This window comes from Benincasa hispida, chromosome 6, assembly GCF_027475165.1.
Source record: "Benincasa hispida cultivar pf3 chromosome 6, pf3_genome.v1.1, whole genome shotgun sequence".
Classification (NCBI taxonomy): domain Eukaryota; kingdom Viridiplantae; phylum Streptophyta; class Magnoliopsida; order Cucurbitales; family Cucurbitaceae; genus Benincasa; species Benincasa hispida.
In genome coordinates, this window is record NC_143483.1 from 5,978,734 (window position 1) to 6,050,822 (window position 72,089).

General features: G+C 33.6%; 2 protein-coding genes across 3 annotated transcripts; both read right to left on the minus strand.

The window, feature by feature from the left end:
• Positions 1–29,575: 29,575 nt before the first annotated feature.
• LOC120080614 (transcription factor MYB3-like) lies at positions 29,576–31,149 on the minus strand. 2 transcript variants are annotated; one of them, XM_039035345.2, is made up of 3 exons: positions 30,784–31,149; positions 30,574–30,703; positions 29,576–30,465 (listed from the first exon to the last, which is right to left on the minus strand). In XM_039035345.2, the coding sequence occupies exons 1-3, from the start codon at positions 30,914–30,916 to the stop codon at positions 29,889–29,891; spliced, it is 840 nt and encodes a 279-aa protein (XP_038891273.2). In that variant the 5' UTR covers positions 30,917–31,149; the 3' UTR covers positions 29,576–29,888. The 2 variants fall into 2 exon arrangements, with proteins under 2 accessions (XP_038891273.2, XP_038891270.2); XM_039035342.2 differs by having other exon boundaries at positions 29,576–30,703; positions 30,784–31,062.
• Positions 31,150–39,441: 8,292 nt separating this feature from the next.
• On the minus strand, positions 39,442–52,441 carry LOC120079926 (O-fucosyltransferase family protein). Its single transcript, XM_039034383.2, has 10 exons — positions 51,592–52,441; positions 50,814–50,883; positions 49,620–49,687; positions 46,414–46,502; positions 44,502–44,699; positions 43,976–44,180; positions 43,681–43,848; positions 40,662–40,829; positions 40,395–40,585; positions 39,442–39,849 (listed from the first exon to the last, which is right to left on the minus strand). The coding sequence occupies exons 1-10, from the start codon at positions 52,006–52,008 to the stop codon at positions 39,702–39,704; spliced, it is 1,722 nt and encodes a 573-aa protein (XP_038890311.1). The 5' UTR covers positions 52,009–52,441; the 3' UTR covers positions 39,442–39,701.
• Positions 52,442–72,089: the final 19,648 nt, after the last annotated feature.

The window sequence follows — 72,089 nt, forward strand, 5'->3', positions numbered from 1 at the left end:
TTCGTGTCTAGAATAGAAGCTATTCTGTTGGAAGCTCGAGGGTTCTTCATGATAATAGGGAGGTTCTTGCATAAACTCACCAGCGCCATTAGAAAGTTCCCAAACCAAATCTTCTAAAGAAATACCTGAATTTGAGGAAGAGGCAGACATCGGTAATAGTGTTTGACTATGCATCTCCCAAGATGGATAATATTCGCGCTCAGGACCACACGAAACTTGAATCTGTTAAGTAGCCAAAACTTGAACAATAGAGGTTAGTTCTGATATTTGACTTTTAAGCTCATTAAATTCACTTACCTCATTTTCTCTACGTTGGGCCGCATACTTCGCACGAAGCGCATAATAGATATTTATTTCATCAGCCATGAGAAAACAAGTAGACACAAGAAAAGAAAAATATTTTCGAGTTGTTAAAGTTAACAGTCAATTTCAACTAAAAGAGACTAATTGGCTTGCCATCCCCAGCAACGATGCCATTTTTGTTCTAACACTTTTGATGTCACATCCAAAAGAACTATGAATCAAAAGAAAATTTTTACTACCGAACTACTCCTACCACTACAAAACATAGCAATAGTGATAAGTACAGGGTTGAACCACGGGGACAAAAATAATTCCCTCTTAAGCTAAATTTGACTACGAAACCGATAAAAACGGGGCTTTGGTTTTGATTAAGTTGAAAACATATAGGAAAATAAATTGCAAGGGATAAATGTAAATAGTAATTGGTTCATCTAGTTCTTAGATCAAGTTAGGCATTCAATATAATTTCGATAATGGTTTTCTGCCAACTGACTATGCATTCGAATAATGCAGGCATAACTACCAAATTGATGCAAATTAACCAGCTTCTACAAAGGCCAAAAACTAATTAAATCAAAATCAATCAAACGTCCTAATTATTAATTAAGGTCGAAAAGACCATACCTAACTAATCTACATGCTTCTAAATTCAATTGGGTTTAATAATGGCCATATAGAACTAAAGACACGTGCATTAGGATTTAGGATTCAATTATGTCGATTAATTTTCAAGAAAGTCATACTCAATTAACCAATTTTAAGTTTGAACCTAGCAATTAGACGTTCTAGGAATAACCATCAAATACCTAGTTTATTATTGCTACTTATGACCTTAGCAATACATTAATATGCAAAAATATACTTAAACAATATATTCATGCAAATTGTGATGAACTAAGAATCAATTAGCATGCACGATAAAGCGTGAAAGTCAACATCAATAATCATGCTTGGGAATTTAAATTGATTAAAAAAACACTTCTGAATTGCAAGAATAGAAAACTCACGAAATTGACATCTAATCCTTGATCCAAGAAACTAGATGAAGATTAACTCATAAATTCATAGAAAAATTTAAGAGTTCAAGCTAATACATGTTTACAATCCAAAATAAAACTAAAATCTAACTTAATGATACTGAAAACATTAAAGGAAAAGAAGATAGTAAAGCTTCTCTTCGGCCTCCATAGCCTTCAAGTTCATACCCCTTCAACCTCCAAGAATTTTCAACATATTTTGATCTAAAATCGAAGAGAAGAATTTAAAGGACTAATCGTAGCAGTGCAACGCTACGTTGCATTTGGGCTGAAGATGGAACTTGTGTACGTGGCTGATTAGCATCAAAGTATTTGGAGTGTTGCAACGCTGCCCTGTAGATCAGCACTCTAGCTCCAAGCATCAGGCGAGCGTTGGACTTAGGCAAATGTTGAGTGTTGCGATGCTGAAGCATGGGCATTTTGGTTATTTTTGCTACTTTGAAGCCCGAATGCTCAAATCGACTCCAATTTGCTTCAAATTAACCCGTTCAACTTCAAATGATCGATTCTACCTCATTGTTGGTCGATACCTACAAAATAACGCAATAAACACATAGAATCCAACATCAAGCCCAAATTAAACTAGAAATAGTAGCTCTTTTTTTAGAGCTATAAGAGAGTCAATATGTTTATGTTTTATTGCATTAAAAAAGAGAGACATTAAGAGATTAAAAAAAGGGAAAAAAACATGTGCAATGCCAAATTGTAGAAGTAAAGATTTTGTTTATCTTTTTGAAATCTAAATTAGTCTATTTATTTCAATTAGCTTAGAAAGTTTACTGATATATGAGTGTAATTGGTTCAATTCAATTTAAGTTCCAAACCGAAATGAATTGAGAGAATAAGGGAGAACGCATTGAACTAATTAGCCCACATGGTACAATTGATTCACCATTTTCTTAGTCCTAGACACAAATGTTGTTAGGAAATAACAAACCTCCAGATATGTTTTCAATAGTATGATACTAGCTATTTTGGGCATAACCATCATGGGTTTGCTTTTGATTTCATCCAAAATATCTCATACTATTGAAGATAATTGTTATCACTTGCATACTATGTGTGGAATTTCTGGTATTTTATTTAGTGTAAATTATAGAGTATGAAATGGGTAGATATACACAAAGTAAAGATATGGAAGATTCTAACTTAGCCTAAATTAAGGAGTATAATCTGCTAAATTACAAAGTAAGATATGTATATATGGTAACACCCTCCCTCAAACTCTAGGTGGTATAGTAGAAAACAACTTGAGTTTATGAAGCAACTGGGTGAAATGTCCAGGTTATAATGCTTTGTGAAGATATTTGCAGGTTACTTTGTAGTGAAGATGATGATGAACGAAGTGACAGTCATTTTCAATGGGTTTTGTGCGTTCATGGAATACATCATTATAAACAATCTGAATAACACTACGATTATCACAATGAAGTGAAGTAGCAAACTATTGAAAAATAGCCATATCAGCAAGAAGCCAACGAAGCCATAGTAACTCAAAAGTAGCATCGGCAAGAGCACGATATTCGCATTCTGTGCTAGAACGAGAAATGACGATCTGTTTCTTACTTTACCAAGAGATAGGAGAAACTCGTGAGTAAAAACAATAACCTGTGGTGGAAGGTTGATCAGTGGGATCACTAGTTCAATCAGCATCAAAGTAGCTAGATAACACTAAAGATGATTAGGAAGAAAGTTGAAGTCCATAGCCAAGAGTGCCTTTGACATATCGGAGAATGTGAATAATATCAGTAAAATGTATAGACCTTGGAGCGACCATGAATTGACTAACAATGTGAACAACATATGCAATATCTGGATGGTCTAGAGTAAGGCAAAAGAGACTGCCAACTAGTCGCCGATAATGAGTGGCATCTTCGATAGGAATACCATCAAATGGAGTTAAACGGACATTTGGATCCAGTGGTGTTGATGATGTGGTCGAGTCAATAATGTCAGATCGAGAGAGGAGATCAAAAGTGTTTTTAGCACTTTTGTAGCTTGAGATAAATAGTAACCATCAAAGTGGGATGAGACCTCAAGGCCAAGAAAGTAACTGAGAGGTCCCAAATCTTTCAGCTCAAAGTGTCTCCCAAGATCGCTTTGCAAGTCAAATATAGCCTGAGGATTATCACCTGTAATAATCATATCATCAACATAGAGAAGGAGAAGAACAATATCATGAGGGTTCTGACGTATAAAAAGAGCTATATCATAGGGACTGGAAGTAAACCTAAGTTGAGTGATTGTAAAACTGAATGTGAAAAACCATGCTCGTAGGGCTTATTTCAAACCATATAAGGCTCGACGGAGAAGACATACTTTCAAAGGTGGAGAAGTCGTACTAGACAGAGGTTTCATGTATATATCTCTTCAGATAGAGTGTCATTGAGAAATGCATTTTTAACATCCATCTACATAAGAGGCCACTGTTTGGTGGCTGCAATAGCTAAAAAACTGCAAGCATATGTCATTCGAGCTACTGGAGCAAATGTCTTTTCATAGTCAATGTCATACTTCTGAGAATAGCCTTCTGCAATAAGACGAGCCTTATAACGTTCAATGGAGCCATCAAAATGTGTTTTGATTTTATAAATCCACTTACAGCCAATAGGTCTTTTTCCCAGGGAAAGATCAACGTAATCCCAAGTATAATTCTTTTTTAACGCCTAGAGTTCCTCATGCATTTCTTGTTGCCAAAGAGGGTTAATGTTGGCTTCATGATAAGATGATGGTTCGACTAAAGACAAAATAGTGGAAAAACAATGAAAGTCTTGAAGATGATGGGGAGGTTGACTTATCTGAGTGGAGCGATGAACATGAATGACTAATGTAGGTTCGAATTAGCAGTAGAGACAGATGGGTTTGGGTGGGCCAAGTTGAGGAAAAAGGACATTAGAGGGATCGGTAAAAGAAAATTGTGAACTAGATAGAGAGGAATGAAAGAAGAAGAGACTAGAAAACATGATGGAAAACACGTAATCATTAAGGGATGGGATCACAACACCGAAAACCTTTATGTTCAGTTCCATAGCCAAGGAAACAACATAAACGGGCACAAGGTTCAAGTTTGGTATGTTCATGAGGGTGTAGAAGAACAAAACAAGCATAACCAAAAACTTTTAAGGTAAAAGTAAGAAGGAAAAGTACCACAAAAACTTAAAAATTGGAGATATTTTTAAGGATAGAGGAAGGAAGGCGATTGATGACATAAACAGAAGTGAGAGTAGCTTTATCCCAAAACTTCTCAGGACAAGAAGCAGAGAGAAGTTGGGCACGGATAGAATCCAAGAGATGACGATGTTTGCATTCCACTCGACCATTTTGTTGAAAGGTGTGAGGGCATGAGCGTAGAACAAGAGTGCCTTATTGGCTGAGAAAAGAGAGGAGAATTGAGTCCTTGTACTCCATTAGATTATATTTATGAAGGAAATTGATGGTTCGAGAGAATTTCGTTTGAACCATATTGGAAAAATCAATGTAAACTTGGGATAAGGCAAAACGACTTTTTAGAAAATATATCTAAGTAAATCGAGAATAATCATCAATGAATAAAACAAAGGATCGATAGCCATTGACAGTGGGAGTGGGAGCAGGACCTCAAATATCATAATGAATTAATCCAAAAGATATATCACAAGAAGATGATGAATGGGGAAAAGATAAAGTAGGCCGTTTCATAAGATTACAATTTAAATAGTCAAAAAGAGAAAATTTTGAAACATTATATAAATTATCAATGGAGACTAACATGCAAAGTTTTTCAAAAGAAACATGATCAAGACGGAGGTGTCATTCATATATAGAAGAGTCAGTGACTCGCGCAGAGATGACTGAGAAATAGGAAGTTGAAGAGAAGTTAGCTCAAACAATCGTCCTATCTTGCGCCCTGTACCAACTATTTGTCCCATCTGCTGATCCTAAACTAAAAATCATTAGGAGAAAAACAAACAGTTAAACCAAGATCACATAGTTGACCAACAAATGCAAGATTAAAATTCAGATTGGGAACATGATAGATATTTGGAAGATTTAAAGTTCGGTTGACAACAGTACCGATATGAGAAATAGACATTGAATTTCAATTAGCAGCATAAATGGAGAGAAAAGATGGAGCAAGAGTGGGAGAAGACGTCACTGAAATATCATAGGTCGTATGATTACAACAAGCAGAATCAAAAAGCCAAGAATTACTTTATTTGGTCACAAACGCAGAGGAATTTAATAAAATTATCTTTTCTAACAAGGCTATGACGTTATTAATTGGAAAACTAAGAGGGGAGGGGCCATTAGAGGAGGAGGCAACAACCATAAATGATGAACTAGTGTTAGATAAGTTCCTTGGTTTAGTGGATCTATCTAGAGGGTGAGGTAGTCGAGTAGAACAATTGTTCAAAATATGACCATGTTGGTACAATATTTGTACTCAATTGTAGGACAATTAATAGTTTATGACCATATAATACACAATTTTTGTAGGAAAGTGAATCATAATATTTCACCATTATAAAAAATGAAGAAACAGTTGAAGCAACCAAGTGAGTAAACCAATGCAGTCAAACCATACCAGGTGAACCAAACTAAACTAAACCTAGCCGATCTAACTGAACCAAAATAGCTGAACTAAATCAAAGTATTTGAAACCCATAAATCATTGATCTGCAACCCACAAATGGAGGATGGATAACGTATAATAGAGAGTGACTGTGTTGGCGGAGATGTAAATGGATCTAAATAAGTTATGATTTACACAGATCTAAGTGGGTAGCTATGTAAGATGCTAGGTCTGCGATTGACAAGGATGCATAGTGGGTTCGAATCCGGTCGACTAATTTAGGAAAACGGACGATGGATCTGGACCAATGGACAGTGGAGAACTAGGCGGACAAGAGTCAACACAAGTCTAATCTAAACGGAAACAGAGGTCCAAATCTGAATGGAGGAGATCTGATGCACTAGTCTGAATGAATCTATTCTAGATCTGTGCACAAATCTGAGATGAACGACAGTAGTGCATAGAGATCTGGACGGTCACCCGATTCTATTTGGAGGTCTAGACAGCGGTCACAGTGAGGATGGTCTGAATAGATAGTGAGCGTCGGATCCATGGTCAATGGGTAGTGTGCAATGCAATCTAGGTATGCATTTAGACTATAGTAGATCTGGATGGTGCTTGACCTAAATGGCTGATTTCAGGTTGACAGTGCACGAATCTGGACACAGGTGGATGGACTTGGTCACGGATGGCCAGATTAAGCGTTTGTGCACGTGGTGGTTTCAAGGCAGTGCAGATCTGGGAGGCGGAGTTGAGCACGAAGACAGCGTGACTTGGATACTCGAACAGAGGGGATCTTCTAGGTAGGATACCGGTGGAAGTGATGCAAATTAAGCAAGACGACGACAGTTAGTTAAAACCGAAGCTCTGATTTCATGTAGTATTTTATTCAATGTAAATTACAGAGTATGAAATGGATAGATTTACACAAAGTAACGATATGGAAGATTCTACATTAGCCTAAATTAAATAATATGCTAATTTAAAAAGTAAGATATGTAGATATAGGAACACTATGAATCTTTCCCTTACCTAACCATAATGTAGAATTTTAATTGCACTTCAACAAATGTGATATGACCTGGTTCAAAGGCGTGGACAAACACAAGTTTAGGAATGAACGGAACCGCCTATACATAAAATATTTCATATTTCAAAGAAAAGTAGGTGGGAGTTCCATAACTTAAATTCACAAACTATGTTATACTAAGGGGATTTAAATAAAATAAAAAAAAGTTAGGTGTTGTTTGGGCTACACCTATTTTCATATAGCCGAGATAGTAGTTTAATAAAAAATCATTATGTGACAATTTTTTTAATAGAAATGATTTTTTTTTTTATGTTCAACTTAAACTGCACCTAAGTATTGCTCGATTTAAAACCAAATGGGTGACTAATACTTCGTAATAAACATTTTGAATATTAATATGAAAGTTGTCCATCGATTCAGGTATATATAGTATGGCCATACAAAAAAATGACAGGTTCCTTATACACAATCCGAAATCGCCAAATCAAATTGGTTTCAACCCCATCTTAATATCAATTTTGGTTTCTTAAAAGATGTTTAAGAGGAAGTGAAAAAATAGAGATGAATTAGATCATAGATCGAAGAAAATGATCAGATAGTGAATATAGAAGAAAAACAGTTATGTGTTCCTATATTCATAGTAAGTCATTTTTTAACTTCCTTTCAAAAGTTAAGAATATTAATATAACTTTTAAAATTTCACGAGTAATAAACAAAGTACAACGAATTTCCATCCATATGCTGATAGTGAGGATACCTTCTGCTTCTTCTTTTTTTTTTTTTTTCTAGAGGTTAAGGGTATATTAATTCAATTTTTAAAATTTTAGGCTTTATTATCGAAATAAGTTACAAATTTCAATGATATTTTCTATAATTTAACCATTTTTTTCACATAACCTTCAAATTTAAAATAATCGTAGCTGATCCTTTGAAAAAAGTATTGATAATAAATAAATAGTAAAGTTGCCCCTTTTTTCGCTGATAGTTCTTTCTCTTTTTTTAGTACAATAAGAAATGATATTGAAAGTATTACTCTAATCACAAACCTCTTGATTGATTTTAACACATATTATATTGTATATCAATTGAGTTGAGTTCTTTGTCCTGACTCTTTCATTTATTTTTTTTCTTTGGTAATATGTGAGGTGAGAGAATCGTACCTTTCACTTTAAAGTTGATATTACAAACACTATATCAATTGAACTATATTCATTTTAGCCTCTAGACGGACTCTTTTAAAATAAAGAGTAAGAGATATATATAGTGTTAAATTTTTTGTTATACTAAAGAAGTATCAGGAATTCCATTACACTTAGGGGTATTCCTAGGTTGGGTTGAAGGACTTTTTAGACCCAACCAATTGTTCGATTTGTTAATTTCTTCAACCCAAATAACCCTTAATAGAAAATGAACCCAACCCAACCCAACCGTGAAATATTTAGGTTGGGTTGGTTCGGGTTAATCGAGTTATTTATTTAAATTTATGTTCTAAAAATAAGCAAGATGTTAATACGAAAAAATTTGATTTAATTATTTTCATATATTGAATTAAGATTTAAACCTAATTTCAATTTATATAAAGAATTTTTCTTTCCAAAGTGCTAAAATCTATTTTTAGGAGTTATTGGAGAATAAATTATCCAAAAAAATAAATTTTAAATAAATATATGTATTATTGTATCATAAGTTATATATATATATATATTAATGTAAACAATAAGTTTGGGTTGGTTGGGGTTGGTTTGGATTATTTTAGTAAACCCATGAACCAATCCAACCCACAAAGTTTTCATTTATTTGAACACAATCTAACCGAAACGTCATGGATTGGGTTGGGTTGATCGATTTTTTGGGTTGATAGAGTAAAAGAAGGAAGAATAAAATAGACTAAATTGACAAAGAGCTTGGCCAATAACTAAAGACCCAAAATAGTGGTATTTAATGAATGAATAGTGACTATTTGGCGTACACTGATAGGCAAATAAATAACAGAAATAAGAGAGAAAACCCAAATATAGATAACAAACAGAGGAAATACAATAAAGCTGAATAGAAATGAATTAGAGACAAGATTAAGTTTATCATCCCCCTGCAAGAGAACGAGATATTGCAGCAACCATGAGCTTGAATTTGAGGCTGAGAAAATGAGGACTAGGCAATGCTTTGGTCAAAATATCAGCAAGTTGATCCTCAAACGGGACAAATTTTACAGAAATATGTTTACGAGCAATCTTTTCTTTAATAAAATGGATCGATTTCAAGATGCTTGGTTCGTTGTGGAGGACATGATTCGCAGCCATGTAAGTAGTGCTCAGGTTTTCACACAACAGCAAAGGAGTTGACAGCTTACCAACTCCAATCTCAGATAAAACATATTGGATCCACAATAATTCTATAGTGGCGTTGGATAGACCCCGATACTCAAATTCAGAACTGGATTTGGAGACAACCTTTTGTTTGGAGGAGCACCATGAAACCAAACTCAAGCCCAAGAATACACAAAATCCACTTGTACTTTGTCGATCATCAAAACAACTGGCCGAATCGGCATCGATATAAAAGGTTAAAGCCAAAACAGGAGATCTGGACAGCAGAAAACCATGATGAGCAGTTTCCTTGAGATAACGTAGTAACCTTTTATCCGCTTGAAGATGTGAAGTTGTGAGAGCGTGCATAAATTGACAGAGCTTGTTAACATAGAAACTAATATCAGGACTAGTGGGTATATTTGAAGAGCACCCACCAAGCTTTTATATTAAGATACATTTTCTAGAAAGTCACCTTCAGTAAGAGACAAGTGACTACCAAACGCCATAGAAGAATGAATGGCCTTACAATCAAACATGTTAGCACGAGCAAGGAGAGGTCACTAATGTATTTAGTTTAAGATAAATGCATAATAGAGGATGAACGAATAACTTCAATACCAAGAAAAAATGATAAATCACCAAGATCTTTAAAGAGCAAACTGATTGTGTAAACATGATATGAAATGTTGTATAAGACCAAAATAGTTGCCTGTGACAATAATATCATCAACATAGATGAGAAAAATGACTAAAGATCTACCATTCTGAAACAAGAACATAGAGTTGTTAGAATTGGCACTAAAGAAACCCCACTGCACAAGACAAGGACTTGGCTTGGAAAACCATGCACAAGGGCTCTATTTAAGGCCATAAAGTGGCTTATGGAGGAGAAGCACGTGGTTAGGATATTGTTGATTAATAAAACCAGTTGGTTGTTTGATGTACACCTTTTCAGAGAGATCCTCGTTTAGGAATGCATTGTGAACATTAATTTGTCTAATAACCCAATTGTTAGACAAAGCAATAGTCAGAACAATATGGATTGTAGTAGGCTTGACAACCAGACTGAAGGTTTCGAAATAATCAACACCATAATCTTGATTGAACCCTTGGACAACTAGTCTGACCTTAAATTAATCAACCTCACCTAATTACTTAAGCCTAAGCCGAAATACCCACTTATTCCCAATGAGTTTTCTATTAGGAGGTAAGGGCATTAAAAACCAAGTTTGATTTTAAAGAAAAGCGTCAAATTCATCAAGCATTATATGATTCCATTTTGGATGCAATAGAGCTTCCTTATAGAATTGAGGTTCAGACTTGACCAAATCAGTAGCCACAGATAACCAAGCCTTTGGTTTGTAAATGCCCATCTTAGATCATTTAATCATAGGATGAGTATTGGTGGTAAAGGAAGGAATGGATGGTTGTGGGGGGTAAGGCATAAGGGTTAGAGGGATTTGATGATGAGAAAGGAGAGACAGAAGAAGGTGATAAAAGTTGGGGCAGAAGAGATGTGGGGGAAGAGGGAGAGGAGGATGTTATGGGTGAAAGGAAAGGTTGATTGGTAGGGACCAGGCTGTGAGTGTCAAGGTTGAGGGATGATTGGGGATTGGGGAAAGATTGGGGATTGAAGGCTGGATTAAGAGTGTCGAGAGTGATAGAGATAAAGGAAGAGGTTGATGGAGAATGGTGATGAACATCCTTGTGAAGGGTGATGGTAGGACTCGAGCGTAAAGGACGGATAAAGAAATGGGGGGTTGAGAATAATAGGAAAAGAGACAACAGGGGGAGGAGGACGAAAGAAAGGTTGAGATGAAGAAGCAGGGGTAGCAAAAGGAAAAGCAATTTCTTTGAAAATAACATGCCTAGAGACATAAATACGACTAGATGAAGTGTGAAGGCAAATATCCTTTGTAAACTGAGGTATATCCTAAAAAAAACGCATTCATGAAATCGAAATTGAAGTTTATTGTCATTAAAGGACGAAGAAAGGGAAAACACGCACAACCAAAAATCTTAAGGAGATTATAGTCTGGAAGTTTGCCATAAAGGGCTTCATATGGAGATTTTTTTTTCAATAGTGGGTGTAAGTGTGCGATTGATAAGATAAACAGTGGTTCGGAATGCAAATGACCAAAATTTATGAGGAACAGAAGATTGAGCAAGCAAGAACAAATCGACTTCAACAACATGCCTATTTTTCCTTTCAACATTGCCATTTTGTTGTGGAGTGTAGGGACAAGATATTTGATGAAGAATTCTATACTTTGTTAGAAGAGGAGAAAGGGTACGAAATTTTCCTCCTCCATCAATTTGAAAAGATTAAATAATAGAAGAGAATTGATTTGAAATCATGGCATGAAAGTGAGTAAAGGAAGATAGAACTTTAGATTTAGTTTTAAGTATGTAGATCCATATGAAACAAGAGAAAGCATCAATAAACAAGAGAAAATACTTGTCTCTATTGACTGAATTCACAGGGGAAGGACCCCATACATCAAAGTAAGCAAGTTCAAAGAGAGAGGAGACATGAGAAACAGAACTAGGGAAAAGTAAACAATGGCTCTTGGTCATTTGATAAGACTTGCAAGATTGAAGGACATCATTATTTTTAAACTTTAATTTACATTTTGACAAGACAGACTTGACACTATGAATTGGTGGATGTCCTAAAAGATAGTGCCATAAAAAGATATCTGTGAAAGTTGAAAGGAATGCAATATGTTGGATGAGAGATTGTGGTGGAGAAGTGGCAGCAGAAGAGAGAGACAATTTGTAAAGACCACCATCAAGTCTACCATGAAGATGGGGATTTTAAGTTCGAAAGTCCTTTACAACAAAGGAATCGTGAAAGAATTCAACATAAGCATGATTATCATAACATAATCTACCAATACTAATCAGCGTAACATAAATTAAGAAGTTGACTTTTCCATAGCAGATAATTCAAACCAGTAAGTTTGACAGTAAGAAACTAAGACATGTGAGGAAAGTTAGCAACCAGTGATTGAGGAGGAGATAGTGCTGGAAGGGGATTCGATAGTTGACCATTGGAAAAATTGGAGGCAAATGGTGGCATTTGGAGTGGATAGGAAAGGTTTATGGGAGAGTTAGTATACATCGGAGGATAAGGAGGTCGTGTTGGATCATAGTTAAAGGGAAAATAGGGAGGTATTTTGAGGGGGTAAGGTTGGATTTTGAACAGACGACGAGGGAATCCATTTGCTTACGGGTAGGGTAAAAGTAGGTGAAGACACAGAGAGTGAAATCGATAGTAAAACAGTAGAGGTGGTACCTGGAAGAGTCGTCACCAACTGTACGGTTTTTTCCTCTCATGTGCTTGAGCTTGACACCATAAAAAAAATGATCTAAATCTTTAATACCATGATAGAGTAAAAGAATGAAGAATAAAATAGACTAAATTGACAAAGAGCTCGACGAATAGCCAGAGACCCAAACACAATGGTATTTAATGATTGAATAGTGACCACCTGACGTACACGGATAGGCAAATAAATAACAGAAAGGAGAGAGAAAACCCAAAGATGGATAACAAAAAGAGGAAATACAATAAAGCTGAATATAGATTAATTAGAGGCAAGATTAAGCTTATCACGGGTCATCAGATTTTCTGAACACCTTTAATTACACTTCAAGATGCAACATTGATTTAATCATTTTTTTCTAAATTTTAGTAAAAAGAAAAAATAATTATAATAATAATAAAACTTGAATGACTCGAAATGAAATGTCACGACGTAAAGTTTATTTTAAAAATATTCGTAAACAAGTTGTCATAATCGTATTATTCTTTTTCTATTCTAATAAAAATATTGGCAAACTTTAATAAAAGAAGGAGAATAATGATGAATTACTTTAAGAGTATAATAACTAAATTGATATTTAAAGTGAATCATGGTATTTGAAATTTTATTTAACATATTATTAACTATTTTTAGAAAGTTATTTTTGGAATCACTTTCCTTAATTTAACATTAAATTTACAAAATTGGAGAACATCTTTCAAATATTTGTAAATGCATATAAAATCTTGTTTTGTGTTGTTATTATAGCAAGAAATATAATTTATGTGAAAATTCTAAAAGTATTAGATGAAAATAGTTTCTCTCAAAATGTACAAATCAAACTCACAGTGTCTTCTTTTTTTAATTCCAAAATTGACACTAATTAAAAGTAGTTCAACATTTTCAAATAATTATGACTTGCATTATTCTTATTGAATATTAAGTATGCATTTTTGTAAATAGTTGTTTCTTTTCTTCCTTTTATTTTTAGTACTTGTAGGTAGCTGTCCTTATTTTGAGGTCTACCAAATTTATATATTAGTTCACATTTATATATCCACAAGCCATTTCTAACCTTCTGTTTTTTTTAATAGGGTAGAATATAATTTTGGTCATTTGTTCAATTCTATTTTGTGTAATTTTAAAATATTCATTTTCAATCACATATTTTTAATAAATTTTAAAGTTAGCCTTTCAAAATTAATTTTATTGAAATTGGTTAAATGATAATTAATTTTAAATAGTATTTAGCTCCTTTATACTTTTGACTTTAATTCATCTTGCTTTATTTTTAAAAGATTCATTTTGGTTAATGTACTTTTAACTATTTTTGTTCATCAACGTTCTAAATTTTGAAAATGTTTTGTACTTTTGAAAAGTGACCATTTTGGTCAATTCATTTTCATTTTTATTTTATTTTTAAGGAACTCAAATAGTCACCTTCTAGAAGTTCAAAGACCAAGTAAACAAAAGTTGAAAATACAATTATCAAAATGAATATTTTGAAAGTTCTGGTACCAAAATAAACCAAAGTTGAAAGTATAAGAACTAAAAAGAATATTTTGAAATTAAAATAACAAAAATGAAACCAATGTCAAAAGTACAAAAACCAAAATAATATTTAAACTTGATAATTAATAATAATTCCATGCAAAAAAAAAATAATATTAATACAAATATTTTTTCAAAATTCATATATAATAGAAATTTTCTTTAAAAGAGAAAAAAGAAAATCAACAATAAGCTAAACAATCGTAATCATATAGGGATTATCTTAGTTGTATTCTAGACATGGATCTTCTTTATTTTTAGCCAATGTAGAACACTAATGTTCATAACAATCACATCATATATTTAATTAACTATCAAGTGTATAAAGAAAAGATGGGTATACACAATGTATAGTATCATGATTCTCTAAAGAGAGTTTCAACTATCAACACTTATAAAATAGAAAAATGAATAAAAAAGAGAGAAAAACGTTTGAAAGAGGTAAGTGTATGAAGAAAAAGGAAATAAAATATATATACGAAAAAAGAGATGTTAAGAAACACTTTTCACGTTGAAAACTTTCATAAAAGTAACAATTTAGTCCTTTAATATTTTAATTGATAATTATTTAGTCTATATACTTTTAAATTGATAATACTTTATTCACTAAACTTTAATAAATAACAATTTAATCCCTATATTATGAAATTAGTAACAATTTAGTTCGTAGTCATTATAGTTTATAAAGAAAATTGATTCCCGATGAATTTTCGACCAAAATTGTTCTACTTATAAAATATTATATTGTTAGACTCATAATATATATTTGAGGAAGAAGAGGAAGAAGAAAATGAATGATTATAGAGGAGAGAGAGAAGGAGAAGAATTTTGGTGGGAGTTGTTTGGGGAGGACAGAATCTGAAATTCCATACCCATTAATGTGAGAATCCCATGCCTGAACTGTAATTGCACATGACTTCTTCTATTTATTTATTTATTTATTTTTAATATTAATTTTGTTACTTTTATTTTTATATGTAGGGAGTTCTAGTGTTTGATGTTATCCCCTCACCCCCTAAGTCTATATCTACCTTTTAAACTAACCAACTGTTTTCTACTTTTCAATTATTTTTCAATCACTGATTGGGTTACCTAACTCCAAACATATCACATGTTCTTTTTCTCTCTCCTCCAATCAAATTTAGGTCCCATGTGGATGCTCTTTTTTCTCTCTCTTATTTTCTTATGACATATTGTCACCAACGTTTCAAATTTCTATCAACATTTTCATATGTTTATCGAGTTGATGTTTTATCCATCATTTTATCGATATATTTTCTTTTTATAAGTAGCCATCCACGTATATTATCGAGAATCTTCTATGCTAAAAATCACTAACTACATCTACTACTAAAATGAACCAAAATTTGTGGTAGGATTTTTGAACGGATTCTTTTAAACCAAACTACTTCGAACTAAACAAACCCTTTCAAAACTAGTCTTTTAAACCAAACTATTTCGAATTCGTCTTTTAATTTAATTCTTTTTAACCAAAACAGTTTCCAACGGATTCTTTTAGCATCGAAAATAGTTGAACAAATTAATCGCCTCATTGGTAAGGTTTGTTCATGACAAGGAATTGAACTAGGGATATAATTCAAAATTTTCTTAGTTATAAAATTATAGTTCAACATGTGGAGGTAGGGATTTGAACCTATGTATGTATATATGTATTAACCAGTTGAATTCTATTTAGATTTTCAATTAAAAGTTTAAAAAGGCATTGTGCTCCAAATGTGTACATACATAATTGTATCTGTATCTATAATTTATGTTAAAGAAAATCTCACAGCCTTCTCATTTTATTTTAATTTGAAAAAGTTGGGATTTCAAATCTAACATTTCCTAAAGTTCAGAGACTTTTTTTTTCAAAAAATAAAAAAAGATAAAAGATAAAAATCCAATTTTATCTATAATTAATATCTACTCCATATTAAATAAAAGAAGAGATTTAAAAAAAAATCAAAATCTATCTCTAATTAATATCTTCATTTTAATTGAGAGATATAAAAAAACCACATTTCATCTGTGACTAATATCTACCTACATTAAGAAAAATATTAAAAAAAACCACTCCATGTTAAATAAAGAGGACTTTAAAAAAAAAAAATCACACTTCATCACTAACTAATATCTACTTTAAATAAATTGTTTTTTTTAAAGAATTACTTTAAATAAATGGATTAATGGATTTATCCATACAAAAAATCACATTTTATCTCTAACTAAGATGTATTTTGACCAAAAAAAAAAAACTATCTACCTTAATTATTTTTTATAAAATCAAATTAAGATTTTAAATCTAAATTTTCTCAATAAATAGTTAGTTAAACTTTTAGTTTTAATAGTATATCTCCTCTTCCTTTTTCTTCTTCTATTTTTTTCTTTTTGAAGTTTGTTAACACGTTTTCTCTAATATTTTATGGATTTTTTTAATTTATCTTTTAATATTACTGCCACCTTTTTTGTGTTTTTCCCATATTCTTTAACATTTTTTTACTTAAGGTATCTCTTCATTTTTTTTACTTTTACTTTTTATTTTTATTTTTATTGAGAACTAGAAGTACTATGTATCCCACCTCCATTTTTTTATTTGTTAAATTAATATTATTTTTTTCAATTTTTTTATTTTTTTCTTATCAATTAACGGGAATAGTGTTTTTTTTTTAACTTTAGTGTGGGATTGAGATTTAGATGGAACATTCTTTTTTCTTAAAAATAATAATACTAAATAATTTTTTTAAAAGAACTTAAATAATAGATATAAATATATTAGAAATGTGTTTTTATTCCTAATAAAACTAATTAGTTTTTTAATAAAAATTCTTATTGTAAATACAAAAATTATTTGTTTATTTGTTCTCTTACCATCAAAGATTTAAACTAAGAGATCAAAAATTTAATTCGAAAACTTAAAAAAAAAAAACTTTAAATTAACGTACTAATTAATTTTTGTTAGTAATATGATTTTTTTAAAAAATAAAGAAAAAATTATTATCAATTATAACACTTATTTTAAACCTATATATTTATATTTTATTTTCAATATTATCAAAGCACGTAGTTCAAACTAGTCAACTAAAAAGGATAACAATCTCTATAAGAAAATCAAGTCTAGTAAAAACTAGTAAAAGTAAGGTGCGTAATCTATCGGTATCAATTACATATCTATAAAAGCAGCCAACGACACGTATCTAAGTACATCTACTAAAAAAGATAACAACCTCCAACCTCCGAGTAAAATTGCATATCAACAAAAGGAGCCAATGACACATACTCTCAAGAATCTTCCATGGAAAAAAAATGGCTAACTACATCTACTACTAAAATGTACCATGAATTGGGGTAGGGTTTCTGAACGGATTCTTTTAAACCAAACTATTTCGAACGAATTCTTTCTACATGACAAATAATTAGACAAATTAATGAACATGTTATGTTAGTCTCATTGGTGAGCTTTGTTCATGACAAGAAATTGAACTAGGAATATAATTGAAATTTTTTTAAGTTATAGAATTTTTGTAGTTCAACATGTGTAAGCAGGAATTTAAACTTAAAAGTATGTATATACTCATTGATCAATTTGAGTTATATTTAGGTTTTCAATTAAAGGTTTAAAAAGATATTGTGCTCCAAATATGTATACATATATAATTTAATTTATATCTATGTTATAGAATAAATGTATAAATCTTATTTTGATTTTTAAACTTTTAAAATTGTTTCATTTTACAACATTCATGAATTTTGAAAAATCTATTTCGAGTCCAAAGTCAAAATTTGAAAACAATAGTTGAATTCTTGTAATTAGAAATGTCCACAGGGGCGAAGCGGGGTTGGAGATGCCATTTTCCATCTCTGCTCCTCATTTCATTCTCCATCTGTGAAATTCTCATGAGAATCGAGGCGAGATTCCCGAGGAAAATTTTTTCCCATTACTTTTTTTTCTTTTGTAGAAAGACAAATAATTTAAATCACTAATACGAGCAATTTTTAATTAAATAATTAATTTTATCACTAAATTGTTTATTAGGGTTAGATTTATCTGACAATTTGAATTTAAAGATAAATTATTCAAATTTTGGCCTAAAAAAATAATTAATTTTTAGTATAAAAAAATAAAAATCAAATTATTCACATATATAATCTAAATTTAAATATCCAATTTAAACATATTCATTATCTTCCCCAATAAATAATCAAATTTAAAATTTAAATGTAATATTTATATAATAATAATAATAACATAACATTAGATAATTATACTAAATAAATATGTAGAAGCTAATTGGAGTAGGGATAGGGAAGAGCGGGCGTCCTAGTTTAGCTCACGAGAAATTTTTTTTCCCACTCCCCGCCTAATAAGAGAATTCCTGCCCATGGAAAAATTGGATCTCTACTTGTAATTATATATTTTGTTGTTATTTATTTAATATATATTAATAATATGACTTCAAATATTTATATTTAGACTAATTATATGAACATCTTAATCATATATATTGTTTTGATGTGGGAGGATATATGCGGTAAAATAGTAGTAAATAATAACTTAAAATTATCCTTTAATTCAAATGTCAGGGATTAAAATAGATATTTTAAAATTTTGTAACGAAAGCAAAATATATAATAAAATAACAAGCTAAAGACTAAAATAAAATTTAAAATTAGATCAATCACCATGATTTAAAGAAAAAGAAAATGCATCTTATGAAAATGAATATATGCATTTTTTACACACATGGGTTGCATCATGTGATTGACACCTTGGGCACATAACCCCATAAGTATATAATATATAATGTCTTAGTTGTCAACAAAGTAACCTAATGGTTTTGTTAGCTTAATTTGATTTTATGGTAGATATAATCCCTCTAATTTAATTCATCTTAGTATATCATCGTTTTTGTTTCTGTCATTGAAGGGTTTTGCAACTAAAGAGGAGATTTTAGAGATTTTTTTTTTTTTTTATCATGCAATATATTGTAGTGCCTTGTGATTGTTCGAGTAAATATATAATATAAGAAATTTTTCATGCAGAAAAAATGTTAAACTATTTATAGAAATAATAAAAAAAAAAACACTGATAGATGTGGATATTGATAGATACTGATAGACTTCAATTATCCTCTATCATTCTCTATAAAAAAAAAAATTAAAATTTTGCTATTTTATGAAAATAGTTTTTCTTATTTTTGAAAATCACCTATAATATATATAAATTCATAATAAATATTTAAAAAAAAAAAACAATTTCTCTACCGTGTCTCACATGGATTTGGAGAGGGGTAATTAAGAACATATTTGCATGTTTGACTTGGAAATTATATATTTAATGTTTAATTTAAGAGGAAGTAATGGAGTGCTTAAACAAGTAAACAAAAATGGATTTCTATGTTCTAATATATAATTAATTAAATTAGAATGAGATGATAGCTTCATTAAAATGATGGTAAGAAAACATTAAATATACCTTACAATTTGAACTAAAATTAGTACCAAGCCGTGAGGGAACTTACAAAGTTACAAACAAGATTTTAAATGCTGATGTTGGGGTTGAGATCTCAATTTTATACAAATGTCTATAGATGGATGCTTCTTGAAACATTTAAAATATTGTGAAAATCACAAAAATATCTAAATTAACAAATAACCATTTCACTTTGTTAAAATAAGTTTAAATTTCATATTATTAATATCATGTCAAAATATTAATAATATTTTGTCGATATTTCAACTCTATTTTGACACCTTTTTTAAGATATAATAAAAAAAAATGGATCCATTTCTTATGTCGATGTTAAATTCATATGAATCTATAGAAATATTTATGAAAATATCGATCAAAAGTATGCCATAGACCTTCAATAGATAGATCTTGACCAAATTTAGGCTTAATTAAATAAGGAAAAAAAAAACATTTTTGGTCCCTAAGTTATGGGTATAGTTTTTATTTGATCCTTAGATTTCAAAATGTTACATTTTTGTCCTTAAGTTTTTGCGACTAAATACTCGTGTTCCTTCTTTAGAGTTATTTTCTATTAATTAAATTAAAAAAAATTATAATTAATTAAGTTTATCTACTTTTCATCACTATTAAAATTATATTTATTTTCACTTCACAATTATTTTAAATTATTTAATGGATATTAATACCAATGACTGAAAGTATGTATTTTTAGTGAAAATTGAGTTTAAAAGTATAGATTTTGAAATCTAGCTAAGGACTAAATTGAAACAAAACTCAAATCTCGATGACAAAATTGCAATATTTTGAAACCTAAGGACTATATTGAAATCAAACTCAAAATTTAAGAACTAAAATTGTAACATTTTAAAACTCAATGACCAAATGGAAACTAGAACCAAAATTGTTTATTTTTTTCCAAACAATCATTCTATTAAGAAAAAAAAATTATTGTTAGAAAAAACATCTCACTACTACCGCAGAAATAAGCTTAAAAATAACCAAGAAATTAAAATAAAGTAATAAAACTGGAAATACGAGAATTAATGTGGAAAAACTCCAAATCGAAGAAAAAAATCATAGATTAGAAAAATTCAACTATTTGAAAAGTTATTACAATCACACAGAACAATTCTTTTTCCCAATTTCGATTACAAGAGCACTCTCTTAAAACTTTTATACCACTCACACCATTTAATCCTACTCTCAAACTAGAAAATATAAGAAGAAAGAATGTAACTTGAGTTAATACATCTAAGCTTAAATGTTTCTAATTATGACAATTTGAAACTAGGACAGAGACCCTTTACAATGCTTGAACCCTATCACTTCCTTAAACTTTAATGTGGGACAGCTACAATTATAATATTTTGCCAAAACTAAATAAATTCCACCTTAGCAAGATATTTGAAAAATCCACAGCTTCTACTATATCTATTGTCTTCACTGACAATCATAATTCTCAATTTAGAGAATTATAATTCACTCCACCATAAAGAGTAGATCACTTTGGGATATCACCTTCGAAGATTTTTCTTTTTCATTGCATGCCAATAAACCTTACTGAAATTTATAGTGCAACTTCCACCTACTTGGCTCACTTAGAAGTTCTTTAGTCATCGTCGTAACTTCTACCCCACACACCTTGCATAACTGTCAAGTCAATGATGGTATGCAAACTTGTGGAACCGTTAACCTCAACTCCTCTATCATGATAAAACGGACATACCATCGAGTTCATCGTCTCCCCGACGAGAAAGATAACGTAAGCATCTGATCCAGAGCGCTTTTAATTCAAGATACCATTTTATAAATGGTTAAATTATAAGTTTAGTCTTTAAACTTTTAAATTTATATCAATTTAGTTACTAAACTTTTAAAATTAATTTATAGCTCTTTCAACTTTTGTGTGTACTCTAATAGGTTTCTCACATATTCAAAAATTTAAAATTTTGATTGATTTATTAGATATAAATTTAAATTGTATTTTCAACGGAAGTTACAAACTTTAAATTTTTTGTCATTTATAATTTTACACTATTATCAAAATGATTTTATGACAAGTTCAAGATGTTAGATATTTAGGATAGAAACTATATTTCACTTCCATCATATATTCCTAATTAATTAACTACTTAAGTCTTTTTTTAGTTCAAGATTGGTAGAATTCAAGAATTGAGTGGACTTTTAAAATAGTAATTAATAAATTCTCCATTAAATTATACAATTTCATACGTCTTTATTAAATAATGTATACCAAACATGTCGAAAATAATATATATGGCCAAATATATATAATGGAAAAAAAAAACTTAATATTATAATATTTATAATATCATCCACGCAAGAGAATATTGACCTCAATCCCATTCTAGCTAAAGCTCAATCGAGGAATTACCAACATATAAATGTGACATTTGATTAAAGGAGAGGAATACATGAATGAACAAAATACCATATGTGATGGGCGAAATCTCTCACTTAGTACAATGCAATTCAAAGATGAATCAATATAATAATGGATAGATATGTGACATTTAAGTAGCATATGGAGACACATGAATAATGAACTCTCACCACATTTTGGATATGAGGAATCGTAAATCTATACAAATATATTTATGAAAAGCTTAAAAAGTTGACTTAACTTCAGCATTAAACAAGCACCACTTTCTAGTACTAGGTTATTTGTAAAAATAAAAAAAAATAAAAAAAAAACCTCAAAATTAAGTGTGTTTAACCTGGATTGATATAATGTAAGTGATTGGCTAGTGTACTGAATAAAATCAATCATCCTCTAAACTCAAAAAAAAAACCCTCAAATTAGAAGGAGATTTGAATCTAGTTCTTGTGTACTAGAGAGAGAAAAAAAGTTAAGAGAGAGAGAGAGATTTGATAATGGTGGGTTAGGATGGTAAGAAGATCCCATCAAACAATTAAAAATAATTTGGTTTATTGGATAATTAGATAATGTTTGGTAGGTTTTGCCTATTCCCACTGTATATTCTCATCATTACAAATTAAAACAAAATAAATTTATTTTAGCTCTTTCAGTAACTCAAAACCCCCTTCTAGAACCCCAAACTCCAACTAAAATATTTCTTTTTTCTTTTTTCTTTTAAGTAATTAACTAATATTTTGTCCATATATTATAGGATAATATATAGCATAATGTCACGTCGTTAGAGTTTGAGCTAACCAAACGTGCAACATTTGGGTTTTTTACTAACAAAGAAGCACCAAATAAGCCTTTATGAAAAGCTTTGGCCTATCAAAGGCACTAAAAGACTCATTGGGAGGTTAGAACGAGTAGGCAAGTGAGAGTAGGAGTTTGTGTGAATGAAAGCTTTATTGCTTATATCCAAGGGATGCTTTACAAATGAACCCCATCAGACTATTTATAGGCAAGCCCACCGACCTAGGAGGTCGGTTATGACACTCCTAGAGACTTTTCAATATTTCTTACATGCTTTTTAGACCATGCTAGTCCCTTCTAGATACTACCAAGTACATATAAGAAGATTCTAAACACTCCTAGTCCATACTAAACCCTTATAGAGCATTCTAGAATATGCACATGTGGACTAATGTTGAGACCTTCTAGCACGGTCTAGGGCCTTTTGAAACCATCTAGGTTGTTCTGGCACTGTCTCAGACCTTTTAGAGGCTTCTAAAGGCTTTTGGGGCTGTCTAGCCCTTTCTAGCATAGTGTGGCGTAGTTTAAAGCTTTCCAGACACGTCTAGGGCATGCATGAGAAGCGCTGGCACTGTCTAGCACCTTCTAAGATTGTCTAGACTTGTCTAGGCCATGGACGAGCAGTCTAGCCTTGTTTCGAGTCTTCCAGAAGCTTCTAGAGTTGTCTAGAGTGTTCACAGGTCGTGTAGCATTACCTCAAAAGGTCTGGGTCTGAGGCGCACATGTTTGTCGCTTATGCACTGGGTTGCTCATATGAGAGTTGCATGCGTGCAGACGCGTGCATGCTCGGACGTGCACGTTTGGACTCATGCACATTGGGCCTTTGGCCGCATGCCCTTGCAATGTGCACACGCGCTTGGCTACGCACACAATCACATACTTTGTCTTGCACATATATGTGCGGCTGGCTATACGCATGGGTGCTCGTCTGGGCGTGTGTCTAGTCATGTGCCTGTCTTGGCATGCTTTCGCGTGCCTGTGTCTGGGCATGCAGGCGTGTTGGGCATCCGTGATGGGCTTGTGCCTGGGATAGGGCTACATGCGTTGACCTTGTATGGCGACTTAGGGGATGCCTTCCATCGGGTCTTGACTCCTCCTTGGCCATGCTAAAGGAGTCATGGGCCATGTATTGGTGCAATTTGAAGGGTCATTTCTGTGGGGCATGACACCCTCCCTCACTTGATTTCACAACATCCTCATTGCGTTTATTCTCCTTTGGTGTCTTTTCCTCTTCATTACTTGCAGGGTTGTCACCACTTGTGGCTCAAGTTTCTCCATGATTTTTAGGGGTATCACACAGAGGTTGTGATATTCAAGCACCAACAGAGTACTTTGGGATGGTGCCAACAACGCATCGGTCTTCCTAAAGAAGGCTAGACCAAGTACCGTCTTGAAACCATCCATAGGTACAATAGTAAAGTCTAGCTTATCGTACCAAGCGTCGATACTTGTCTTTACTCCCCAAGCTATCCCTTTTGTTGGTTTAGCTCCTAAGTTGACAGCTTTAATTGGGGTTCTGCCCTTTGTATACTTTAAGCAAAGCCTTTGAGCTTCTTGCACATCCATAAAGTTGTGTGTAGCTCTTGAGTTTACATCACGGTTGCCTCTTTCCCATTAATTTTGGCGTCCGCATAGAGAAGGCCTTTGTTCTTTTCGACAAGTTGGGCCTAAAAAATGGTCGTTATTTGCTCTAGCGAGCCCATGTATGCATTGGTCTCTCAACCTTCTCCTCTTCGTCCCGTTATTATGCTACGAGTCCACTTAGAGCCTTTTTGCTTGGATAGTCCCTCGTTTAGTGTGGCCTGTTGCAAAGAAAACATGGCTTGGGAGGTGTGATCTTGAGAGACTTACCTTCATTCGCGGTAAAACGCCTCCCTTTTCTACCATTCGAAGTTCTTGAGTTCTTCTCATCCTTTTTGTCGAGATCTTTCTTTAGCTCGGGTTCCTCTTCTTCTTGGTTCCAAGGAGTGGACTTTTTCCCTTTTTGGGTGGAGTAATCCATGAGTAACTTAGCAGCAGCAATGGCATCGTCCAATGTCGTGACATTGCGCCTATCGAGCTCTATCTTCGCCCAATCTTTGAGTCTATCCTTGAAATAGAAAATGGCATCCTTATCCGATAGATCATCGGTCTCAAGAATGAGTGTGGTGAACTCCTTGATGAACTCAGGGATAGTCTCGGTTTGTCTCAACCGTCTGAGTTTTCCTCGAGTTTCCATCTTGGCATTATGCGGGAAAAAGTGCTTACGGAGCTCAACCTTAAATTGCTTCCAATGTTGATGCGATAGAGGTCACGCTCCCACTCAACATGTTTTCTACGCCACCATAGCTGAGTCGCATCTCTTAAGAATGTTGGGGCATTGTTTATGTGGGCGTCATCATTTACTTCTGAGGCCTCAAAATATCGTTCTAGGAAAAACAGGAAGTTTTTTACCATCATGACATTCCTTGTGCCATCGTACATATCCGATTTAGAGACTTTAATGCCCGAGGTAGAGTATGCAGCAGAAGGAGCACTAGTAGAGGCAGGAGTGCTAGTGCTACGACGAGCTCGACATTCAGCTCGAACATCATTGATTTCTTTACAAAGCTCGTGGATCTCCCCCTCCACAAACTTATGTAGATTAGATACTTCAGTGGAGAGTAAACTTACATTCGATCTGAATTCTTATTTGAGGGCCCCAATAATTTCCTTGGTTGCTAAGGTTATCTCGGTGTTCTCTTGGCCCAGGTCGTCAAAATTGTCGCTCAATCGGCCAACCATATTTTCACATCCTCTAGTTCACGTTCAAGGTTGGAAAGGGAAATATCAATAGGATCCCTCACTGCTGGGCCATTAGACTTCGAGCATTTGGATGTGGTGTGTTGCTCACTCCTTCCTCGGGTGATTAACCCTTCCACTTGCTGCTCAGTTGGGGAGTGATGTCATTCCTTGGATGCCATATATTTGGGAAGAGTGAAAGGATATGTGGGAGTACCTAGGTATAGGGATTGTTGCTCTAATACCATCTGTCACGTGATTAGAGTTTGAGTTAACCGAACTTACGGCACTTGGGTTGTCTTGCTATCAAAGAAGCACCATGTAAGCCTTTAAGAAGAACTTTTCCCTATCGAAGGCATTAAAGAGCTCGTTGGGAGGGTAGAATGAGTAGGAAAGTGAGACTAAAAGTTTGAGTGAATGAGAGCTTTATTGCTTATGTCCAAGGAATGTTTTACAAATGAGCCCCATTGGCTATTTATAGGCAACCCCACCGATCTAGGGGCCTTATAACCGACCTCTCGACCTAAGAGGTTGGTTATGACAATTCTAGAGACTTCTCAATGTCTCTTACATGCTTTTTAGGTCATGCTAGACCCTTCTGGACACTACCAAGTACATATAAAAAAGTTTAGATACTTCTAGTCTATTCTAGACGCTTATATAGCATTCTAGAGTATGTACATGTGGGCTGATGTTGAGACCTTCTAGCACGATCTAGGGCCTTCCAAGACCATTTAGGTTGTTTTGGCACTGTCTTGAACCTTCTAGAGGCTTGTAGGGCTATCTAGTCCTTTCTGGAACAATGTGTCGCTGTCTGGAACTTTCCAGACATGTTTGGGGCACGCATGAGGGGTGTTGGCACTGTCTAGTGCCTTCTGGGATCATATGGACTTGTCTAGGATATGGGTGAGCAGTCTAGTCTTGTCCCCAGTCTTTCAGAAGCTTCTAGAGTTGTCTAGAGCATTCATAGGGCATGTAGCATCGTCTCGAAGGGTTTGGGTCTGAGGCGCACGAGCATTTTTCGCTTGTGCACTGGGTCGCTCGCATGGGGTGCATGCTCGGGCGTGCGTATCTAGACTCATGCATAGTTGGATCTTTGGTCACGTGCCCTTGCGATGTACGCGCACGTTTGGCCACATGCTTTGCCTTGCACACATCTATGCGGTTGGCTATGCGCATGCTCATTTGGGGCATCCGTTTGGTCGTATGCCTGTGCCTAGGAAAGCGGGCATGTTGGGCATCCGTGATGGGCTTGTGCCTGGGATAGGGGTGCATGTGTTGCCTTTGTATGGCGACTTGGGGATGCCTTCCATCAGGTTTTGACTCCTCCTTGGTCGTACTAGAGTCATGGCCATGTATTGACACGATTTGAAGGATTATTTTTGTGGGACATGACAATAAAGAAGGGTCATCATATGTTACTATTTGCTTCAGAGAGAAACTATTTTGGTCTTTATCTTGGAAATTCATATTTATATTTTGAACAATAGATATTTTTTTTAAGTTTTAAAATGTGTCCTTCAGTTCCTATTTTAGAATATTATTGAGTAATTTTTTATTATCATTTTAAATGTTAATATTATCTTTTAAATTAAAAAAAATGATATTTTTCTCAAACCTTCCTATACCTTCCTTCTCTCTTATTTTTTAATCATTCAAAATATATTAAAACTTTAAGTTTGAATAAATATTAAATTCAGTATATTTATTTTTAATAAATTTTAAATTTAATTCTTTAAAGTTAAATTTTATGAAATTGTTTAAATAATAATAATAAGTTTCATGTAAGAAAAGTCACTATGTAAATATATTTTCAAAATTTATATAAAAGATTTTCATAGTCTTTTTTTTTAAAAAAAAAAACCATCAATAAACTGTATAAATTACTTTTAAGATTTATTGAAAATACATAAACTAAAATTAGATATTTAAAAATACAATGACCAAAATGAATCAAATCAACTAAGCTAGTTTTGGAATCTTCAAAATAATGATTTGAGATAAATGCATGAGAGACTGAAATCCATGTGGTAAATGAATAGCTAAGCAAGTGGAAACATAGAATTCTTTGTTGTAAGCATTCATGCTTTGAATTTTGATAATGAACTTAATTGATAGTCTACTCTACTCTTTGATGTAATACATACGAAGTCAAGTTTGATGTGAGATTAAAAGCACATAACAAATGAATCAAAATTCAAACCAAATTGGGTAAAATTTCTAAGCCCTATCCACTAGAGAGCAAATGTATATATATATATTATAAGTCATATGAATCTTCATATTTACAACTCTTCCCTTTTATAAACATTATATTAACTAGTGGGTGCGAATTTAGAAATTAAATTGATATGTTAATATATATTAAGTTTATGTTTGAAATTAAAGAATATGTGTTTCTTGATGTATCTATGTTGTGCATTGAATATGATCAAATGTCATTACTCAAACAAAGGTGAATGAATTACAATTATATTACCAAAAGTCATGTGCTAATAAATTCTTAAGCCCCACCAACTTGTGCAAGTGTCTCATATTGCTCATATTCAAACCCTAACTTCTTCCCCCCCTCCTCTCCTTACAAATGAGTATTAAGAAGAATATACCACTTCAAGTTAATTACAAGATACCATAAAGTGAAAATTCAAGCTTCTCTTATACACATTTACTTCATTTTTAAATAAAATCATTGGCCAAACATAGGGGAAAAATCTAATATTTTACCTATATTTGTCATTTAGATATTTTATTGATAATTCATTTGATAAAAACATTATATTTTCAATTAAGAGATTAGAAGTTCAAAATTCTTAACTACTCTCCTATTATCGTTGAACTAAAAGATATTAATGTTTGAGAGATATTCGAGATATTCGAGATATCTTGTTCCTATAATCATGACCGATCCATTATATCAAATTTTTCTATAATTTTTTTTATAAAGAAAAACTTATATAAAGAAACAAATAAACAGTTTTGATGTGCACAGAGTTGAATTGAGTTCGTAATTATTATAGGAAAAGAGAAATTGGGAGAGTTTATGTGAATAACGAGGTGAGAAATATGAGTTAACGCAAATAACAAGATAATAAACTTTTTTAATAATTGGTGAACCAAATGGTGGGTGAGTTTTTTTTTTTTTTTTACCCACTCAATCCAACCCAATTTGGGGGGCTAGACACCTGTAATCTCCCATGTTAAGAAAATGGGAAAAAAAACAAATAAATATGTTTTTTTTTTTATGAAGTTAAAAGGAATATTGTAAAGCTGAATTGTTTTGATATAAAATTAGGTGTAGGTGTAATAGGAAGTTGGATTGAGAAGCATATATACCTAATTAATCTAATATTATGCATTTTAAACTAATGAAAATATATATATATATATATATATATTGTGAAATTAAAATGGTTATTGGGTTGGGAATTGACATTTTCCACACTACCAAATTCCTTCCACCAAATTAATTTGTGTTGCAATGGAAGAGAGCCACCCAAAATGCCTCTTTTTTATCTCAATTATTACTCACTTTTGCTAAATAAAATAATAAATAAATAAATAAAAACTTTTGTCAGTTCATAACAAGGAGCAAAGATTTGGACTTTTAAAAGATTGTATTAATTGAGATAGTTCATCAAGGAACTCTTTTAGTAACAAAATATAGTCTAACAAAAAAAACAAGAACATAATAAAATGTTTTCTTATGAGAAATGATAATTATTGTATAGAAAAAAACAACAAGTAGTTATCAAACAAATTAATTTATGTTTTAAGTACTTTCTTTTAGAATTTGAAAATATATTAATATGGCGAACTTTTAATATTTTTTTAATTGGATTGTTATTGTAAATAATCTTTTAACTTAAAACTTTTTGACAATTTTAAAAAGTAAGATGAACCGATTCAAGTATATTAAGTGAATAAGACATTAATTATTATTTTAAAGATTGATGTTTATTTAAACACTTCGTCGTCAACTTTTATAATTAATTTGACATTAAAAAAAAAAGAATAGATAATTATTTGATTATATTAATAGCTAAAGAATTATCATAAAAGTAATTGGGTACAAAGAAGAGAGGATGTCATAGATGATCATTGCTTATAGATGAATCCTCTTTTAGTAAGCAAGAGGATATGCAAATTGAGGATTTACATATTTTGCTTTAGCTATGATGGAAAATGACCCAAAATTAATAAGATTCTTTTTTTTTTTTTCTTTTGAGTGAATAAAATCTTGTCAATCTACAATATCTATATCTACATTACAATAATTAATAATTTTTACCTAAAACTTTTTGCTATTGAAAGTGGGGAGACTTGGATTTGATAATTATTCTCTTCTATCTCCGACAAGCTGTTTGTAAAAATGTGTCTATGAAGAACCCAAAGCACTTGGCCGGAACCCACACAACCACCCATATGACCTCTGGCAATTCCGGCAACACTCCCCGTTGCTGTTCTCTAATCCCAACTGGTAGCACAAGCACGCCAACGGGCTTCTCTGTCGCAATCTCGACTCCGCCGAGCTCCTCGACGACCCCCTTGCGGCCTCTGCCTGAAATGGCAGCAATCCAATTGAGAGCTCCAAATTCACCTCTGTCTTCACAAAGACCGCCGCCGTCGCGGCCGTGGGATCCGCCGCAGGCAGCGGCGGATCCATCTCCGTGGTGGTGCCGCTTCCTTCTTCGTCGGGTTGGGAGGAGTGGACGTTGATTGCAGGCTTCATGATGGGAAGCTCTGCGATTGGAACAGAGGAGGAAGAAGAAGAGGAATTGTTGGGCGTGGGATGATGATTGCGGTAAGTGGCGGCAACGGCGGGTTCGTTAAGAGGGCGGTGGGTTTGTGGATCGATGCCACGGCTGATGAGTTTTCTCTTGATGTGGGTATTCCAATAGTTTTTGATTTCATTGTCTGTTCTTCCAGGTAATCGACCCGCAATCACAGACCATCTAATTAACAAAATTGAAAAAGAGAAGAAACCCAAATGAGATAGAAGAAAATTTGAAAAACCCAAATGAAGAAATTGAAGGAAAACAATGTTGAAATGAGTGAGAGACTTGTTTCCAAGAAGGGAATGGAGTTTGATGATGAGTTCATCTTCATCGTCAGTGAAATTGCCACGTTTAAGATCGGGGCGAAGGTAATTGATCCAACGAAGCCTACAGCTTTTGCCACAACGAAGCAATCCTAATATTGAAGAAAGAAAGATACAAAAAATAAGGAAAGAATAGGAGAAGAAGAAGAAGAAGAAGAAATAGAAAACGTACCAGCAGCCTTAGGGAGAGTTCGCCAACAGCCTTCACCATGGAGGCGAATGTAATCGATGAGGCGTTGATCTTCATCTTTGGTCCAAGCGCCTTTGTTGGTATGGGCTTTTTCGCAGCAAGGGGATCTTCCCATAACAGCACAAAATCAAGTTGAATGGAATGAAAATTTTGTAGAGACGAAGAAAGTAAAGAAGAAGGGAGTTCCTGGAAATATATAATGGGAGAAAAATGAGGAATGTGATGTGGAAAAAGGCAAAAAAAAGGGTAAAAGGGATATATAGAACAGAAATGAAAGGCAAATGAGGATTTGGGTTATGGGTATGGCTAATGCCCATTGTGTAACCACTAACCACTTGTCTTTCCTTTCTATCTTACCAACTTGGTCAAATCCAACCCCACATCACTCCCTCTCTCTTTCTCCTCTTTCATTAAGTCTCCCACTTTTTTGCTTCCCTTCTTTCTTTCTCTCTCTTCTTTTTCACCTTACTTGCACCAAATTATTCAATAATAAACTCCTCCCAACAAATTCTATTCCATCTACATTTCCAATTACTACTTTCTTTTTCTTTTCAAAAAATATTTTAATCCTTCAAATAGATTCAAAACAACCCTATTTACATATTTCAATCATATTTTTATCATGTCATCAACTCTTCTTACTTCTATTTTGATGTATATATATGAAGCACATACTCATATATGGCTATACGATACGGATATGATCGGATACGGTGATTTGTTCATTTCTAAAAAATCTAAGATATGGATACGTCTAATGATGCGTCATTTTTTTATATATTTTTTTAATGTATATATTTCTAAAAAACTAGGATAGTTGAATATACATTTTCTTTTTCTTTAAAAAATAATCTAGGATATAGATAAATTTAGCATACAAGTTAATAACAATAGCACAAAATAGAATACAAACATTGAAATATAATTTAAAAAAACAACATCTAATATGTTGAAGTACAATAGTTAATAAAATGCAATAAAAAAGCTACTCATATTGCAAATAAGAAGAAGAAGATTAGAGGGAGAAGTATGAAGATAAACAAAAAACTTCTTCATTGAATTGTTGAAGATATCCAAATGGTTTATATTTTGGTGGACTTTGTGGGGACTCAAATGTAAAGATGAAGATTAGATGATTCTAGTCTAGGGTTTGGTTCGTTATTTTTTTTTTTCCTTTTAGTTTTGGACTCGAGTAGTGAGCTTTTTAAATAAGTTACCTAGTTTTAAATTGGGAAAGATTAGATGAGTTGCTTGTATTTTTCTTTAAAAAAATGTGTAGAAATAGATACGTCAAATCGCATGTTAGATACGTATCTGAGAAATATCTGAAAGTACTGTATCCGATACGTGTCTGATATTGATTTTTTACCTCACATGAAGTATCTGTGATTCATAAAATGAGACCAAATCATGTTCAATTCAAAATTGCGTAGATGTAAAGAAAAAGAGGAGGAGACTTTGTAAATGAAAGCAAGTTATAAGTCAAGCATTCACTATTTTGAGGGAGTGAGAGAAACAACATGGTCATCTTTTTCGTTTTCTTTTCACTTAATTCAATTTTATTATATAACGATTTAGTCTTTGTAGTTTATAAGGACATTGAGTTTATAACCAACTTATCGATTTACATGTGTAAATAATAAATGTAGTTTAATCTTACCCATATTTTTCATGGTAGGGACTAAAATTTTAAAACTTTAAACTATAAGTACTAAAATTTCATATTAAAGTTTAAGAAATATACTTATAGACTAAATTATTGTAGGCTTCATAGACTAAGTTTGTTAATTCTACCGAAGTCTAGAGACTAATGTTTTTTAACTTATCAATTAAAGTCACTAAATTTTGAAGTTTATGTCAATTTGGTCTCCAAACTTTCAAAAGTTTTAAATCTCTAAGCTTTCAATTTTCTATTTTGATGTTGAATAGATTCTTGAATTTTAAATTTTAGATCTAAAAGCTCCTTTACATATTCAAATATTTTAAAAGTTAATTAATCTATTAAATATAAATTCACATCTTCTAAAATTAAATTTTTTTAAAAAAAAATCATTATTACATTTTGAATGTTTTCCAACACAATATTAGGTCATTTCTATATTTAAACATTTTGCAATTGAACTTTTTTTTTATATAATTTTTTAGGCATCTTACACCAGTTTGTTGTTCTTAGATTCTTACTTCCAATCTCATGAACTATGATAAGAACCCACTCCATTTCACCAATTTTTTTTTTACTATCTAGGATCTTCAATTCTTTTTAAGTACGGGTTGATTCGAACTAAAAATTTCTGGACTGCAAACAAATTATAGGTAGTTAATTTGACTATACTCTTGAATACCTTCAATTTTATTTATATTATTTTTATGTCTCGATAAATGTCAAGTCGTTGAAATAAGTATGAATGGAAAATTGTAGATTTTTATTATTCGATTAAAGGTGATGATCATAAAGAGAAGGGGAGAGATCTAGAACAAAAATTGATGACATTTGAAAAGGAAAGAGTTCTTATCTTTTGAAATTTTGTATTTAAAGTTTATGTAATCGTTTTTATTTTTTTAATACTTTCTTATATTATAACCTTAAAGGAAGTAATGTCTTACCTAATAAGTTATGCTCTTGGATTGTAAACTCATAAATTAAATATATATATATATATATATATATATTTCACACGTCAAAACCGTTAAGTGATTTTTTGTTTATATATCTTCATTTTTCACTTACTAAAACTTTTGGTAACATTATTCTAAACAAAAAAAATTGAATCAAAATTAATCATATTCTCTTCACTAGCTCTTGAGTACAATCATATCTAATTTCTTAGAATTTGATTCTCCCCTCACATGCCCAATAACATCTAATTCCCAAGCCTTTAGATACCAATGTCAAAGCCCCATATACTCCCAAGGGACAATTGGTTTATATGCTAACCACTAAAAAAGAATAGAAATTCAAACCATATGTCATTATAATTCATTTTGAATAAATAATTTAATATATACCATTAATAAAAAACAATTCAACATAAATTTGATTATCTATATGCAAATTAAAAAATAATTAAATCATGCTTGAATAATAAAGTTATTCCCTTTAAAAATTCATTAATTTTTTTATTTATTTATCATCTTAGCATACCAAATATGTACCCTCTTGGAACTTCTTTTTTTTCCTATTTCTCATTTCTTAGTAATGTATATGTCATATTCAAAAATAATAAAGAATGAAATTCAAAAGAGAGAGAAAAAAAAAAAAAAAAAAAAAAAAAAAAAAAAAAAAAAAAAAAAAAACAGCATTTATATTTTTGCATGTATATTTGAACAGTATGAGATTATTGTTTCTCTCATTCACATTTATGCATTTTGAAGATTAGCAAAATTTGTGTTGACCTTTTTGAAGCTGTTTGACAATATTTCCAAGTTTTAACTTCTTGTGTACAAATTGTTGTGTGTGAAGAAAGCCCCTCCAAAAATGACTGCCCAACCCAACAAAATGAATCCAATTTATTGTTTTTATTTCATTTTCAATATGTCAATTTATTTTTAATAGCTTGGAATTTGGATATATATTCCTTTGTCTCATACCAAATCAAACCAAATTGTTTCATATAATGTAAGCTAAATTATATATAAAAAAATGCCCTTCGACTTTGCACTTTATGTCAAAATATCCCTAAATTTTCAAAAGTTTCAAAAATACATTTAAACTTTCAAAAGAGTTTAAAAATACACTTACGGTTAGTTTTGGAGGGAAAACAGTTATACCTCGTTACAAAAATAACTTTAAAATGAAAAAAAATAATAAAAATGCTCATGTTGTCGTTTGAAGTTTCCTTAAGTTCGAAAAATATAATTATAAAATAAGTTATATAGATATTCTCATTTTTTTTCCATATAGATAATTTTGTTTTTATCTTCATTTTCTTAACTTACCCCAATTTTCTCGTGAATCAAAATTTTAAGTTAAATCATAAAAGTCCACAAAATTTCAAGTCAAAATCTCCCTTTAAAACATATCAAAACGATAAATAGTAATAAAAAAATGTATTTGGCTAACGTACAACTTTGTTAAAATATTTAAGTCCTAAAATCCATTGGACTTCCTTTATTCTCTTTCTTCTTATTATAGTCCATATACAAGTATGCGATTTTATTTATTTACTTATTTTTATAAATAAATGTTAACAAAAAGTGAAGTAAGAGAGAATTGAAGAAGAGATTGGAGAAAAAAAAATATAGAAAACGGAGAAGTAAGACAATATTAACGGTTTCTATTCATTAATAGTAAGGGTATTTTTTAACATTTTTTTAAGTTTAAGAGTATTTTTAAACTTTTGAAAGTTTAGAGATATTTTTTACACAAAATACTAATGGTATCCATCCAAAACTAAGAAACTCATTTAGGAAGTTTAAGGGCATTTTTTACATTTTTAAAAGTTTAAAGATATGTTTTACACAAAGTACAAAATTTAGAGATATTCTGCATAATTTAACATATAATGTAATGTCGAATAAATTGAATTGAACAAAACTACTTTTGTTACCTACATGATATGAGGACTAATACTACTAATAGTTTGAAAATTATTATATTGAAAATCATTTTATATATACATATAGAAAAGTTAATAAAAAGTTGTATATTTTTATGATGGAAAATTTTTTGAAATAGAAAAAATGTCAAATTATTTCTAAAAATAATAGAAGAAAAAACACTGATAGACACTGACTTCTATCAGTGTCTATTAGTGATAGACTTTAATAGACACTGATAGACTTCTATCCGCCTCTATTAATCTCTATCAAAGAAAATTAAAATTTTACTATTTTGTGTAAATAGTTTCCTTATTTTTTTTATTTTTGAAAATTCTAATTTGTGATCATATTACTTCGGAAATCTTATAATTTTTCATAAATGAGTGCTTCTTTTCTGAAATTGTATTGTTTTTTCTTTTTAACAAAGTAGTTTCTTCTTTCCAGACTAATCATCTATTTTTTTGTTGTTCTCGAGAATTTGACTTGAAAATCATCCACCATGGCGAGTTTATTCTCTCATTTCTTAATCATGGTCCTTAACTTTGTGTGCTTTACTTCTCTCTTGTTACCCTTACTAAAAAAGAAGGGAAAAAGAAAATTTAGCATGAAGTATGTATGCTTTTGTTTTCCTTGGGGCTTTGCAATTTCAAAAACTTACAATTACAAATTTTTTGTGTAAGTTGAGAGAGATAATTAAATCAACAAGTTAAAAGGAAAGATAACAATGAGTACATTTTACCAAAGGCTGGTCAAAACTTTTGAAATTAATTTAAATTCAAACCAAACAAAGTTACCAAAACAATGCAAAGTGACATGAAATGGGAATTTGAATTTGAAAAGGAATAAAAAAAGTTTCTTGAAAAACATTTTAAAAAAGAAAAAGGTAGTTTAGGATAGTGTGTTTGGTGGCCAATGTGTTGGTTTTTAGTGGTTGTTTTTATTAGGAAAAATGATTAAGGAAAGTGAAATCAAATGGTTTGGAAGGTTTAGGGTTTCAATGAGTTTGATGTTTAGGTAAATGCTGCTCACAATTTACAAGGGGAAAGATACTAAAACAATCAACTAAAGGACCAAAACTGACACAAACTGCCAAAACAACAAGATCAATCAGTAGGTTCATTCAATAGAGTTGGAAAATTCTTACCTAGTTTCAATTCCAAAAAAAGTTTTCAAAAGATTATTGTAAGCTAAATTATGGAAAGTAACCTGAACGAGATTGGGTTCAATGAAACAAAGAGAAGTTTCATTTTAATCTCTGAAGTCTGAAATTTATTTCAAAACAATTTAAACCCTATTGTCACATCTATTGTCTTCTTCCTCCTTTCAACCCCATGACCTCAAATTTTTGTTCTTTCCTATGATCTTTTTTAACTAGCTCCACCTCAAATGTGTTTAGATTTGTTCATTTAAGCAATATATAAAATATACATGAACTTTTTTGTCTTTGAGTTTACCAACAAAAGTCTTCAATTGTTTTGAAAAATAAAAATGAAAATTAGATTTTAGGAGTTAAAATGAAACTTTTCAGAATTTAGAGGTATAATTGAAGATATTTTTGTACGAATGACCCAATCCTAGAAGCGTTAATACAAAATGGCCCAATCCAAATGAAAACTGACCTTCTGTTAATATCATAGAGGATTCTATGCGTGAAACTCCTTCTACCAATGAAGGATGTTGCACCCATCATAAAACAGTTGAAGCTGGCCTAATGCGATACTCATTTCAAGGACGATGTTTTTTCAAAAAGAAAACTTTTAAAAAAACACCAATGGCCAATGTTCTCTTACTACAATTATTTCAATTTATGTTGTTCCTTAATAGGCTAAGTTTGAATATTTTTTTAACATCAAATGTAGAATGATTTTTCAAAAAAATTACGACAGGATTACACTATAATATAGTGATGACAAGGCACTCACGACCCCGACTGGATGATTGTACCAGCAATTTTGAGAAAACACAATAGTGCCTTGTAACATCATTTCATTGGCTTGGTAGCATTAGATCATATATACAAAAATCTCGAAACAAACCTCGGAGTTCAAGAATATTCCCTCTTTTTTTTCTTTTTTTTGACATCTAGATGCTCCTTTGGATGTTAATACATTTATTAGTGTATCAATCTACATGCTATATCAAGTTAACCAAATTTGATCTGATGGGCATGTCATGTGAGCTTTCATTTGTTGTATTGATAGGATAGGCTAAATAGAACTATAGAAGTATAATCAAAATTTAAAGACGTTATTAGAAATTATAAAAGTTGAAAAATTAAATATATAAATATAAGGCTTAAAATACAAACACGCAAATTATTATAACTTAAATAAGCTCTCGACTCTAAAGATAATTTCAATGTATTATCTTCAAAATTGCTCCATGGGAGAACATGTTATTATGAAATGCTTCTTCCACAAAAGTGCTATTTTTGGCCATTGGATCAACACGAGGTTGTGATTCAAATACATCAATAAAACATCAAAAGGGAGAATTTCATTGTTTTTAACGTTAAAAACTATTCAGAAATATGATTTTGCTCTAATGATCTCACTTTTTTCTTACATATTATTTTAACCATATTTAATACACTTTATATAAAAAGAATCATTATTATTATATATGAAAATTTTATTTCAAGAACATCAGAGAGGACACATAAAAATAGCAAACTAGTATTCCTGCTTTCATTCTTTATTTATATTATGGGAACTGTTTTAAAAATTATCCTACCAAATAAGTTTTCTAAATTATTTTGAACAAGACATTCAAACATGGTCTAATTTAAAATAATAATAATAATAATAAATAAATAAATAAAAAGAGAATGGAAAGATAAATTTTACTCTACTGTTTCTTTGTTTTTGGAGTTTTGCTGGTAGATTTGGTTTCCTGAATAAAAGTTTTAAGCAATTAATTGTGGAGTGACACAAAAGGGTAATATAAATACATGTGTATATATCAAAGAAAACAAAAGAGCTGAAATAAGAGGGATATGTTTGCAAAATAAGTAGGTAGAACAAGCAAGGTCGGTCTTTTTTGTCCTCATTGCAAAATCCCTAATTTGTAGGTTTTGGAGAGCTGTGTTTGGTTGGTTTTCCCTTTCAACCTTTTTTTTTTTTTTTTTTTTTTTGGCTCACAAACTTTCAAATACATACAAACAAATTCCCCTAATCTTTCTTTCCAACTTTTCTTCAGTTACTTGAAAAACCTCTCACCAAATTCTATTTTTCAACCCAATTGGGTTTCACAATTTCAACATTCTAGATGTTCACGTTCTTGGATTCATACAAATGAAAGAAGCTGACCTAGAGTTTGTACCAAATTACTACAAGTCCAAAAGTTTAAGTCGATAAATTAAGATGTTCTCCGTGTTATTCCTTCACTTGTAAACTTATTAACGCTAGCTAGCATAACATACAGTATTCAACTATTAATGTGAAATTAAACAACTGTGACATTATAGAAGTTCGAGCTTAAAAAATAAGCTTAAGAGCTTGAACTCGAGACTTTTGAGTCAAGTTCATGTATAAGATGTTCTATCATTTATAGAACAAAAAATAAATTAAATTACAAGAGATTCTAATTTACCAATAAACCCTAATATTATAATAGAAACTTCAACAACACTGAACTAAGCATATGCAGGAACTTGGACTTAAAACTCCCTTTTCTGATTTAAGTATAAATTTTTGTGCTAGGACAAGTTTAATCTTTTCTATATATTCTTAACACTTGTCGAGTGTTCACATTTAACTGAGCCATAAAGAAAGGATAACGACCTAGTTTGTTAATTAGGGGGAAACGTGGGAGACCATTTACATGAAGAGCATGAAGAATTGCTAATTGGACTTGTGTAATGACTTGTAAAGTTTATGGGGTGATGAAATTCTGATTGGTCTTGTTTTCTTTTCTTTTTTTTTTTCCTCCCTCTCTCTCTTTTCCCTCCTTGCCAAACTCATAAAAAGAAAACAGAGTCATCAACATGTGTTATACTTTATTGGTTGTTGACCATGTGGGTTTAGCTAAGAGACAGCTAAGACAACAAAATGGTTGCACATAGAGCACCTGCTACTGTGAGGGACAGAAACATTGTGGATGTGTAAAAAGAATAATATCTTCAAATCATTTGACATCAGAATGTAATGTTTTTTTGCATATACAATGAATTTTCTGTGTCAGTGAACCAAATCCAGCTGCTAAAATGACCCCACTCAATCACAGCCTACAAAACTATCCTTTCGACTTACATCAAAGAATATTTATGTGTTCCAATTGCATATAATACGATGCAAAAACTATAGGTATAAAGAAAAATGTGTACCTTTGCAGACCAAAAAAAAATCTGTATGTCCAAAAGCTTAATCATGGTTCTTCGTGTTGGGTACTTTGCACATGCAATCTGGCATTGGAAACGTATACAACGATCCACTGGGCTTTTTCATTTCCATTCCCTTTTGATCGTTGTGGCGAAGCATGTCTTGCATTTGTTGAGCGAAGTTTTGCCATCTACATGTGAGTTTGTTACCAAATATTAACCAAAAAAAATGTCTGTATAACCAGAAAGATATAATCAATGAAGTATTTCATGAAATTTTAGAACTCAAGGAGAAAGTTGTACAACCTATAGAACAGATTCTATTCAAGTACGATCGTTGAAGTACTTCATGAAATGAAAAATCAAAACTATAATGAATGTTTCTAGGTAACACTGCAGCACACTGTCATTAGATTCTCATCTTCAAAATACATGAAATCATATATTGGAACTTAAGTAACCATTATTATGGTTAACAATGAAGCAGTTGCATGATTCATATATTCTTAGGTAAGGTTATGCATTTGGTCATTCAGTTCTTATTTCAGAAAATACAAACAACCTGACCTGACATAACCAGTTAATGTGTTAAGGGAGATAAACAAATTTTTAAGTTATCCAAAATGCAGATTTTAAAGTCACAGAAACTTAATTGGACCAATTTTATAACACAATAATGAGGCACAGACATTCAACAAATGAAAACAAAAAAAGTAGGTGTAAAGCTTCAGCATACCGTATATTAGGATCATCAAAAATTAACGCTAGTTTCCTCTTATCTGGTTTGACTGTCTTTGCATGTCCGGCATAAATATAGCGCCTGTGACCCATCAAAAAGTGGGGGAAATTTCCACCTTGAGTTGTGACAAAGACTTCACTATGAAGACATACTGTGTAATCAAGAGCAGCCAATCTAGAAGAGTGGCCCTGCATCACAGACTTGCTTTGAGCTAAACGATCAACTTGTTTGTAAGATATACTTAAGAATGATTCGACAAAATACCTTGAATGGAGCAAGTTCTTCCTTAGTAGCTATAGTATCTTTCGTTTCTAAACGTGGAAACATCTGCCTAAGTGGAGCCATATACTTCTCTGCTTTATAAATTTTTCCTGCTGCAACATATATGGAAGTTGTATTATCAAAACCCATTCCTCTAAGCATCATTCCGACCTACAATATCATATAAGGGTAAGTTATGAATCAGCAGAATGGAAACACAAGTTTTAAGGATATGGAAGCATTATATTTATTGGCCCTGAATAGACTCTCTCTTGCAGGACCAAAACTTTTCATCGCAATAGAACTTTTTTATGAAACAACAATGGCCAAAGGCAGACAAATCCAACAATAATACAAAATCTCAACAAGTATATTTTCAAATTACCAATAAAGGAATAAAGAAAGAAGAAATTGATAAAGAGGATGGGCATTCTAATAATGTTTAGATGAAAGGACCATAAATGAAGAAGCGAAATGTTCTTAATCTTCCCCCCTTCCTGTGGCAAGTTATCAACAAAATCACAAGAGATATGGAGAAGAGTGATTGCAATATTGAATAATGAAGGGTCTTCACAAGATTCTCAAGCAGCAAAATATGGCTGAAACAAACTTTGCAACAATATACTAGGCACTTTGCTTCAAAACTGATCAGCACAAACAGATTTTTTCACTGCCACGAAGAATGATCCAGAAATATTGATACTGACCATGTCATGGTCCTTTTATATATCTTTGTGTGTGCTGAGCACATCTATGCAACTCGGCAACTTTCTTGACCCTATTATGTTTGGTTGCCAATGAAATATTAAATCCTAAGTAAATGGCCACTGTTGACTTGAACCTATCCTTCTGAACCCTTCACTTTACATTGACCCTTCTTGACCTCCAAAGCAACTTCCTTAGCTTTGTGTATATATATATATATATATCAAATGGTAAGAACTTCTCTTGAAGTTTAAACAAATAGTGTGCTTTAAAACAACGAAAACCTGAATGGGAAATTACTCATTCATGTATCAAGACTATGGATAGGCTACAAAAACAATGTCCATGGAGCTGTCTATCTCCATCATGGAGCTGCCTATGTTAAAAAAGCCATGAACCACACAGCCATCTTTTCATCAACTGCCCATTTGTGGCCATTATATGGTCGGAAGTCATCCAATGGTCTACGACAATTCCTAAAGATTCTATTGATTGGATTAAATCACTGTATATTGATCATCCTTTCAAGGCCCACAAAGAACCTATTTGGAACAGCCTCACCTCAGCTATTTTGTGGAAGGTTTGGGAAGAAAGGAATGCAAGGATCTTTCAAGACATCATCAAATCTTCCAGGGAGATCATAGAGTTAGCCATTACTAATGCCCTTTTTTGGCGTAAAGATATACAAACCATTAAGAGTCATAGTTTCTCTTTCTTAATTTCAAATTGGAAGCATCTTTTGTATACCCTTTGACCTTTTGTATATCTTAGGACATTTCATTCATTCAATGAAATTGTTTCTTACCCAAAACAATGAACAACAAAAACCAAAGGTTTAGACATAAAAGAATTTATGAACTTACTTGAGCATAGTTCAATTGATTTAGACATATACACTTGACCAAGAGGTCAAATGTTAACATCCCCAATCCCAAATATTATTGAGAAATTTAGGTAAAGATGTCGTACAAGATCACAAAAAGAATCAAAATGAAAAACATCCCTATTTATTTCTTCTCCCTCCTTAGAGCTTGGTTGGTTTGTAGAACATTAGAGACACTTAAAAGGAACTTTTAGCGAGGGTTGATGAGGGGAGGAAGGCACATTTTTGGTGAGTCGGGAACTTGGGAGACGGTGGGGAAGCCCATGAATCTTGGTGGGCTTGAATTGGGTAATGTACCTTTGCTCTATGTTTCCACATTTAAGTCATTCGTCCTCTATGAAAAATTGATCAGTGGCTTATGGGAGCCCTCCCTTACCTTCACGTGGTTTCAATTGTCCATTATCTGATAGGAAAACAACAGACTCCTTAGCTCTCATGTCTTTGACCGGAAAGTTTGAGCTCAGGCTGGGGAGAAGGGACATTTGTTCTTAGAGCCCTAAACCCACTAAAAGTTTTTCTTGTACATCTTTCTCTCAATGTTTGTTGATTCCCTCCGAGCCGAAGAATAAAATTTCCAAAGATTTCAGTTCTTCGTTTGGCTTGTCACCCATAGAAGAGCTAACAATTTAGATCCGCTTTTGAAAAAGACATCTACTTTGATTGGGTCATTTGTTGCGTTCTATGTTGGCAAAGGAAGATCTCGATCATACTCTTTGAAGCAGTGACTTTGCTCAAACTGTCTCCTTTTTGACATAGCTGGCTTTCAGTTTGCTATACATAGTAGCTATAGGGAGATTAATCGTGTAACTCCTTCCGGCTTCCCCATCTTTCTTTTCGAGAGAATGGGAGGATTTTATGCAAGGGGGGAGCTTGTGTTTTGTCGTGGAGTTTGTGGGCTGAGGAATAATAGGACTTTTTGGAGAGGGGTAGAGAGGGACCCTAGTAAAGTTTAGTCCCTTGTTAAGTTCTATGTGTCTCTTTAGGCATCAATGACAAAGGCTTTCTGCAATTAATCTTTAGATCTTATGTTACTTGATTGGAGTCTCTTTCTTTAGCTGGATTTTCTTTGTAGACTTGGATTGTTTGAGATGCCCTCGTGTCATTTTATTTTTTTCTTAATGAAAGTTTGATTTATTGTTAAATTGCAAATAACAATTTTGTCTTTGGAACTATGTCCAGATTTTATAAAATATGAAATGTTTTTATGAAAACTTTGTCAAATTTTCACCACGTAAAATTACTAAAATATTTAAGATGTTTATCTCTATTCATCTATGGGTTACCTTTTGAAACAACCAGTGGTCAAAGTGTCCATTATGTGATGTACTTAAGTGATAGGTGTTTGTACGACATACACATTTCATCCTTAAAAAATTATTTCAGAAAACTGAGAACAGATAATTCATAAAGATGATGAAGTCCAAGTATATTCACCTCCAGTGGGGTTAAAGGACATTTTCCATCCACCCTATTAACACCAGGCCTTATTACTCTCCCCCTTCTTCTGAATTTTCCTCTCCAGCTCCTTTCTCTAGCCAGGTCCATCTCATGCTTCTCTTCTTCTCCACCATTATATTCACAGCACGAGAATGCAACCATATCCTTTTATAAGCAGAATATAAAGTACATTTAAAAAGCAATTTAGTAATCATGAATTAAAAAAAGAAAAAAAAGAAAAAAAAGAAAAAAAAGAAAAAAAAGAAAGAAAGAAAGAAACCACGATGAACACCTCTTCAAACCGAAGATGCACAGAAATATATTTTCCTCCACTCTGAGAGCTTTTTTTTATCATTCGATAAACCATGAGATCTGCCAGCACTCTTATAGATTCTGCAAACCTCAAAGCTTCAAAATTGGCTAAGCATCTAAGTGCTTGAACATCTGAAGGAACTCCATGAGCCAACCGGTTAGAGAATGGGGCAATCCTTACAGCCCTACACCACAGAATGAGAAGTGATTCTTGTCATCATCTTAAACTGTTGAAATCAAGAATTTCTTTTGAAAGGAAACAGAACTTTCCATTAATATGTCTCTCAAAATTACAAGGAAACAAAAATAAAAGAAGATCAACCATAAAAGAAAAAGTTCTCAATACAAGCAAAAATATCTTGAACTGTTGAAATTAAGAATCTACAAGATTTGGTCTTAAATATACATTTGATAAACATTATCAAACTGGAGGGGGACTGCCGGAGATCTAAATGGGATAAAACTTCTCAAATCAAAAATCCTATGTTAAGACAAGGAAAACATACCTCAATTGCAAGAGCTTCGGAAGGACTTTATGCAAATAGTACATTGGGCTTGACCATGCTTTTACTCTTAAGTTCACAATACTGCTTATATTATTATCATACTGCTGCAGCACATCAGCTGGGAGCTCTCTCACAATATTAACATGCTTGCTTAATGCTTGTATGAAAAAATCTTCATCGAAAATGTCACCAAATTTGCTGCCACAAGTAGGAAAGGAAAGAAACTACATGAATGGTTTCTGCCCCTCTGAGATTTTTTTTTTTTTTTTTTTTTTAAGGAAACAAGTCTTGTCATTACTAAAAAAGATGAGACTACAACTCAAAATACAAGAGAGTTATACAAAGAACATAAAGCATGAGGCCCATGGATCAAGAGGCGCCCCCAAGCATCTCAACTAGGTTGACACCCCCTTAGCGCCCTCATCATTTCCTACAAACTAATCTCAATATAAAACGGTCCAATGCTAAATCACAGCCCTTACAAAGGAGGAACAGCCCCTCTGGGATTTGAAAGAAAGAAAAATGCATTTACTTCTGCCTTTTGAAATAGATTTGAATTTTAACTATCAATGGCACCTAAGCACCAGGAGCTAACACCATACCCTGTGCCAAATGAGACCTCATTAAAGAAAGCTCTCTAATAATATGGTTTCACAAATTGGCTGGACATGGTATTTGATGTGAAAAATAATCTTCAGCTTACAGAAACCCGACGTTATTGGACATGGAAACTTGAGAAACAAACACCTACTGCCTTGAAACTTTAACCTAGGAAGCATGGATCAATATTAAGCAATCGTAGAAAACGCTTTACACGGGTTAAAATAAACATTTTGAAGTCTTGAGTTTTTCAATTTATTTTTTAAATCTCAGATATGACGTGGAATAGGTGCATCTTTAGACTAAATTCATTTACGTGTACAGTTACCTTAGCCAAAACCTATACATTTATTTCACTTGCTAGTAACTACAACCTTTTATAGTGTACAATTCTTTTCTTGATATTTGTTCAAATTATATATATAGTTGGCATTCCATCACTTAGGTATGTGTAACGCACAAAAGCTCCAAGATTCCTTCCTTTATGTCATTAAAGGAAAGTGATATTCAATAATTTAATATCTAAAGGTCAAGAAGTACCAAAAAATAGTCAAGGAAAAACGAAGCACAATAGAAAAATATGAATTAGAAAAATAAGAGTGGAAGAAAGTGGCAATGAACTATTCCCCAGAGATGAGTTAACAGCAGGAACAAAAAGGGTTTCCAGATTTTGTTAGAGTTCCCCCAAATGAGTTGAAGGAAAAGAACAAAAAGGAAGTTGATAGATATTTAAAAAGTAAAGTTCTTCCCTAATTCATCAATGACTTACTAGAAAAATAAAGAAAGAAAGAAAGAAAGAGGAGGAAAAATTAGCAAACATGCTCCAAAGAGAAGTAAAGCAAGTAAGCAATTGTAAACTTTCTTTTTTAATATAAGAAAATCGTGGTGTTTTATTTCCTATGAAATAAAGATCAGATTGTTTTTCTATAAAAATATGTATAGAAGAACGTAATCAGTGTTAACTAGCAGTGATATGGTATTCTAGGAATAAATGAAAAAAGAGAAGCCTCGTTAAGACTGGCTAAACAAGTAACAATCTGAAAACGTGAACAAGAAAAGGAAGGACAACGGTAATAATTGGATGACCAAGAGTCATAGATCATGTTCCAGTAATGAATTGAAGAGGGATGCTGATAAGGTCATAAATAGTATTTTCCATTCATAATTTTCTAGCCAAGGGAACCAATTTAAAGAACAGTCAAGCACGGAGATAATATTATACTGATTTTTTAACAAAAAAAATAAATTTTCATATGATTATTGAAATGGATAAAAATTAAAAATAATTAAGCAATGGAAACTTGTATTCAACCTTGAATCTCGCCAAACACTATTCAAATGAAATATTGGAATGACAAGAGAAGCATTCAGTAGTCCAGCCACTGCAACTGCATCACATATCTGTGTATTGAATGGTTGGAGTTAGCAAATCAGTCATTAAGACCAAAAAGTATATAATTTGATAAGATATTCTGCTCGTGGCAATTGCAAATCTCTATCCCCCGTCTCTTTCTCGGCCCACCTCTATATGAACATAAAGGATAATTATCTTGTTCATAAAGGTCAGGATTGAGAGTGACTGATGACATTCATAATCACTAAGACCTTTTGTAACTACGGAATAACAAAATGTTTAGGTGGTTAGCGAGGAGCTCTTTTAAGGTTTCGTCTCTTGCTAGATATCATGTTTCCCTTTGAGCTTCAGTTTTGAAAACCTTTTGGAACTATTCTATAAGTTCTATTTTGTCTAGTTGGAGTCCTTTCTTTCAAAGGGATTCCTCTCTTTTGGCAGGCTTGGGCATTTTGTATTCTCCTGTATTCTTTCATTTTTTTTCCTTCAGTGAAAGTTGTCATTTCTATAAATAAATAAATATAAACATTCATAATCGCTGAGAATTACATTTTAAGTGATGATATTAATTGCAAACAAAACCAGGTTTCTTCCTATCTTACAATCCACACATCAAAAATTATATTTCAGACTTCATCCATATTGAAAATGCTACATCGTTGATCTTTAATCAGTCCATCAACTTTCCACAAATCAATAAAAACTTTAGTATAGTTGTCATGATAATTGGACATTTTGACTATGATTAAGAGTCTAAGACACATCAGATCTCAACACAAAAATCAGAATTAGTTAGTATGGTCAGAGAGTGTGAGGCAAGAAGCCTTGGGATTAGGAACTTGGCTAACAACAGAATTGACTATTCAAATTATTCTCCTTATAATTGTACATATGGACCATGACATTAAGACAAAACAGATCTAATCACAAAAATCATAATTAGAGTTCGCACAGTCAGAGTGTGAGGCAATAAATCTGAGGATCAGGAACTTGGCTAGCAAAAACATTGCCTTTGTCTCCAAAGTTGTGAATCGCTCTCCTTATAATTAAACACTTGGAACATTACATTAAGAGATCTTATCACAAAAAATCAGAATTGTTAGTATGGTCGAAGTGTGAGGCAAGAGGACTTGAGATTAGAAACTTGGCTAGCAACAACATTGCCTTTTTGTCCAAAGTGGCCATCGCATTTCTCTTGGAGCCTGATTCTTTGTTGGAACCAATCATTTCATGGGTGTCATTCCAATGATTGGGGAACTTAGGATAGCAATTGGGGGTACTTAAAATTCATGAAAATGTATCTCCCACTATCCGTCCTGTTTCCACAATTTCACTCATCCTAAGATTGGGGATGCCAGTCTTCTTGTTTTGAGAGGACTATTGGTTAATGGATGATCCTTTTTGTTCCTGTTTTCTGCACCACTATACACTATCCTTTCTCAATCTAATTGTAAGTCCTCGAATCGCCTGGCTTCTTAATTTTCTTGCTAGTATGGGTCATCAGATTTTGGTGGGGAGGGAGGTAAACCATTGACTTGGCTTCTTAATTTTCTTGCTAGTATGGGTCATCAGTCTCTTGAATCGCCTGCAATTGCAAGTCCTTTTTCTCTTTGGTATTTTCCTCAAATTAGTCCCTATACATATATCCTTTTTAACAAAGCAATGATGCTGGAGTAGGTTGTTTATGTTATCAAGGGGTCTTCTCTATTGGCACCCTTTTCCTCATTGGTCCTTTCTTTGCAGAGAGTTTGAAGGATTAGAACATCTTTGGATCTGCCTATTAGCCATGAAGACCAAATTCATGTTATTATATAGTTTCATTAGCTCTAGTTCCGATCTATGCTTGACTCTTGAGGAGGTCCTCTTGCACCCTCTTTCTAAAGACTAAATCGGCATAGTGGTTTTGGAATGAGCACCCACTTTCTCTTTGTACTTCTGGTTTTTTTTCCTTCTTCAGAAATTTCTTTTGTAGGTTTCTTTGTACTTTGGAGCATTAATCCCTTTTCATTCTCTTAATGAATATTGAAAAGTTTCGTGTCTTTTTCAAGAAAAGAAAATGAGCACCCTTTTTCACCTTTTTTTTTCAGGATCAGCTACTTTCTGGAGTATTAGGAATGAGCGCAACAGCAGGGTACTAGGAAGAAAAAAACTAAAGAGCAGCTTTGGGATGGTATCTACTTATGCCTTCCTGGGCATTTCAATCCAAACAGTTTTTAATCAATTTCGTTGACCAATTGGGAGTCCTTTTTATAACCCTTCCGGTCCTGGGAGACCTCCAAATTTGAAGACTTATTCTAGAAGGGGAAATCAGAAAATGGCTAAGAAAACGATTATGCTTAGTTGGCAGGGGGATCATGCCTGGAGTATGGTCTGTTTGGATGGAAGAGTTTTGTAAGGGGTTTGGGGGAGGCTGATTGAGGTAGGAAAACTATAGACAAGAGTATGTGTGAGGAGAGAACCAGCTCTCTTGAAATTGCTGGGTATCTTATATTGTAGATAGGGATTGGGGAGATCGTTGACTTATCCTTTTAAATACATAACCCACTGTATATTGAATAACTCTCAATATAACAGCGTTTTTTCAAGTTCTTGGTTCCCTTTTCTGTATTGTTTGGCTGGTTGGTGACGTTAGATATCTTTTCTGCAGGTTCATTCGTTTGATACCTAACAGGTCCTTGTATATCCTCTTTTAAACTTTCCAGCTTTCCAGTTTTGCAGTTTCTTACCAAAAAAGGGTCATTATCATTTATATATATATATATGTATATATATATATTAAAAAAAAAGAGACCCCGATGAAAAGGGAAGAATAACCACCCTTTGATAGTCCAACTGCAACAGATCAACTATCTTCCTATTGACTAAATATTGACAGTGTAACAAGCAGAACTACAGGTAAATTGACATACAGTTAAAGAACATTTCAATTTTCAAGTCAACAAATCAAGAATCTAAATGATTTTAGAAGTTTGCAAAATGGAAGAATAAAAAACTTGTCCAAGCAGCAAACGCGCGAGTAATAAAAGAACTAATAAACTGGTAAAATAGTTAGCACCATGATCCATTCTTGAATCTACACATCATGGTTCCGTCATATTTTCCCTACCTAGTCTTTGCACACTGACAATACATAAAAGCTTTTCTCTTCTTCATGAACTAAAACTCACCGACAACCTCTGCTGATTTAAACCACCATTGGCTTCAATGATGAGAAAACCATTTGACTTCGGCAACTCTGCAAATCATTAAAGAGAAAAAATGTGAAACAAATTAATAAAGAGGGGAGATAGATATTGTTTGGAAGTTGAATTAAGAAAAAAATGAAAGATCGACTAAGAAAACTAATTTAATGTATTTGGGAACTTTTTCAAAAAAGTTTTCTCCTGGCCAGCTTTTAAGAACAGCTGAAGTTGATATTTCCTTCAAAGACGCATGTTATAAAATAATGAACATAGAGTAACCTCAACATCATCAAATCAGTTTTTCAAAACAAACTGTTGTACAGCTCTCCTTACAAGCCTGGGGGAAGAAATCCAAAACCATAAATTGCGAAGTGATAATAAAAATCTTTGATCTTATTGCTGAAAAATTCAAACGGTAAGCTATTTGATGATAGTCCTTATACAATTAAAGCTGATATACTTGGAGGAATGGGGATAAGTTGCTCCTAATATTTATGTCTTATGATATCTTTTGAAGCTTGAGGTATATTAAAATCCAACAGCTCTCTGAGACTTGAAGTGTGAAGCAAAAAAGAAAAAGGGTAAAGGCTTGTCTTTGTCTAGCGTTGAACAGAAATACATAACTAAATCTTTTATACATGAAAAAACATAGTATTATGAATAATAGGGGGAAAAATTAAGATTAGAAGATTTCAAGAGATCTTTTAGCAAAATGAGAGCTCTTGGAACACATTTTTTGACAAGCTTTTCTCTGGAGCATGCCTAAACATGCTTTTTAAAACATCAACATCTTACATTACCCCGTATGAACTTGCTCTTGTTCTTTTGGATTGGAAGCCTTTTTTATAGTTAATTGTGGGTTTCCTTTTGTAAGCTTGTTTTTTGTATGTCCTTGTATATTCTTTCATTTTTCTCAATGAAAACTTGGTTTCTTAATAAAGAATATAGTATCAGAAATCATATCTAGCACAGAACATGTGCATCCTATAATATATTGATATTTGATCTAAATATCTTTTGATGTAAGCTCTATTAAGCAAACCTTTTTTGTTAAACTGAATTTATTTGAATTCATAGAAGTAGATTGAGAAGTGAGTTTTAGGAATAGGGCTGAATTAAACTATGTAACTTTAGAACTCGATACTAAAACTTAGTACTAAATAATAAGAAGTCTCAAACCTGTCATAGTGCTTCTACTGATGCATGGTTTCCAAACATGGTGCACTCTCGAATTCCATGCAGTTGACAACTGCACAACCACCAATAACTTTTCATTAGGCCAACCTCTGCAGAAGTTCTGAACACAAAATCTCAATAAAAAGAAAAAATTCATAGAAAAGAACGGCAATCTTCGAAGGACAGTCAACAACTTGAGGGCTAGGATGATGAGATGGAATTGATCTGAGACTCTGAAGTTATAGCAAGGAGATTTCCCAGCAGATATTGTAAAAAACGGGGATTTTTTTCTCAGTTTTGGTTGCTTGATCAATCATTTGAAGAAGTGTTTTCAAAATCTTACTCACAAATACCTTCAATTTGGGACATCCTTTAACCAATTTTTTGGTATACATTTATATCATATTTTGCTTTCACATATATATCCTTCATGCAGACAGCCTTCTGATGGAAATCATGAACCACTTACTATTTTTAAAACATTTACTTAAATGAGAAACTGTCAAAAAGATGAACTTTTAAGTAGCCAAAAATCGAGTAAAGCCTACTTCCTGACAGCGAGGTAGAAAAAACTTCATTACACCATCAACTAAAGTCTATAAATCTCTGAACTCCCTTCTCATTTCACTAGTTCTCATAGAAACAAGACAATGACACGAGATAATGGAGGAAGGAAAAAAAGATAGAACTTCCCCACAAAGTACATTTTCAGTCAATTTAGAAACTGTCATTCCCACAACAAAATCAAGGAGTAGAAACAAAAGAGAAGGCACGAAAATACCGCATGTGTGGTACTATTTCGGCTCTCAGCTTCCATGAAAGGCCAGAGCTTCTCAAAAACCTGAGGACTCCTATACACAGACCCCGGCGGAGGGCGTTTGTTAACTGAAACGACCCTGGTTTTCAGATTGGAAATGGAAACATCGAAATTCAAGGAGCCCATGTACAATAACATCATTGAAATATACAACAAGGGGGCAAACAGAAGTAGCCCTTTCCTTCTAAACACCGCCGACAAAATAAGAAAAACCAATTTCTCCATAATGCTGCTCTGCTTCTGGTCACGAACACTAAAACCGCCGGTACCGCTACCACTATCACTGCCACTCCGACTCCTCAGTTGCCGATGCCGAGGCGAGGCCGGCGGCGACAACGAGACACTGGAACGCGAAGTGTTCAAGCGGCTGTAGCCATGCATTGCGGCAATGGTCGGTGTTAGGGATTAAACGAACCTCTCAATTCTGAAAGAAACAAAAGATCTGGGGAAATTTTGGCTTCCCAGAGATCGGAAATTCTCCTCATGAAATCGAATCTTCATCTTTTTTCGCCGTCCCAAAATGGGTTTCGAGTTCCTCAATTCTCACCCTCAGAAGTTGCAATTGGCAGAGGACGCATGTTGAATTCCTCGTGAAACGAACGGCTAGAGATGAAGATTCAGAGAGTTGGGTCCTCGAATGCCGTAATTCATTGCCATAATGGGAGAAAAATTTTCCCGAGAAACAAACAGGGGACAGGATTCATAAATTGGAGTGGGATGAGCAGGACATTGATAGAGCTGGGATTGTTGGGATGGGACTGTTTACAGTTGAATCCGTAGCCGGAGCCTTTTACCTATTTTGTAATTAAAAATTAAAAAAATAAAGAAAAAAAACACCCTTTCTGTTTTTATTAGAAACCTTTTTAGTGCCAATTTTATGGTACTAAATTGAGATAGGATGTTTGTAATTCATGTATTTGTGTTTCAGGTACATAGTTATTTAGCTTGTAGTTTTTTGAACTCTGAATAATATGTTTTCGCTATTTTTGTTTTGTAACTTTTTTTATTCAGTAATTTAACTCATTTTTGTTTGATTGCATTTTTTTTCTTTTAATTGTTAAAACTCTTCTTTCTTTCTTTGGCAATGAACAATAATTAATCCATTATATTTCTTGTAAAAATATGATTAAATAAAATGAGAAATCAAAAGATTCCCAATTTTTCTCCATGAATTTCATTATCATCTTCTTCTTTTTCTTTTCTTTTTGTTGTTGCTCTATACTTTTACTATGTAATGAATTTTTTTGATTAAATCTCTTTTATATCTTAGCAGCCAATGGAATGTCACCACATTTTTTCAACAATTTCATTTTCAATTCTTTAAAATTTAAAGGATCATCACATAACAGATTTCTATTTTTTACTAATTCTTGTTGGAAAATATACCAAGAAAAATTTGTTCATTTTATTTTTTTTTTATATGTTACATACTTTTCAACTACATACTTACTTTTCGTCTAAATATTTTTAACACTCATTTGATATGTGAATTCAATTAAATAAAAATATTTTTTACAATTTTTTGTGTATAAATATTGCACTTAGTGTAAATAAAATAATATTTTTTTTATATAATCAACAATCCTACAATATATTAACAATCATCAGCCTTATAATAGTCAGAGATAATTGTCGAAGTTGATTATCGAAGATACTTTCACTAGAGTTTGTAGTCGGAGGTGGTTGTCGGAGCTTGAAGTTGGTCGTATGAAGGTGGTATTGGAGTTGGTTATCGAAGTTTGTCATCGGAGGTGATTTTGAAATCCTAGTGATGGTCGGGCGAAGGTAATCGTCAAAGTTGATCAAGATGATTTTTGTCGAAGATTATAGTTGGAGCCCGAATGTTAAATCTCATGAAGGTGGTATTAGAGTTGGTGTCAGAGTTTGTCGTCAGATGTGGTTGTTGAAGTCCCGAGTGGGTTGTTAAAGTTGCTCGTTCAAAGGTGGTCATTGAAGGTGTTTTTCATCGGAGTATGTTGTCGAATCCTATAAAGGTGGTTGTCAGAGTCGGGCATCAGAGTTTTTTGTCAGAGCCTGAAATTTGTCATCGGAGTTGATAGCGCAAAGGTGGTCATCGAAGTTGAGTCAACGGATGTGTTTGTCGGAGTTGGTCGCATGAAGGTTGTCGAAGCCTGGAGTTGGTCGTCAGAACTGTCATCAGAGGCGCTTGTCGGAGCTCGAGTTTCGTCGTCAGAGTTGCCATCGGAGGTGGTTATTGGAACCCGAAGTTGGTCGTCAGAGTTTTCATCAAAGGTGGTTGTCGGAGTCCATAATAGTTCCTGAAATGTGACCGTGGCCAATGAGTGAAACCATTGAAAACATTAAAAGAATGGAGAGTTGGGGTGAGTTGGTAAAATATCAACTCAACTCCACCAATATTTAAAGTTGGTATGCCAAACAATGAGTTGGTATATTATACCAACTCAACTCAACTCATAGTGGTGAGCCAAACACCCCCTTAAAGATATATAAAGTTGGTGTCTTTCGTTTTTCTAACAAGTTTAAGTATAACCATTTTGTCCATTTCATGAAATAGATAGATTGGATTAAGGAGGTAATATTGTTTAGTTCCTCACTTTATTGAACTAAAAATAGTAACATATAATTTTAAGAAATGATAGAAATATATGAGATTTTAAATTCCAAACATTTTTTTTTCTTATTTGAGTTTAATTACATGTAGGGTGTTCGTGCTATTTTTTTTTTTTAAATCTCTTAATCATGGATATATTTTTTAACTAATGAAGCTATACTAAGATTAGAAAATAATTTGTGTATTTGATGCTTTAATTTTGTGCCATATTTGCAAAATACATTTTTAGTATTTTTGAGGTTTGAAGTTGATATATATTTGTACTAAAAAAACTTAGAAGTTTCAAAAATTATATTTTAGTTATTGAAGTTTGAAAAATAATTTTAATGGTCCTTGAATTAATTTGATCCTTAGTTGACTAACCAAAAAAATGATGTGACATATTGAGGCACCAAATTTAAAATAAGATGGAAAAATTTTATTATTTTGTATATATTTGCACAAGGTTTCTAGAGAAACTTGCTTCGTGGAGTTGAACTTGTATTGACGTTGATGTTGATTTGATGCGATATGGTTCGATCTTTAGTACTTGATCCTCTGATTTTCTCTCAATTGGATGCATACGCTTGACTTGACGTAGCAGAGCACTTGATATTCTCGACGTCAAAGTCTTGGAAGAATCTTTGTATCTTCAAAAGACTTGTGTCTTCAAGGAGTGTGCAACTCAAAGTCTAAAAGTCTTCTAATTGTTGGGAGAATTCTCTCTATGCCCTTTAGAATGTAAAATTGTTGACCCCCACAAATGAAAAGAACTTCTTTATTTCTCAGGTGAGCTTGAGCTTGGTTGGTTCATGGATCTGGCTCTAATTAATTTGATTTGAGCCTAATTTGGCACCTAGGCCAAATTATGTTGGGTTGTATGTCCTAAAAATCACAGTTTGTAAAATTAAATATATTCTATTTGCAATAAAGAAGTTATTGGGGTTTATTCAATAAAACTGTTATTAAATATGTAAATTGCACTTATAAAAACTAAGTCTAATAAACTAAGATCCATAGTTATTACATGAGTACTTGAACTTTTATGTGGAGACATAAGAATGCATCAAGTTCGAGTAGATAGCCAAAACGATCAATAGTATACAGATAAAGTTGGGTACCTTATTTTGGAAACATTATCGGGACGGCCCGCTTTGTATTTAGTACAAATTATGTGATCCTAAATCGTTCATGTGGAGACATGTGAGTGGACATCCTATGCAAAGAGTTTGTATAAGACCAGATCAAAAAATAAGTCACTCTTACTTTATAACGTTGTTTGCTATTTAAGATTGACTATTTCAAAGCGATAACCTAGGTAACTTAACCTTAATCCTGAGCTAACTATCAACTTCTGTTTATTCAGATTATTCTTATATTTTCATTGGTGAGGGTTAGCCCAACAACGCCAGCTCAACAAGCCCCCATTTTAGGAGTAAGACCGAGTAGATAGTTGGGGACATGGGGAGCAATACGGAATTTGCTCCTACCTATTTTTAGGGATAGTGAAGAGGTTGTTCCCTTAAGTACTGAGTCCGGGTCTTGAACAAGAGACCCCAACCTCTAATTGGTTCTAGAGGGATTCGGTTTGGTGATTGGATTACAAAACCAATTGTTCATTGGATGATCAGTGGAACTTAAGGAATATAATCTCAAGGGTAAAACAACTTTTAACCTAGCCGTTATTTTGAACAATCAGTGAAGGGTTGACTTGCTAATGATGGTTTTATCGAGTAGGTAGAAATATATCTACAATGAGGAGAATGCAGCTACGGGCTTTAGTGGAATGACCCGTTAGTTAACGAATGTTAATTAATTCGGTTTAAAGAGTTCAACCAATTATTCTCGAATCGTTGAAACTCATGATCTGTGGATCCATTAGGTCCTCCTACTAGCTCACAAACGGATTAAACCTTAGAACAGAATAAGAAGAGAATTTGAAACATTCAAGTTCAAATTAAGGGAATCAATAATTATATACAATATAATAATACGTTTAATTATTGAATTAAATAAAATTGAGAATTGGATAATATTTAAATTTGATTTAAATATTAACCACATGAATGGGGATTCATGTTTGGAATAAATTTATTAATTAATATTTGATATTAAATTAATTAAATGATAAAGAATTAATTTTAGTTAAAATTAATTCTAGAATTAATTTTATTTTAAACTAATTTATTTATATATTAATTAATGAATTAATATATTTCATTTTAAATCTGAAACTAGATTTCAAAATTAAATTGAATTTTTTATTAAAAAAAATCAATTGAAAAATGAAAAGGGAAGTGAGTGGGAAAATCACACATCTTCCACTAACCTCTTCCACCCAAAAATCCACTAACAATTTAGGCTAATGGTGCCTTTTTTTTTTTCATATAATGTATTTGCATGAACTTATTGAATAAAATAAAGTTCAATCAGCTAAGAAATTGACTTGCATGGTTGTTTTTCTTACAATTTGTTGAAGAATAGTTCTTCAATTATTGGACTCCAAAAACCAATAAACATCTCCAAAATTTCCTTAAATTTCTGCTCATTTTGGATCCTACAATCCAATCTAAGGTCCTACAGAATAATGGAATATCAAATGGTAGTCTACAACTTGTTAGAGGGGAAATTTGTGTTGGATTTGAAGTTTTGAGCAATTCTTTTCTTTTATTTGTTTTTCTTTTCTTTCACATTTTTTTCCTTTTTTTGTTCTTTTTTCCTTCTTTTTTTTTTTCTTCTCTTATATTTTTTCTTTCCATTTTTTTTCTTTTTTTTTTTGGCATTTTTTTTAAAGAAAAACTTCTTGTTTTCTCTCTTTTTTTTTAATCTATTAGAATCATTACCTTTGTTTCTCTCTCTCTTTTTAAACTTTACTAACTTGGCCCCATTTTTTAAACTTTACTACTTGGCTCCCTTTTTTTATAAGAGTTAAAGCTATTAGTATCTTACATTCTAGGGAGCAACTATTTTTTACCTCACCGAATTTTTTGTCTTTGCAAAAGATTTTTTTTTTTTTTTTTTTTTTTTTTGTAGCTATGCTCTGATATGCAACTGCCACTTTTGCTGATATTAAGGAATACTGGTTCATTTGGGCTAGATCATCTTGAACTTAGAAAGGTTCGAATCATCTTGCTCTTAAAGAGGGTTCGGTCATCTTCCCTTGGAGAGTCATCTTATTTTATAGAAGGTCAGATCATCTTGCCCTTAGAAAATCTTCGTGCTCTTAGAGAGTGTTGAGTCATCTTCTTTTGGAGAGGGTTGGATCATCTTTTCCTTAGTGAGGGTCGAATCATTTAACCCTGTCAAATCATCTCATCCTTAGAGAGGACCGAATCATCTTTCCCTATGAGGTTCGAGTCATCATCCCTTAGAGAGGGTTGGATCATCTTACCCTTAGTAAGGGTTAGGTCATTCTCCCCTAGAAAGGGCCAAATCATCTTGTCCAAGTGAAGGTCTGGCCATCCTCCTCTGGAGAGGGTTGGATCATCTCGCCCTTAGAGAGGGTCAGATCGTCTTGCCTTAGTAAGGGCCAGATCATCTGATCTTGCTAAATCACCTCAACCTTAGAGAGGGTGGGATTATCTTGCCCTTAGTGAGGATCGAATCATCTAGTCTTATCGAATCACCTCACTCTTAGAGAGGGTATAAGCTCGGTGAAGCATCGACAGATCTTCAAACATCAGCTTGGTGAAGTATTGACGAATCCTTCGCGTTTGAGCTTGATGAAGCATTGACGAATCCTCTGTACTTGAACTTGATGAAGCATCGACGAATCATCTACACTTGAACTTGACGAAGCATCGACGAATCCTTCGAATTTGAGCTTGACGAAGCATTGGCGAATCCTCTGCATTTGAGTTTGATAAAGCATTGGTGAATTCTCTGCATTTGAGCTTGATGAAGCATCGAAAAATTCTCTGCATTGGAGTTTGACAAAGCATTAACATTGGAGAGGGAGCAAAGTTGTACCAACATTTTGAAGAGTGAGCAAAGTTGCACCAACATTTTGGAGAAGGAGCAAAGCTATACCAACATTTTGGAGAGGGAGCGAAACTGCACCAACATTTTAGAGAAAGAACGAAGTTGCACCAATATTTTCAAGGAGTGGCATAATAGGGTTGTTTAGGCCTTTTCGGGGCTCATCCTTATGTGAACAAAACCTTAATCCGGTTTTGAAGTTGAGGCAGATACCCCATCAAGCTTTGAAGATGAGACATATATGTCATCGAACTTTGGATAGGGCAAATATGCCATCGAGCTTCGAAGATGAGGTGGATACGCCATCGAGCCTTGAAGATAGGGCAAATATGCCATTGAGCTTTGAAGATGGGGTAGATACGCTATCGAGCTTTGAAGATGGGGCAAATACGTAATTGATCATTTGAGCAAAGCTAGGTAGACTAGACTTAATCTCCCATATAAGGGGAGTCAGGCAGACCGATTTGATCATTGGAAATGAGGTGGAGCTTGGTGAACCAGAGCTGATCTAGCATATAAGGTAGAGCCAGACGGATCAAAATTGATCTCGCATATAAGGTAGAGCCAGACAAACCGAAGTTGATCTCACGTATGAGGTAGAGCTAAGCAAACCGGACTTTATCTTGCATATGAGGTGGAGTCAGTGAACCGGACTTGATCTCATATATAAAGCGAACCCAGGCGAATCAGACTTGACTTTTTGTCCTCCACATTAAGCTTGACTTTGCTACTTAAGCATGAATATGGCATTGCAAAGCCTCCAAACTTGAGCATGAAGATGGAGCATCGATGAAAACTCTAAACTTAAAGATGGAGGAGCATCAATGAAGTCTCTAAACTTGAAGATGGATAAGCATTGACAAAGCCTCTGAACTTGAAGATGGAGGAGCATTGACGAAACCTTTGAATTTGAAAATGGAGGAGCATCGACGAAGCATCTGAACTTAAAGATAAAGAAGCACCGATGAAGCCTCTAAACGTAAAGATGAAGGAGCATCAACGAAGCCTCCGAACTTGAAGATGGAAGGGCATTGATGAAGCCTTTGAACTTGAAGATGGAAGGGCATCGACGAAACCTCTAAACTTGGAAATGGAGGGGCATCGACGAAGTCTCTGAAATTGAAGATGAAGAAACATCGATGAAGCCTTTGGAATTGAAGATGGAGGGGCATCGACGGAGCCTCTTAACTTGAATATGGAGGAACATCGACGAAGCCTCTGAGGTTTAAATTTGATGAAGCATTGAAAAATCCTTCAAACTTAAATTTTAAGAAGCATTGGTGAAGCCTCTGAACCTAAATTTAAAGAAGCATCGGCAAAACTTTTGAACTTGATCTTGAATAACATCTATAGCTGAAGATGAAGAGTCGAGATATAGACGAGTGATGTTTCAAACTTGAAGTAAGTAACGCCCAACACTGCTTCTTTATTTAAGTGAGCGAAAAGATTATTGAATTTTCTAGCGATAACCTTATTATACACATCAAACCTATGTAGCATCGTGTGGACAACATGCATCCTCAATTTTTTATGTTGCCCCTAGTAGGGATGAATTGTTGAGGTTGATGCCCTAAATCTCATAGGGTTCTATAGTTTATAAACCTTGTATGAACAAACTCTTATGTGATTAATAATATTTGATATTTTATTCACTTTGTCTATGAAATATGTGATATTTTAGTTGTAATAACCACAAACCAATAAACTAACATCCACGGTTATCGTTGTAACTTAAACATGTGTGCGGAGATATACAGGTGATCATGTTTAAGTGATAACCTAAATGATATGTAGTATATAGATAAGGTTGGGTACCTTATCCTAGCAACACTACGAGTATGGCCCGCTTTGCAGCTGTTACAAATGTTGTAAGTGCTACAAATGATTTGATCCTGATCATTCATGTATTAGACATGCGAGCGGAAATATTCTATACAAAGGAGTTTGTATAAGACCAGACCACGAAATACTTAGTCTCATTATATACATCGTTCATAGTAGAGACTTTCATTTCACTAAGATGACCATAGGTAACATGACCTTAATCTTGAGTGAGTTATAAACTTCTGCCTATGAGGGCAGTCCTTTGATTTGTATGGGTGAGAGTAGCCAGATCGCCGACTCAACAAGCCTAGCATTTTGGGGATTCGTCTGATTGGGGAGTTGGGAATTCAGCTACCTAAGATGGAATTTACTCCTTCTCCAAAGTAGGGGTAAGTAGATAAATTGCTCTCTTAAAGGTTGATTCCGGGTCTTGAACAATGTGACGTCGCACCCTCTTCTGGCCCAAAAGGGTTTAATCATAGTAGAACTATGATCGTACTGTTGATTGGTTATATCTAAAGAACACAAAAATATATTTGTAGTGTAAAGATTGCAGTTGTCGATCTTTAGTGGAGTGCCCGACAGTTAACGGATGGTGGATAATGTAATTAAAGAGTTTAATTAATTATTCACGTACAGTTGGAGCTTCAAGCTATAGGTCCATAAGGTCCCCTTAGTAGCTAAAAAAGATCTAGTTGAGAATCAGTTTTTAGGTAAATTTGAATTGTTCAAATTAATAAGAGGGAATTTAATTATATATGATATAATTCAATTAATTCAATTATATATGATATAATCAATATAATGTATTTGATACATTATTGTTTAATTGGAGGAATAAATATTTGAATTGAAGGAACCTTTATTCAAGAGAACTAGTGAGCAAAGCAAGATCTTTCCAAGCCCATTGTGAAAGAATAAATGCATTCACAAACATACAAGAACAGTTATGCATCTTAGAGAAAATTACAACATGTTTTCTTAACTAAATACAAAGGGAATTAAGAGACATACCTTTGAAGAACTCTTCTTCACGTATTCCCTTGATCTACACTGGTCAGGTGTCTTATCAAAGTCTAAACGATCAGGAACACAACGAACATCCAGTATAAACACGAACTGTCTAATCCTCAAATGGAAACCTTCAACCTTACCACTCGGTAACCTTGGTATTCTTGGAGTGAGAATCTAGAAGGTGTGGACTCTGTGTGAATGTTGTAGAGGGAAAGAGGAAGTATACGATTAAGTTAAACGATCGAGTAAGTGGGAGAAGGGTTTAGTCTATCGTATAGACAGTGGGTACTCGATTGTCTAGTAAAGAGGAGCAATCGTCTAGTAAACTCTCGTTCAGTCGTTTAGTCTCTTGAAAGGGCTATCGTATAGCTTTCTTTCACTCGATCGATTAGTAATGTGATAATGATGCAATCATCTAAAAAATGAAAACACTTTTCATTTTATTCTTCAGTTATTAAAAGTGAAATTAATCTCCCATTTGCACGGTTAATGGAGAAAAGAAAATAACCAACAAAAAAAATTATCTCATAATTGTTTTTATTAAAAATAAATATAATAACTAATTTATCATATTATATTTATAACCTACAGTTTTAATATCACATCATATATAATATATAAACCATAGTTATTTTCTCTTTTATTTAATATAAATCATATTTATATTAATTCCTCCAATTAAACAATAATGTATCTAATACATTATATCAATTATATTACATATAATTGAACCAATTTAATTATATCATATATAATTAAATTCCCTATTGTCAATTTGAACACTTCAAACTAACCCAAAAACTAATTCTCAACTTGAATCCATTGAGCTACCAAGGGGACCTTATGAACCTGTAGCTTGAAGCTCCAACCGTACGTGAATAACTGACTAAACTCTTTAATCACAATATCCACCATCCGTTAACTGTCGAGTACTCCACCAAAGACCGACAGTTGTTCTCACTATAGATATATTCTGTGTCCATTGGATATAACCAATCATCAGTACGATAACCCTTCATAGATCACTCGTAAGTACAGTTGGGCCAATTTACCGTTTTGCCTCTGTAGTTACATCTAACTTCTCAAGTATCACTGATTCCTCTAATGAATAATACATCATAGTTCTACTATGCGTGAACAATTCTCAGGCCATGACAAAATGTATGGGCCACATCGTTCAAGTCCCGAAATCAGCTCTCAAGGGAGCAATCTATGTACTTACCCCTACTTAGGGGAAAAAGTGAATTCCGTCTTGTGTAGCTGAGTTCCCAGCTCCTCAATCAGACGAATCCCTTGAAGGAAATCGAACATGAGATTTTCATGAGCAGCGGAAATAAGACCATTTCAAATTACAATCATTAATGAACATTACAAATTACAGTCATACATAAAACGTGTGGTTATACAATCAAGACATAAATTACAGCATGAACAACTACAAATGAACAAGGGGGAAACTCTACGAACATTTGTAGTTTCGTCTCCATGCTCCTTGCTCACGAACACTCGAACATAGCAACCTCGAACACTCAAACAACACGACCACAACTCTGCACGAACTCTTCGCACTTGTCCTCAGCGATTGCCTTGGTCACGAATACTCCAACAACAATACGAACGGCCTCCACAGAACCTCGACGGTGTCGAGTTGAGTATGACACCACCAAGAAAGTTACCTTGGTATTCTCGGTATGAGAATCTAGAGGGTGGGCTCTGTTCGGACTTGGAATGAGGCAGACGAAAGAGGAAACACCGATCGTGTACATAATTGGGCTAGTGGGAGATGACAGGAACCTATCGCATAGGTCGATGCCTAATCATTTAGCAAAAGATAAGAGAACGTCTAGCAAAATCTAAACGATCGTTTAGCTCATCGTTTAGCTCAATGTATGTCACCTACAAACACTACACGATCGTTTACTAAAACACGTTGTCGCTTAGTAAATCGGTATTTACTTGACAAGCGCCGTGAGTTTCTTTTTATGAGAGAAAATCTCAAAAACGATTTTCAACCTTTTGTAAAAACTTTTAATAACTTACTGAAATTAGGAAAACAATTTTCCTTTTAACTCACGGTTACCCTGAAAATCCAATAACCATCCACTCAATTGGTTATTAAAGAAAAAGAATTAATTATCCAATAATTAATATTATTATAAATATAAATGATAACCAAATGATAATCTAATTTGAGTTCCTAACTCCCAAATCAGACAATTCCCCAAAGTGGTAGGTTTGAGTCGGCGCTTTGGCCACTCGCACCCATGTAAATCAAAGGACCGCCCTCAGTGGCAGGAGTTCTCAACTCACTCAGGATTGAGGTTATGTTACCTATGGTCATCCTAATGAAGTGAAGTCTCAGTCATGAATGGTGTTATTTAACGAGACGCTAATACTTCATGGTCAGGTCTTATACAAACTTTTTGTATAGAACGCCTCTGCTCGCATGTCTCCTACACGAGACTTTAAGGCATCAACCCCAAGAGAGGGAACCTTGACGTAGTGGGAGGGTTGCAAACCCACTTATTCGCTATATGGGTTTAACTGAAATCCTAGCTATAGTAGTTGATGGCAAAATTAAGGATCCATTGTCTTACAAGAAGGCAATGGAGAATGATGACAAAGATGAATGGATCAAAGCCATGGATCTCGAAATGGAGTCTATGTACTTCAATTCAGTTTGAGATCTTATAGATCAACCTGATGGGGTTAAACCTATAGGTTGTAAATGGATCTACAAGGAAAAAATGGGGTGTTGATGAGAAGGTGCAAACCTTCGAGGCTAAACTAGTGGCAAAGGGTTATACCCAGGTAGAGGGAGTTAACTATAAGGAGACTTTCTCGCCTATTGCCATGTTGAAGTCTATCCGGATCCTCCTATCCATTATCTCATATTATGACTATGAGATATGGAAAATCTATGTCAAGACTGCTTTTCTGAATGGCAATCTTGAGAAGATTGTTTATATGGTGCAGCTCGAAGGATTCATAATCCAAGGTCAAAAGCAAAAGGTTTGCAAGCTTAATCGGTCCATTTATGGACTGAAACAGGCATCTCAATCTTGGAATATAAGATTTGATACTACGATCAAATCTTATGGCTTTGATCAGAACATTGATGAGCCTTGTGTCTACAGAAGATCATCAACAACTAAGTAATTTTCTTAGTGCTGTATGTAGATGATATCCTACTCATTGGGAATGATGTAGGTTTACTGACTACAGTTAAGAACTAGCTAGCGACCCAATTCCAAATGAAATATTGGGAGAGGCTCAATTTGATCTTGATATTCAGATCTTTCGAGATCAAAAGAACAAAATGCTAGCGTTGTCTCAGACATTGTATATTGACAAGATGTTGATCAAGTATTCGACGCAGAACTCTAAAAGCGGCCTTTTTCCTTTCAGGCATGGAGTTACTTCGTCTAAGGAACATTGTCCTAAGACGCCTCAAGAGGTTGAGGATATGAGACGGGTCCCCTATGCATCTGGCGTAGGTAGTTTGATGTATGCGATGTTATGTACTAGACCTTGTTAGAGTTGATGCCCTAAACTCTCGTTGGGTTTTGTAGTTTTGTAAATACTGTATTGAGCAAACGCTTGTGGTGTAATAATATATGATATTTTTTTTCACTATTGTCTATGAAATATTGGATGTTTTAATTGCTTTACCACAAACCAATAAACTAAGATCCCTGGTTGTCGTTGTAATTTAAGCATGTATATGAAAACATACAGGCGGATCATGTCTTAAGTGATAACCAAAATGGTTTGTAATATATGGATAAAGGAGGGAAACCTTACACTAGTGATGCTGCGGATGCGACCCGCTTTGTGGAATAGTTACAAGTGTTATGACTTGCTATAGATGGTTTGATCCTGATCATTCATGTGAAGACATGCAAGCGGGGGTGTCCTATACAAAGGAGTTTGTATAAGACTAAACCACAAAGTGTTATAGTCTCGTTATCTACCGTCGTTCATGACAGAGACTTTACTACCATAAGTAACATGACCTCAATCATGAGTGAGTTGGGAACTCGTGACTTTGAGGGTGGTCCTTTGATTTACATGGGTGCGAGTGGCCAGATCATCAACTCAAACTTACTACTTTGAGGATTCGTATGATTTAGGAGCTGGAAACTCAGCTACACAATCACTCCTTCCCAGAAGCAAGGGTAAGTAGATAGATTACTCCTTTAAGGGTTGATTCCAAGGCTTGAACAATGTGGCGCCACACACCTTCTCATGGCCCGAGAGGTGTCCACACATAGTAGAGCTATGTTGTATTGTTCATTAGAGGAATCAGTGGTACTTAAAGAGTTAGATGTAACTACATGGGCAAAAATGGTAAATTGGCCCAACTGTACTTACGAGCATATGTGAAGGGTTATCGTAATGTTGATTGGTTATATCTAATGGACACAGAAATATATATGTGGTGAGAAAAGTGCAGCTTTCGGTCTTTAGTGGAATGTCTGGCAGTTAAAGGATGGTAGATCTCGTGGCTAAAGAGTTTAGTCAGCTATTCACATACCGTTGGAGCTTCGAGCTATAGGTTCATAAGGTCTCCTTGGTAGCTCAATGGATTTAAGTTGAGAATCAGTTTTTGGGTCAGTTTGAAGTGTTCAAATTGACAAAAGGGAGTTTGATTATATATGATATAATTAAATGGGTCGATTATATGTGATATAGTTGATATGATGTATGAGATACATTAATTGGAGGAAAAGGATATAAATATGATTTATATCTAGTAGAGGCAAAAAAGACTATGGTTTATATTTTGCATATGATGTGATATTAAACTATAGGTTATAAATATAATATGATTATATTTATTTTAATTACACAATTATGAGATAATTGTTGGTGGTTTTTCTCCATAACCGAATGAGATAGTGGGAGGTTGCATTCAGTTTTTGTAACTGAAGGATAAAATGAAAATAGTTTTCATTTTGCAAAGAGATTGGATAATCGCTTCATGATTAGTACACTGCTCATCGTTTAGCTAAATGAAAGCTTACACGATAGCTCAAGTTGTCCTAAACGATCGTGTACACGTGCAACTTACCTAAACAATCGCATAACTTTTTCTAAGCGATCGCACACGAAAGCGATTCTACTAAACAATCGTCTAAACGATCAGCCCCGGTTTACTAAACGATCGTGCACCTTTTACTAAATGATGAAGCATTCATCTATATGATAGAATTCATGTCTCTCCTCCTTGCATGGTCGTGGTAAACGATCACTGTTTCCTTCTCCTCTCTATCAAATCTAACAGAGCCCACACCTCCTAGATTCTCACTCCGAGAATACCAAGGTTACTGAGTGGTGGTGTCCTCCTTGTCTATTCGTGTAGATGATCGTTCGGTGGTGAGCGACAGCGAGATTTGGTGAGCAATAGACTTAGCGATCACAACGACTGCGTGAGTTGCTGATTCTAACGAGAGCGAAAGATCCAAGAAGAAAAGTTCTTCAAGAGGTATGTTTCTCGTTCTTTTGTTATTTAATTTTTAAAAGCATGTTGTAATTTGTTGTTAAATGCATAACTAGTATTTTTGTTTGTGAATGTTGTATTTCTGTCATAATGAATTTGGAACGATCTTGCTTCCACTCGTAGGTACTCTTTGATAAGAGTTCCTTCAGACCTGACATCTACTATGCAGTGGAGATAGTCAACATATATCAATCTAATCCAGGATATGATCACTGGACAACCGTTAAGAATATCCTCAAGTATCTGCGGAGAATGAGGGACTACATGCTTATGTATGGTTCTAAGGATTTGATCCTTACAGGATACACGAACTCTTATTTTCAAACTGATAAAGATTCTCGGAAATCAATTTCAGGATCAGTGTTCACTCTTAATGGAGATATTGTAGTATGGCTAAGCACCAAGCAGGGGTGCATCACGGACTCCACTATGGAGGCTGAATATGTAGCAACTTGTGAAGCTGCTAAGGAGGCCGTTTGGCTCAGGAAATTTTTTGACTGATCTGGAAGTTGTTCCAGACAAGTCAAAGCTCATCACACTTTATTGTGATAATAGTGGTGTTGTGGTGACTTCCCGTGAGCCTAGGAATCATAAGTGTGGCAAGCACATAGAGCGAAAGTATCATTTCATCCGAGAGATTGTGCATCAAGGAGATGACTGTCACAAAGATAGCTTTGGAGCACAACGTTGCTGATTCATTTACGAAGGCCTTCACAGCTACAGTGTTTGAGGGTCACCTATAGAGAATAGGTCTATAGAACAGACCACGGCTGGACTAGGGCAAGTGGGAGATCTTGTACTAGGCATGCTATGTCCTAGTTTATTGTTTTGTATACTTGTATTTTTTTATCTTCTACACCTCACTAGCTTTAAGACAAGTGGGAGATTGTTGGGGTTGATGCCTTAATCTCGTAGGGTCCTATAATTTGTAAACCTTGTATAAACAAACTTGTATGTGATTAATAATATTTGATATTTTACTCATTTTGTCTATAAAATATGTGATATTTTAGTTGCAATAACCATAAACCAATAAAATAACATCCACGATTATCGTTGTAACTTACACATGTATGTGGAGACATACAGACCGTCACATCGTGTAGCTAGAGCTATAGGTCCATGAAGTCTCCTCGGTAGCTTAACGGGATTTAATGAGAATCTGCTTTTGGATTACTTTTAATTATTCGAATTACTCGAGGGAATTAATTATATATGATATAATTATTATAATGTATTTGATGTATTATATTAAGTATTTGTGAGAGGAAATAAGTATTTGGATATGATTCAAATATTTATTATATGAATTGGATTCATATGGTTAAATTCAATGTAAATGTGATTTATATTAAATGTCATTAATGAGAGAAAAGAAACTATAGGTTATGTTGTATATAATACAATATTAAAACTATAGGTCATATGTTATATTCGATATAACATATAGTTTAATATATATTATATGATAAGTAAGCTATCATATTAATATATATTAAATTAAACTAAACTAAATTAATTTTACTAATTTAAAATTAATTAAGGGAGGGAGTTGACTCCCTCCCCCTTATTTCTCTCCAATTTACGTGAGTGGAAAATATGGGTTGGCAGTGGTCTACTTCTTCATGTAACAAAATACACAGAAAGTTCTGTGATTGAATGTGATCCTAGAGAAGAACTCAATATTTCTACTTCCTCTCATTCCTCCTCCCTCTCAATCCAAAATCACCAAAGCATCACACCTCTTGGATTCTCACCAGAAAACACTGAGGTTTCTTTCTTGGTTGTGTCCGATTGGAGATTGGGATTTCCTTTTGAAGAACGTCTTGAAAGGTAAGGGTTTCCAATAACCCTAATTGTAATTATTTTTTAATTTTTATATGCACGTTATATTATTGTATGATTAATTGCATAATCTATCTTTATTTTTTCTGTAAAATTATCAATTATGTAAAAATAAGATTTGAGTATATTCGCTTTCGCTCAAGGATCCCTTACATGGGTTCCCTTTAGTCCAAACTTAGAGCTCTCCATCGGTTGATATAGTCGATGACTGACTCTCCCTTTTTCTGTTTGGTGTTCGTCAGCTCCATCATGCTAATAGTTCGCTTTGTGCTGTAGAAGCGGTTCAATAACTCTCTCTCCAATTGTTACCAGTTGTTAATCACTTAGGGCTCTATATCAGTGTATCAGTAGAAAGTGTTTCTTTTCAAGGTTCAGATGAATTGCTTGATCAGTGGATCTTCTCTGGTTTCTGCATTTTTGTAAGTTTTAATGAAGTGAGCAACATGTTGCTTTGGATTGTCCTTTCCATCGAACTGCTAGAACTTTGGAGGTTAATACCCAGTTGGCATTTTCAGGTTGTTGATTCTCTTGGTATACAACTTGAAGTACATAAAATAAGTCTATGGCAGTCCTCCATATTGATCCCTTATGGAGTTTATGATCATATCCTGCAATTGTTGAACTGATAGAGAGGTGATAGAGGTAGATTGTTGTGGCTAACTTTCCTACAAGATAGTCTTTACATTGTCATTAGCTTTGGCAGCTGGAGTTTGACTCATCTCAATAGTTTATCGAGCCTATATTTGATCTCTTAAGGAACGATTTCATGGTTACGCTCCTCAACAACTTTCATTAAGAGATTTATCTTCCTTTCCATCTCTATCACGACCGACTCAGCCGTTATGTTAGCCATCATGTCACACCCCTTCCCAAGCTCACCCTTGAACCCGAAAGAAGGTGTGAGGATGACAGATACCACTCTTTTGTGATACCTACTGCCCACCTGAAACTTCTGTCTCTTAATAAAACTCAAATCAAGTAAATACGCAACAATTGTTGGCTAAAATTATTTTATTACAATTAGTATAACGCTTATACAACTTCCAAACATAACTAGAAATGTTTACAACAATAACTTAAAACTGGAAGTATGGCTATGGCATAACAAACCTTGACCTGAGCAGCACTCTGGAACTAGGGTTGGCAAAATTACCCGCGATTGAGGCAGAGAATCCCCGGTTTGACTGGGAATGGGGTCAAACTGAGGAAATTTTTCGGGGCCCCATCCAGGGAGGTATCCCTGCCCCGACCCCGACCTCGATTTGATATATTTATATTTTGATATTTTATAAATATAAATTTATTATATATAAAATAACTTATTTATATGTATGTTTATAATGCATAGACTTATAGTGTTGTGGAGCCCAATATTAAATATCTAAATTTTAATTCTAAGCTCAAAAGTCAAGCCCAAATTTTAATCAAACTTTAAATAAAATTTTAATTAAAAAAATGGAGAATCCCCCCGGGGAAATTGTTGGGATTGGTGTCCTAATTCTCCCAAAGTCTCGTTGTTTTGTAAAGATACACATTGTTCAATGAATAAAATAAGTGTTATTTAATTCTTGCATTTGCTCATATCCAATAAACAAAGCTCCTTGGTTATCTTATGTAAACTTAAGCATGTATATGTGATATACAAATGGATCATACCTTAAGTGATAACCTAAATCGGTCTGTAGTATAAGAATTAAGGTGGGATACCTGATCTTGGTGACACTACGGATACGACCCACTTTGTAGAGGTTTGCAAGTGTTGTAAACTACTACAGATGGTAGATCCTGACCATTCATATGGAGATGTGGAGCGAGGGTGTCTTATACAAAGAGTTTGTATAAGACCTGGACCATAAGATGACTAGACTTTGTATATAACGTCGTTGATACTAGAGACTTGCATCTCACCTAAACAACCATAGGTGACACGACCTCAATCCTAAGTGTTTTGGGAACTCCTACCTTTGAGAGCGGTCCTTTAATTAGTATGGGTGAGAGTGGCCAGATTGTCAACTCAACATACCTACCTTTTTGGGGACTTGTATATAACGCCGTTGATACTAGAGACTTGCATCTCACCTAAACGACCATAGGTGACATGACCTCAATCCTAAGTGTTTTGGAAACTCCTACCCTTGAGAGTGGTCCTTTGATTAGTATGAGTGAGAGTGACCAGATTGCCAACTCAACATGCCTACTTTTTTGGGGACTTGTTTAATATGGGAGTTGGGAACTCAATCCACAAGATGGAATTCACTCATTTCCTGAAGCAGGGATAAGTTGAGAGATTGCTCCTTTAAGGGCTGATTCCGGAGCTTGAACATAGAGGCCACAACTTCTCTTTGGAAGAGAAGACTCAGTCATAGTAGGACTATGATTTACGTTCATTAGAGGGATTAGTGGTACTTAAGGAGATAGATGTAACTATAGGGGCATAACGGTATTGACCCAACTGTACTTACGAGCGATTTGTGAAGGGTTGTCACACTGCTAATTGGTTAAGATGGACACATAATATATCTGTGGCAAGGAGAGTTCAACTGTCAGTCTTTAGTGGAATGCCTGGCGGTTAACGGATGATGGATCCCGTGACTAACGTGTTTAGTCAGTTATTCACGTACCATTGGAGCTTCGAGCTACAGGTCCATGAGATCCCCTTGGTAGCTTGGATTCAGTAGAGGATCAGTTCCTGGTGTTGATTTGAAATGTTCAAATTGACAATAGGTATTTTGATTATATATGATATAATCAGTATGATGTATGAGATACATCTAGTGGAGGATTGATGTTAATGAGATTTACATTAAGTACCATGAAATAGAAAAAGAACTATGGTTTATATGTTTCATGAGATGAAATATTAAAACTATAGGTTATAAATATAGTATGATAAGTTGGTTATCATTTATATTTATATTAATATTAATTACTGGATAATTAGTTCTTTTTCTTTTAAATAACCAAAGTAGTGGGTGGTTATTGAATCGTAGTAACCGTGAGTTTAAAAGGAAAATAGTTCTCCTATTTTGAAAATGAGGTTTTTACAAAAGTTGAAAAAAGATTTTGAGTTTTCTCTCTCGCGGAAAAGAAACTCACGGGGTCGTCAAGTAAATACAGATTTACTAAACAACGGCTGGGTGAGCTAAACGATCGTGCAATATTTACTAAATGATCACATAGTTTTACTAGATGATCGCTGGCCCAAGGTACACGATCATGTAGAGTCTGTAGGTGACAGACCGAGCTAAACGATGAGCTAAATGATCGCATAGCTTTTGCTAGACGATTGCTTAGCTTTATCTAAACGATTGGGCATCGATCTATACGATAGGTCTCCGCCATCTCCCACTTGTCCAGTCGTGTAAGCGATCAGTGTTTCCTCCGTTCGTCTGCCTTATACCAAGTCCAAACAGAGCCCACCCTTTGGATTCTCACACAGAGAATACCAAGGTCGCCTTGTTGGTGGTGTCAGACTCAATTCGACATCATCAAGGTTTTTTGGAGGCCGTTCGTGTTACTGTGGAGGTCGTTCGCTGTTGCAGAGGAGAACGTGACCGAGGAGATTGTTGAGGACGAGCGTGAAGTGTTCATTGCGGTGTTTCAATCGTGTAAATTGGGTGTTCGAGGTCGTTGTTGTTGTTCGAGCGTTCGTGCGCATCGGAGCGTGGAGACGCTTCTGCTATTGTGCGTAGAGTTTGATCTCTTTATGCATTTGTATTGTTTTTG

Excerpts from the sequence above, each read along its gene's own strand:
- LOC120079926 (XM_039034383.2), bottom strand. The coding sequence starts at position 52,008 with ATGCATGGCTACAGCCGCTTGAACACTTCGCGTTCCAGTGTCTCGTTG. Across the intron at positions 49,688-50,813 it reads CAGTAGAAGCACTATGACAG|AGTTGCCGAAGTCAAATGGT; the intron begins GTTTGAGACTTC and ends AATGATTTGCAG. Across the intron at positions 46,503-49,619 it reads TAAATCAGCAGAGGTTGTCG|ATATGTGATGCAGTTGCAGT; the intron begins GTGAGTTTTAGT and ends TTCAATACACAG.
- LOC120080614 (XM_039035342.2), bottom strand. The coding sequence starts at position 30,916 with ATGGGAAGATCCCCTTGCTGCGAAAAAGCCCATACCAACAAAGGCGCT. Across the intron at positions 30,704-30,783 it reads AACTCTCCCTAAGGCTGCTG|GATTGCTTCGTTGTGGCAAA; the intron begins GTACGTTTTCTA and ends CTTCAATATTAG.